This window comes from Pinus tabuliformis, chromosome Q (genome assembly GCF_031772625.1).
Source record: "Pinus tabuliformis cultivar Carrire ecotype Pingquan chromosome Q, CPIR1, whole genome shotgun sequence".
Lineage (NCBI taxonomy): Eukaryota > Viridiplantae > Streptophyta > Pinopsida > Pinales > Pinaceae > Pinus > Pinus tabuliformis.
Window position 1 is genome coordinate 855118432 of NC_142296.1, and position 72089 is coordinate 855190520.

General features: G+C 37.7%; 2 pseudogenes; both read right to left on the reverse strand.

Moving 5' to 3' along the window:
• Positions 1-17416: 17416 nt before the first annotated feature.
• On the reverse strand, positions 17417-19333 carry LOC149222248 (hexokinase-2 pseudogene; annotated as a pseudogene).
• An 11887-nt stretch (positions 19334-31220) lies between these two features.
• On the reverse strand, positions 31221-46758 carry LOC149222249 (hexokinase-2-like; annotated as a pseudogene).
• Between the last annotated feature and the right edge of the window lie 25331 nt (positions 46759-72089).

The window sequence follows — 72089 nt, forward strand, 5'->3', positions numbered from 1 at the left end:
CAAACTGTTCATTGCTTTTTGCTGCATCAAGATAGCTTTTAGTGGAGGTTGACGGTTTTTGTGCTTGAGATGCTTCTTCAGTATATTCAAGACCTGTCTTTATCAGAGGAGATCGTTGCACTTTGATAATTTCATCTAAAGTTTTTGATCCTTTAGCACATATGAGATTGAGAGCTTTTGTTTTCTCAATATCTTTTCTTAGACCCACAATTTCACATTCTAGTTTTTCATTGTGTTTTTCTCTTCTAGCAAGTTGGAATGCGGCTTCTATCATATTTGATGGACCTCCTTTTCTAATTTCAAAAGTAGTTAAGATTCCGTGCAGGTGTGTCATAGTAATATTTTGAAGATCCTGCTTCTCTTCTATGGCAGAAACTTTTGATTGAAACTTAGTAGACAAGGTTCTTAAAACCTTTTTAACTAAAGTAGCTTCTTTTATCTCTTCACCCAAGTTCTTCATGCAGTTAACAATCTCATCTATACGTAAGAAGTAACTAGCTATACTTTCATCATTGTGCATTTTGAGAGATTCATATTGAATTCTGAGAGATGCATTTTTGCACGTTTTACCTGATTGTCTCCTTCATAGCTTAGAATGATCTTATACCATATTTCTTTGGCAATCTTGAGCTGCATAACTTTGACAAATTATAATTGTGACAGACTCCCCAATAATGTATTGACGGCCTTGGCATTGGTTTCATATTGCATTTTACCTGTCGTATCTATAAGAATTGTTGATGGAAATGTATATCCTCCTTCCACGATTTCCCAAAAATCTATTCCAAGAGATTGAAGATAGGTTGTGGTTCTTACCTTCCAATAAACGAAGTTGCTCCCATTAAAGATTGGTGGTCTAATGGATACCTCTATTTCATAGTTACTCATGATGATAGATCTTCCTTTAAGCAGTCAAGCTTCTTCTGAATGACTTGATCTGATACCAATTGTTGGAAATAATACTGGAGGGGGGGTGAATCAGTATTAGCAAGTCAATAATATTTCATTTCCATAATCATATTTATATACGCTACTTTAGTTAATGAAACTTGTGTGTATACGCAATTGTATTTAAGGCTACTAGTGTATACCCTGCAAACTTGTAACTTAGTTAATTCATCATATGTTGGTCTTTAATCTATGCATCAGAACCATATAAACAGTAACTAGGTGCAGTAAAAACAGAACATACAATCACACACGTGAACAAAAGATATAAGGTGGAAACCCAATGTGGGTGAAAACCACCTGCTGCAATCGTCTCTATCTTCTTTTAATAAGAAACTTATTTTTACAATTTTTGTACTGGTGCAGTCTTATACCAGTACGCTGGCTTCTATCCACAGAAGGCTACAACCTTCTCTTGTTCTCCAGCTTCTCCTGGAAGGGAGCTTCAACCCCCTAGCTCTTGTACTAGCTGATATGTTTACTAGTACATAGGTGCTGGCCTACAGAAGGCTACAACCTTTTGTTTTCTTTCAGGGACCATTTTTCATAAATTTTCAGACTGGATCCATCAATAAATTCAATCAAACATCAAATATATCTGCATCAACCAATCTCCTTTACACCAACCAAAACAAAATCAAACAATCACTTCTCAGAGTGTTGTAACCAGAATACAGTAACAGTAACCAGAACCCAAGCCAAAACCCATAACACTGTAACAACAAACAGAAGTAGCTAAATCATATTTTATAGGTATACGCTACTTCAATGTGTCTAACCTGCATACATAAGCTGTTTTCTCAAGGCGAACCTGCATATATGTTGTTTTGATATGCAGAACCAGCGTGTATACGCACCTTTGCTAAAGTAAACCTGTGTACAAATCTGTAAATGATGATTTAAACTTTACAACAATTCCAGATGTCAGTTATACCTAGATCATCATATTTGCAGATTACAACATGCGCCAGTTATTCAGATAAAAGATCAAAACCACACAAAGATACTTCTCTTCAAGACTTAAGATCTTGACCGATTATTAGATCTTATCCTTCATCAAGCGCTAAGGTTCATCCTTGATTCAGATCCAGCTATGCACCATAACCAATAACATGTATTCTGGATCTTTCTCTTCATTAGATATTCAATAATTGAGTGCCTTTACCTAAATATCTTCTCCTCCTTTTATAGTCTTATGCCTTACTCAATACCATGGACCAAAACCACTTAGAACCAATACCTTGGACCAAATACTTGGGGTCAACACTTTGAACAGGACACCTTGGACCAATACCATGGATCAAAATACCATGGACCAAAACTGAGTTTTCCAACATGTACGCGCTTTTCCTTCTATGAAAGTGCGTGTGTACGCTATACACGCCTTTTGGTCTGCGAACCCACGTGTACACATGGCTTGGTCAATGGAGAACCTGCATATACCTCTTTTTCTTCATTCTGTGAGTTTGAACTGTGATCTGTCATCTGAGTGAGTTGCCATCAAGGACAACACTAGTGTTAAAGTGCCAAATCTGTGTCATAATGCCAACAAATATCACGTCGGCAAACCACAAAGTAGCGGGACCATATACGTATATGCAATTCGATAAGCAGTACCCGACAAGGCTACAGACGATATTGGATATAATTTGAGATCCGCCAAACGACATATTTCTATGTATTTCGAGTATTTCATTTATTAAAAAAAATACAAAGGATAAAGCACCGATGCGATGAACCGAACCCAGAAGGGTTTATTAATACTATTGTATGTTGTTTCAAGTCTGGTATGAGCGGGAGTTCATATTTTAATGTATTTTTTATATAAAAGGGAAATCACAAAATAGGTAGGATTTCGGGAGGACCCAAAGGCGATAAGTGGTTTGGGTTGGGCTTTGCCCAAGCCCATACAATGGCTACCACGTGTCCAAGCTAAGGAGAGAGAAAACCACCCTCATCGGGCAGTTAACCCCCATACGAAAGGGCCGCCCGAAATGAACCATAGCCATTGGATCTGGATCTCCCAGATCAACGGTGGAGATGTGATTTTGATATACAGGCGGACCCGATAGGAATATAAGGCAGATTTATGGATATTTGAAGTTTGATAAACAGTGTTTGGTGGAATTTTCCTGTGTTTGAATGTATTTCTCTATGTAAACATAGAATGACAATTTCGAAGGATTTCAAAGGCCCGATGACCCATTCCGTTACAGTACAGGTGGCCACCATCCCTGAAAACGTTTAGCAATGATTATTAATGCTCAGAGGGGGATCTGAGCGAATAGAGGTCAGGAAGCCAGAGAGCTCGAGAAGAGGAAACAAACAGGTAGCGCCGATTGGGTTTAAAGCCATAGATTGACAAAAGCAAGCAGATAGTGTTGAGACAGAGCAAAGATAGAGACAGAGAGTGATAGAGAGAGTCTGTGTACTCAGAGAGGCTTGAGGGGTTCAATCAAAAATCTTTGTATTGTATTTGTTGTGTGTTGAGACTCAAATTGAGCTCATACTGTTGTAAAAATCTATTTTTGAAGACATAATAGAGAGGCCACCACTGAAGGTTGGACCAGGAGATATAGCCCAGGAGTTTCGGGTGAACTCCATATTAAACTTGTTGTGTTTATGTGTGTTGTCTATTATGTTTCTCTAACTGCTTCATTGTCTATGTATTTCGCAATCGTATCGATCCATTGCACAAAGTAACATAGGCATATCCATGCACATGAGTCTGTAATATCTTAATCTAGTATCTCATTATCAGATCATGGATGCTTCTAGGATTTCAATATTCTCATTCCTACTAGCTAATTCTTCCTTAGTTTTTCCTAACTCAATCTTCCTTAGTTTTTCCCAACTCAATCTTCAGTCTTATTTTCAGCTCCTATCTATTTTCTATTATTCATATTTTGCATTTTGAAAATATAAATTTTTCCTATATGTTAGTTAGCCTTTTCTTAAGGTTATAAGTCACTCTTTCCACCATAATCCTCCATCCTAGGCTCAGTGTCTGCCATAACTTTCATGTAAGGGATTTAGTCTTAGCTTCCTTGAATTCACTCATAATATTTTGTGCCTTTGTCTCACTCTTCTTATAGGGTTCCAATTCCTTTTATTCTTGTACCTTAGTTAAGTTCTTAATAAGACTAATATTCTCCCCTAAATTCGCAAGTGCAGGAGAGAGAGGATAATAACCATCTTTTGACTTGTTTTTGACCTTTTCCTAGCTCTTCTTATAGAGGCCTATTACCTTATCTTTGTAAATTAACTTTCATCTTTTATTTTCAAGGGGATATTTTTAGAGGTCTCCATTCTAGTCAAGGTGGCAGTGACCTCGAAGTCTTCATATTTTGTGCGTACTCTCTTATATGCATTCCTTCTTTTCAATGTCTTAGTTTTGTTATCCTTATTCTTCCTTCAAGTATACCTTTCAGGACTAGGTCCCTTGGCTGAATTTTATAGGGCTATGAAATCTTCCTACTTATGGTGATAAATTCTTCCTATGAAATTTCATAAGTTTCCTTGTCAATGCATCATAGACTATCAATTTTATTATCCCATGGTGGGCTAATGCCTCCACCTTTCATTTTTAATCTATCATTTTCATTCCTTTCAAAGTTGCAACATGAGAAATGGTATTCTAAGGTTTTCATCGAGTTTATAATGAAACAAATTCCTCAATTGATGAAGCAGTATAAAATGGTAGATATAAAGCATGCCTAGTGTACTCTCACAATGTAATGTAATTCAAAAGGTGATAAGTCTCACCCCATGCCTCATGTAGCCTTTCTCTCTTTCCTTCATTCTTGCTCTCTTCAGCTTCTTCATAACTCAGGAATAACAACTTCTTAGAATCCTAGACTAGTTTCCTATCCTCCTTATCCCAAGGAAATCCTATGGGTAACCATGATATTCTTATAATCATAAGTTTCTCAACCTAGATCTTCAGTCCTTTTACTAGCATGATGTATTCCTTGGCTTCTAGTGTGTTAAAATTTCAAGGAAAACCCCTTAGTTACACTATAATTATAAATTTGTAATATATTGATGTATAGGCTAGCTAATTTGATTGTTTAAAGGTATTTGTCACCTTAGGTTTTTAGTATAATCATGAAGCTTTTATGGTTTTCCCTCCTAATGAACCCACACCACATCTTGTAACTTTATGTGTAAGATGTGTGTGTTATTAATTTTTTTGTGAACCCTAGCTAAATCATAAAGTTAATGTAAATAATTTCAACACAAAACACAATAAACTTGACATAGGAAAATAGGTTCAACACAAAACCTCAACTTAACACTTCAACTTTCTGAGAACGAGCTTTTTCCAAAATGGTAGTGGTAAAAACATCATGGTTCAACACTTCAACTTTTGAGAATAGGCCTTTTTAAAAATGGCAATGAAAAAACTTCAAGTTTCAATACTCAACTTCTTAGAATGGGATTTTTTTTAAATGGCAATGAAGAAACTTTAGGCTTTAATAATTCAACTTTTGAGAAAAATAAAAAATAAAAAATGGTAATAGAAAAAACTTCAAGCTTTAATACTTCAAGTTCTTATAACTAACCTCTTTTTTTCGTTTTTGTCAGCATGTCCATGATGAGGGACCAACATGTGGCCTAAGAAACTGTGATTGGGGGGAATCTAAGTTGTCAATATCACCAAGGGGTCATGCCCAATCTAGGATACACCAACCTTAACATGGTTGGACTTTTCTGGTGTTTTCTCCTAACTGCCACAAGTTTCAAACCTTGGACACGTTACAGAATGAAACCCTCAAAATCCAATCTTGCTAATGAGATTTGACTAATTTTTAAAGAAAATTACATCGTCATATATATTAATGGGTCATGAAATTATAACAACCCTCTTTAAAATAGTAGACCTTGCAACTAAGTAACCCTATAAACGGCGGATCTTACAATTGTGAACCTTGCAACTATGTAACCCTAAAAATGGTGGCTAATAATATTTGGTGTACTTTGAACTTTTCTTTAGTTCTCTTCTCATGTTTTAGCAAGCATGAACCTCTGTTGCCTTTTTCTTTTGTTTGCTTTTTATTTTGATCAATTTTGAATACCTTCTCTTTTGATAATTGAAATGGTTGGTGTAGATTGAAACATGATTGGTTATCGTGATTTGAGATGATGGTTGGCACAATTACTTACTTGGTACTAATTACCTCACTAAAAATTCATATACACCCCCGCCCCCCTTCCCGCCAACTTACGATTCAATGGCCACCTCAACGAGTGATGTGGAATCAATAACTATAATTACTAGCGATTTCACTTAAAGGTGAAAAGGAACGCCAAAGTCATGCTTGGGGCATGCAAAGCTATGGAATTGGGTGACTGAAAAAGTTATAACCATAAACAAGCAATGGTCGTTCACGTCTCAATAATTGAAATTGCTAGTAATATATATTGATACAAGTTAGTAATAAACATTGATACAAGTTGGCATTTATAGTCAATATCCCTCAATTCTCACAGCAGCACTAGTCACATGAAACACAATTTCTCAAGCTCCCAAACTTCGGCTCCAACTCATGAGATAAAATCGATTCACTCTATAACCCATCTCCAAACCTTGGTTTGTTTGAAACCCTAAAACCCATCCTCAATAACCCTGGTTCATCCTTTCTCCTTGTTTAAGTGTCGCAAGTGAAACAAAAGATGACATGCAAACTGATCAAAACAAACCAGACAACTGCAAGCTTAAAAATATCTTGAAAATCACAGAAAGAAGAAGCGTTTATTTCTTGAAATGAATGCCATAACCTGAGGCCAGGTATTTACATTGCATTGTAGTTCCAACAAACCATGGAGAAGAAAACTTTTCACAAGATATCGTTCCGCATTCTACTGTGTTGTTTGATTTGGTCAATAATTATATTGTTTGCCTTCTTTCCAAAATTTGCAGGGCACATCAATTTAGAAATGTTTTACAGATGATGCACCAACAACAATTCTGTGTCTGGATCAATGGAGAAGCGTTGACAAAGGTTATCAATAGGCATAGATTATTATTGAGAAACCGGATCTGGATCCAATCAACACAAAGGTATGAACCCTGAGAAACTTTTGTACTCAAATGACTGCAAGGATAGGTATGTTTACATGTACAATCTGCCCACAAAATCCAATGACCTTATTTTGATAGAATGCCAAAATTTGAGTGTGTGGACGAATGTGTGTCTACATATTGCCAACTCAGGGCTCGGCCAACCTCTATTTCTATCGGGGAAGCTAGGCGAACTTAAGGTTGCAGGACCACATCCCCATATTGCGATATCGAAGTATATAGCTTAAAATATACCTATGTCATCACCCAAATTAATTATCACTAAAAAAAGATCAAACCAGCTATCCTTTGGTTGTCCTCCGGCAAATTCTAAATGGAACTTGAAAATGGATTAGACCAAGACACGATTTTGTATTCAATCACTTCATTTCATCTTCTCACAAATAAGTTTATAGGTTTTTTATAAATTAAAAAAAAATAGTAAAAAATATCTTTATAAAGATATTCATATCCTTATAGCAGATTTTGAAAAAGAAAAATCAACAAATAACTTTACTCCCGTCTAGGAAAAAACCATTAATCAATAAAGCACTTCCACCTAACATATTTGGATTTGAGAGTAATCTAAACTACAGCATAGTTACTAAGCATTGATTCATGTATGAAACTTCTTAAGATGCTAAATAACACACTAAAGTTCAACATATAATTGGAAGCTTAAACAGAAAAGCACCGAGCTAACCATGTGTGCCAATGAACTTCTTTATTATTTTAATATCAATACTCAGTTTCAGTTCAATAGAAAGTGACCAGCCCATAGCGGTTAAAGGCATGTAAGACAACTGTACACTCCTAATGTAATTTCTCAGGGCGAGACACTTCTTATTCAGTGCAAAGAAAAACTGTCGAAGACTCAACTTCATAATGTATTAGGAGGATCAATTTTCAACCTAATTATAATGTTGATCATGCTCAACAACACGTTCTAAAATGCTCAACAACACGTTTAAAAATGTATTACAATGTCTATATCCGATTCAATTTACACAAGTTAATATTCATGATCAACCAAGAAAACCAGTGCTAACGACAGCAAAAATATTTCCATGGATCAAAATACCCCCCAAACCAGTAGAGTATCTATTTCCATGGATCAAAATATCCCCCAAACCAGTAGAGTATCTCTCAGAGGATTTGAGGAATCTGAACGCTCTCGGTTTTCCAGATCAACACAGTCTTCATGAAAATCATAGCGTCCAACTGTGCATGCCTGTCCAGTGATATGGGTCCCCTCCATTTTAAATAATTTAGAAGTGATTCCAGGTTGTCCATACTTGCCACCTCCACACTACGTACGTTTATTGGTGATGGGCAGAATCACTTCCACCGGAATATTTGGCAATCAAAGAGACATGGTTGCGGTCAATTATTTGACCACATTACCAAATATTCAACAAATGAGCGATCGACATTTACACCTTTGTCTTCCACTAAATTCCTTGGGATGCCTTCTACAAATATATTACAAAATCTGAACCTACGGCGCTCGATGCAAGGTGGAGGTTCAGCCAAAAATCAGGCTACCACAATAGTCATTGTCAAGTGTATTTCACCTAAGGCCTCTAAAACAAGCTCAGCGAAACACTGTTACTGTTGCGGATCATTGTGCCACATAAGCTCTGTCCGTGCAATGCTGACTGCGCAATCGCTTGACATAACATCCCAAATTCCATTACAACCAATTATCAAAAATTCATCTTCATGTGTAAGATCAGGCAGTCGAAATTCAGGGTCTGCACTAGGAGGACTAGAAGAGGTTTTTGGCAATTTTATGTCCCAGTCACCTGATGCTCTAGGAACTGATAAATTACCGTTTACATATCTATCCTCCAGACAACTTCCTAAAGACTTAATCTGCCATCTTTAGCATTCGGAATATATAAATAGATTTAGCACTTCAATTTTTTTTTATTTTCTTTATCAATTGGACTAAGTTATTAATATAAATTCATTATCATTATTTAATAAAACATATTAAAATATCATTAGTCAAAACTATATGATCATAAAAGAAGATTTAATTGAATTCAATAATTGAGATCACTTGAAATTATTTTATCTTTTATTTTTTTCTTGCATTACCTCATTTTTATCTTCTTATTTTCAGTAAATTACTGCTTTTTTTTACAAGTCAAAATTAACATACATTTATGTTCAAACTTACTTGGTGAGTATTACATTGCATACAAAGATGAGTGTTGTATTAAATAACTATAAGTTATTTATCTAATGGGTAAAATAGAGAGATTAACGCAGAACTCTAACATTTATATTGCTTAGATTTTAATGTATGTACCAACTATTTGTAATCCCATGATTAATGAATACCACCTATTAAGTGGGTCTTATTAATAAAGATGACTCTTTTACATTGAATAAATATATTATATTCAATTATATTACTTAGATTTTAGTGTTTGTACCTTTGTAATCTCATTATCTATAAGTATCTCTTATCAAGTAAGCCTTATATAAAACATGATTTTTTTTAATATTGAATAACATGATTTTTAAAGAATCTAACAGAAGAATATAAGGGAATTCCTCGTAACTAAGTAATCATACTGAATACTTAATCAAACAGGAAAATTTGGATGCGTGTAGAAGATTTCTACAGCCAAACAGAACATATTCCATACTGAAGGAAATAATTATAATATGTAGAGGAGCTATCTCGGACAAACTGTAAAAAAAACTAATCTCTTTACATCATTATAACTTTGCAGGGAATTTCAGAGAGATTGAAACTCAATTTATTCTTACCCATAATCTCCTATGTTACTTTAAATGTGTGCAGAAATAAGGTATGAAAACACTAGAAAAACATACAGGAAACACAAATTCTGTCAAGAACTGGAGCTGAAAGGATTTAATTAGGAATTTTGTAATAAAAGTTTTACAAATCTGAGACGTTTTGGCATCAAAATCCAACCCCTGTTTATTACAAATGATCAAATATATATAGAATAAATCTCTCCTAACTGTTACAACATTTCTAGAATAAAATCTTAAACAATAAAGTAAAAATAAAATAATACCCCTAATTTATCTGCTAGAAACTTTGAACTATTCATTAAAATCTGGAATTGGTTCACTAGAAATCTGTCAACTTCCCTTTTCTCAAGGTTAATTCTTCCACCTAAACACCAGTTGGCACACAACACTTTTTCTCTTTTATATCTATGTTTGTATTAAGTAAAAGCCTTAGTGAAATCCTCATACTTTTTAACTGCTTCATCATTTTGAAAAGTAGAATATTCTTGGAAAACAAAGGTACCGTTGATCGCACCATTTCCTAATCCATTTTCTTCATAGTAATTTCTATTGTGAGAACTATCAGAAGCAACAGAAATGTATATGCGAGACTCTGGTTCTGATACAACTCAAGGATAAATAGAAAATTCATCTCTTCTCCATCGAATACCTTGATGACCCTACCAATATATATGGCATATTTGTAAATCCTCCATCCTGCACCCCAATTGAAGTTATTGTACCCTAGTTCAATTATGCATGAGAGTTGCTTGTTTGCCTTGTTTTATAATATAAATGTTGCTAAACTTCTAACTCAGAACTTTTGTAGCAACTCACTATATTTGCTACATATTTGTGTTATAGGAGTTCCAATGTCTATGTGAAATCCTATGACAACAATGTATGAAGGAATGGAATGGAAATAAGAAGGTAAATCATCAAGATTGGAAAAGAGAGCTAGAAATAATATTCTGCCAAACAAAAGCATTATCATGATTATCCTCCATGTTCACCAATCCCAACTTCATAATGATGTTGTTAGAGAGGAAATTCCAGGATTTCATAAATATTTTGTACATGGAAATGGAGTGTTTAAAAGTGTGCAACAAGAAATGCTAAATTTAGAAATTGCTAAAAATAGAACTACTAAAAATAGCACTTCTAAAAATAGCAGTTTGGCCAGTGTGGATTTTGGCCACATTGGGTGAGAGGTGAAACCGCTAAAAATAACATTTTATGGTCCCTTCCTATTTTTAGCAGTCCCTGATCTAAATATAGGAAGTAAATTCGAATTTGGTCTTACCAGCAGTTTAAATATTAATTAATTAATTCTCCATGAGTTAATTAGTTATGGAAAATTAAACTTGAAGTCTTTGTGAGAACATGCAATTAGTTGTCCCACTGATTAAGGAATCAAGTATGAGTTTTATAATGAGATGATCAGTTGACTTAGTTTAACTTAGTCAAGTCCAGTTAGATTAATTTAACAAGTTGTTAAATTAATGAGATCTAGTGTGTTGATGCTTGCATGCATGTGACAACTATTATTTTCAGATAACTGAGCATTCTCTCTTGGATAACTAATGCATGGCAGTTCAGACAGAGACCTAGTTGAGATCAGATGAGGGACAGTGTACTATCAGATGTTAGGATCTTCCTTGTGAATATTCCTTGCATGCAGGAGGAACTTGAGTCCTCAAGGATTACGTAGTTGGACCTGAGGTTGACAGCAGGTATGATTGGGGCCAATTCCCACATGTTATGTAATTGGACCCCAATCAAAATTGCGCAAGGAAATTGTGGATTGGAGGACTTGTGGCCTATATATTGAGGCCTAAGTAGTCTATGATCTTCATCTTCTGATTGCAGAGAAAGCAGGATAGCTCTTGAGCTGATTCTTTTTGTAAACTGAAGAGGATTTCCACTTGATTAATAATACAGTGTTGGGGTTTTATGTTGGTGCTTTTCCTAGTGATATATATTGTGTTATGGCTGATTATTTCTCTTACTTAGTTATATCTGTTTATGCTTGATGTTTCTCATGAATTCGATTATGCTTCCACTTAATGTTTCGTAGAACTAGATCAAGTATTATGCTTTGACACATTGCATATATCAAGTTGATCTACACGTGAAATTTCTACATGGTACCGGAGCACAGGTGATCAAGGAAGAACAGTATACAAGCAAGAGAAATTCGAAGTTTATTATTCGGGATGTAGATCTCAAGTTCTTATCACATCTATTTCATCGATGGCATTCTATGGTTTGAGGCTTGAGTATGCTCTTGATGGCAACTCAAACTACATAGCTTGGAAGGATCGCATGGAGGTAGTATTGGAAGATAACGTCCTTAAGGACTTCATTGATCAAGAATTCCCTAAGCTTAGTGATGCTACTCAACTGGCAGAATGGAAAAAGTGTATGGCTAGAGCTAGGAGAATCATCCTGGAGGGAGTTCAAGATCACATAGTCTTGAGCCTCCATGGGAAGGAGACTCTGTTTGCAATGTGGAAAACATTGAAAGATTTATATCAGAATAACAGTGATCAAAGGAAGTTGGCACTGAAGGACAGGCTTTGAAAGATCAAGTGTGAGAAAGGCGACACGATCACTACATTCATGAACAAGCTCACCAACTGCAGAGATGAGCTTGCAAGCATAGGGATCACTACAACTGATGATGATATGGTGATTCTAGCACTCCTTGGCCTTCCTAAGAGTTGGCATAGCTACCAGGACTCGGTTAATGGAAGGGAGAAAATGCCAGATTGGGAATGACTATGGTCGGATTTGATGCAAGAGGAGATCAGACGAAGCACCAGGGATGGATCTTCATCAAAACATGATGATGAAGAGAATTTGGCTTTAGCAACTAAAGCTAAGAAAGGGAAAGGGAAGGCATCCCAATCCAAGTCTTCTCAAGGTGGGAAGAAATTTGACAAGTCAAAGGTAAAATGCTTTCATTGGCATGAGTTGGGCCATTATGCTACTAATTGTCCACGAAAGAAGTCCAAGAAAGGTTCCTCCAAGGAATCTGATGGTGAGGCACTAGCTTCACAGTTTAAGCAAGATTTTTCGCTTATCGCATGCATGGTTTCATCCTGCATGGGATGTTTTTTGTACCTGGACAGTGGAGCCTCTTTCCACATGTCAGGTGACAAGAATCTTTCAGCACTTTAGAGGAGAAGGATCTCTAGATACGGATCGAGATGGGTGATGACAGAAAGTACCGTGTTTCAGGTGAAGGTACGGTTGTGCTTCAGAGGGAGCATGGTTCTCCCCTCACTCTTTCTAATGTTATGTATGTACCAGGGCTGAAAAAGAATCTTGTGTCTATTACTATGCTTGAGGATAAAGGTTATGATGTAGTATTTAGTTTGGGAAAGGTTTTCCTAAGGCATATCGGCACTAGACAAACCAAGCAGATAGGGGTTCGAGTTAAGAATCTCTATAAGTTACAGGTAGATGATTGTTCTGCATTGAGTTCCAAAGAAGAAGTGGTGCATGGCCAAGATAGTGGCGAGTTATGGCATAGGAGACTGGGCCACTTGCATCACGGGGCCTTGAAGATCATGCAACAAATTTCTACTGGATTACCCAAGTGCAAGTTGGAGCAAACGAGCACATGCAAAGGCTGCACTTTGGGTAAGTATGCAAAATCTTCCTTTCAGGATCAGGATAGTAGAGCGGGAGCAATTCTGGAGTGAGTTCATTCAGATGTATGTGGGCCCTTCTCTACAGGCTCCATGACAAAGCATAGGTACTATGTTATTTTTGATGATGATTTTTCTCGTAGATGTTGGATGTACTTTATACAAAAGAAGGATCAAACCTTCTTGAATTTTTGTGAGTTCAAATCTTTGGCAGAGAAAGAATCAGGGATGAAAGTAAAGGCCTTACAAAGTGATAACGGTGGAGAGTATGTTTCCTAGCAGTTTAAATACTTTTGTGCTTCAAAAGGAATTAAAAGGGAACTCATGGCACCTCATAACCCACAACAGAATGGGGTGGTCGAAAGGAAGAACAGGGCTATTGTGGGAGCAGCTCGAGCGATGTTGCATGACCAAGGCCTACCACTTCATCTATGGGTTGAGGCATGAAATACAACAATATATCTTCAGAACAGAAGTCCTCATCATATTTTGGGGATGACGACACCTATGGAGGATTTTTTTGGGAAGCGACCAGATGTGAGTCACTTCCGCATCTTTGGATCACTAGTCTTCTATCATGTGACCAAAGATGCTCGGAAGAAGCTAGACCCAACAGTTGAGTTGGGAATACTTGTGGGGTACACGGATACACCTCACAACTATCATGTGTTTCTTCCTGCCAGTCAGAGGACCGTAGTGCACAGGGATCTGAAGTTCGATGAGTAGCAAGCCATGAAAGTGTCACTTGAGAGCATGGTGATGATGAGGAGCTATTAGTTCCTAAGGAGGAGGAGCCTCCTGATGATGTGGATCAGCCACATGCAAAGATTCCAGTAGTGGAGATCACCACTGCTAGAGAGTCTTCCAGAGATGGGCGGAAACGCTCACGGGAAGCTGACAGATTGATGCAAGATGCGAGAGAGAATGTGGGGCAGCCATACTCTCAATGCATACAGAGGAGATCTCCCGATAGATACACTGGCTACATGGCCCTGGTTAGGGAGTGTGTAGCGACCGAGCCTTTTTCTTTTGAGGAGGCAGTGTAGGAGCCAGTTTGGGTGGATGCGATTGTAGAGGAGTATGATTCTATCATGCGGAATAGTGTGTGGGATGTTGTCCCTAGATTGGGGGACAAGTCAGTGGTTACTTCCCGGTGGATTTACAAGGTCTAAGCAGGCAGCTGATGGCAGTATTGAGAAACACAAGGCAAGGTTTGTTGCTCGTGGTTTCTCACAGGTTGAGGGGATTGACTATGATGAGACTTTTGCTCCTATTGCAAGGTACTCATCGATCAGATCGATTCTAGCACTATCAGCTCAGATGGGTTGGAAGATCCATTAGATGGATGTGAAGACAACTTTTCTCAATGGGGAGATTGAGGAAGAGGTATACATTGAGCAGCCTGAGGGATTTGACACCTTCGATCATAAGTCGCATGTGTACCAGCTCAAGTGAGCATTTATGGGCTGAAGGAAGCACCTTGTGCTTGGTATACCAAGATCGACAGCTATTTCACCGGGTTGGGCTTCACCAAGAGTGAACCTCTACCACATCATGGTAGAAGGTAAGCTATTGATTATTGTACTTTTTGTCGATGATCTGATTTTGATAGGTGATGACCAATTGATCAAGTCTTACAAGGAGGACCTTGCAAGAGAGTTTGAGATGAAGGACATGGGCCTCATGCACTACTTTCTAGGCATGGAGGTGTGGCAGAGAGATGGGGAAGTATTTGTGTCTCAAGGCAAGTATGCCAACGAGATACTCAGACGCTTCCACATGGAGATGTGCAAGCCCATGGAGACTCCTCTAGCAGGTAACTAGAGGAAGGGGGATGCTACTTCAGGTGAGGTAGCAGCTGCTACTGTTTATCGCCAACTTGTGGGTTCACTCATGTATCTGGTGAACACACGACCGTATTTGTGCTTTGCTATGAACCAGCTGAGTCAAGTTATGGTTTGACCAACCAAGTTATTTTGGAAGGCAGCAAAGCATGTGTTGAGATATCTCAGAGGCACTACATAGTATGGATTATGGTACAGGGGGACAGAGGGAGTGAAGCTCCAAGGCTTCACAGATGCAGATTGGGCAGGTAGTCCATCAAATAGGAAGAGAACTTCTGGAGGAATCTTCAACCTTGGGTCAGCTGCGGTTTCTTGGTATAGCTGGAAATGGAAATTAGTTGCACTTAGCTCAGCGGAGGCTAAATACATGGCTGCTAGTCAGGCTGCATGTGAGGCCATCTGGATGCAGAAGATTCTAGTGGGATTGTTTGGTCAGATGATGGATCCTATTGTGATATATTGTGATAATAAGAGTTGCATTAAACTCTCTAAGAATCCAGTGTTTCATGATAGGTCCAAACATATAGATATCCGCTATCATCATCTATGGGATTGTGTGGTCAAGAGGATCATGATGTTTCTATACATTTTGACCGAAGAACAGGATGAAAATATTTTGACAAAGGCATTGTCAAGGGGAAAGTTTGAGTTCCATAGAGACAGGATCGAGGTTGCTGATAATCCCTTTCTTTTTGAGAGGGAGTGTTGAAAAGTGTGCAACAAGGAATACTAAATTTAGAAATTTCTAAAAATAGAACTGCTAAAAATAGAACTTATAAAAATAGCAGTTTGGCCAGTGTGGATTTTGGCCACATTGGGTGAGAGGTGAAACTGCTAAAAATAGCATTTCATGGTCCCTTCCTATTGTTAGCAGTCCTTGGTCTAACTATAGGAAGTAAATTCAAATTTGGTCTTACCAGTAGTTTAAATATTAATTAATTAATTCTCCATGAGTTAATTAGTTATGGAAAATTAAACTTGAAGTCTTTGTGAGAACATGCAATTAGTTTTCCCATTGATTGAGGAATTTATCCTTGATTTTCTCCACTAATTGAGGAATCAAGTATGAGTTTTATAATGAGAGGATCAATTGACTTAGTTTAACTTAGTCAAGTCCAGTTATATTAATTTAACACGTTGTTAAATTAATGAGATATAGTTTTTTGATGCTTGCATGCATGTGACAACTATTATTTTCAGGTAACTGAGTATTCTCTCATGGATAACTGATGCATGGCAGTTCAGACAGAGACCTAGTTGAGATCAGATGAGGGACATTGTACTATCAGATGCTAGGATCTTCCCTATGAATATTCCTTGCATGCAAGAGGAACTTGAGTCCTCAAGGATTGCGTAGTTGGACCTAAGGTTGACAGTAGGTATGATTGGGGCCAATTCCCACATGTTATGTAATTGGACCCCAATCAAAATTGCACAAGGAAATAGGGGATTGGAGGACTTGTGGCCTATATATTGAGGCCTAGGTAGTCTATGATCTTCATCTTCTGATTGTAGAGAGAGAAGGATAGCTCTTGAGCTGATTCCTTTTGTAAACTAAAGAGAATTTCCATTTGATTAACAATACAGTGTTGGGGTTTTATGCTGGTGCTTTCCCCAATGATATATCTTGTGTTATGGATGATTATTTCTCTTACTTAGTTATATCTATTTATGCTTGATGTTTCTCATGAATTCGATTATGCTTACGCTTAATGTTTTGTAGAACTAGATCAAGTATTAGATCAAGTATTATGCTTTAGTACATTGCGTATATCAGGTTGATATACAGGTGAAATCTACATGGAGTTGTTAGGTTTCAACAAAACTGCAAAATTCCCCTAGTCTACTTCATTTCTGTATATTGGCGCTATAAAATTGTGTTTTGAAATTGTAGCTTCATAGAGGGTTTAATCACAACTTCCCCTTTTCAAATTATGAGTAATCATATTTTAATATTTGGTTCTATGATTGTTTCTCTGAGAAACACAGTGAGAAAGAACCAAATCAATCAGACATGCACTAAAAACCATATAAAGATAAAAATTCAATTATAAAACATTCGATTGAATTCAAAAACTTTAGTGTCGCTTAAAGAAATTTGGCCCTATGGTCAAAGTTCCTTCTTGATATTAGTATTCATAAAAGTTTGATAACCCTCTCTTCCTCACCAAAAGTAAAATTTGTCTCCTCCTAATTGATGTGTGACCTCTATGGTTTCTCAGTCTCGATGGAAAATTATCTCCAAATAAAGCAACATCTTCACCCAACTTCGACAATGATCTTCTTACAATCTCTCCCAAATAGATTCCCAAGATCAGATTTTCAAAGATATGATCACCAGGATTTATACTCCAGCATCAAGAGCTTTATCAAATTCCATTATTGGGAGATGAGAAGACTAAAATTTCCCCCACGTTGTGTTTAGAAGATGGTCTTGATATTTTGGGATTGCATCTGCACGTCCGCATAACAAGCATTTGTACTAGTGCCCAATATAATAGCAACCATAATGTCATGATCCCGATATCTTCCTCCAACCAATGTCCCCACTCTATCATTAACTAGGGAAGATACATGCATGTCCAAAACTTGTCTTTTCAAGTTCTCCTTTAAGGCTACCACTACATCCTTGCTAACAATTTCTAAGACAGAAAACCCCTTGCTCCATTTGATTAATGTGCTAGATGCAATTTTTGTTTTCTGCATTGGGAAAGAGAAAGTGAAGCTGAGGTCCCTTTGTCGGCTATGTTCTAGACAAAAGTTTTTTCCTTCACTTGCGACAAATTTTGTTACTTCTAAAGTAATGTAATCAACCAATTCCCTTTTTGTTCCAACCATCAGATTTGTAAGAATAGTAACTTCTGTAAACTGTTTATCAATTACTCATCTTTCCTTGCCACCCAATTGTAGAAAATCTTGTAGATTCACAAGCTAAAGCAATTTGTTAAAGTAGGAGACAAGAAACTACTTCTACTCTTTACAAAGGAATCCCATAAACATCGAGCAAACAATAATCAATAGAGGAAGAGAATCAAAGGCACATAACACAATAAATATCCAGGGAAAGTGACAACTCAAAACCCCACTATCTGTTTTGTATTAATCTGGAAAATCAAGATGAAATTACAATGCTTGTTCTCTCTAAAATAATCCCAGCACTCGGCAAATTCAACCTCCAACTCATAAGAAATCTCAAGGCCAAAGCTTAGCCTCTTCACAAGCTCTAAAAGTCTCTATTCCAATGTGTAATTACTATGAAGGATAACCTATTTTTAAAGGGAAATAAAACCTCTAAAAAATGTGCAATCCCTTAAGGATCAATTCCTAATTGCATGCACTATCAGTGCAACTTAGAAAAATCTAAAACAAATAGTACATTGTCCCTGCACTCTAGTCTCAACTGGGTCTTTCTCAAAATCGACGTGTATGAGTTTCTCATGAGTAAATATTCAGTTAGCTAGAGTAGCATTGGTGGCATTCATTAGTGTCACCACTGATTGTTAGCTCACTATTAGTTCTCTCAATCAGTTTGATAACTAATTTAACTGAACTAACTCATGAAACTGAGTCTTCTATATTACAACTAATAATTAACTCACACTGGACTCCTACAAAGTAGGGATAACATATACATGACTTCCAAAAGACTTCCAACTCGAATTTCCTAAGTTAAGTAAGTTTAATAAACTTAATTTAACTATTTTAAGTTGCTACGAGAATAGAATTCGAATTTAACTTCTAGTTTAATTCAAGGATAAATTAAACTGGACTCCCTTGTTGCCATTTCTCAACACCAATTGAACATGTAACACTTGAAAATTGGTTCCCTTGAGATCCAAAACATAGATGGGCCTTTCTCATCCCCCATAGACAATGTAGCAACATAGCTTATGACCATCTTCAATAACTTACTCTTGGCATCCAATTCAATACCCGTTCGCATCCCGTCCACCATTACATCCACCACCTCTCTGAATCTGGAGATTGGGGTTGAACACTCCCTTTCCACTTTCCTTCATAATGCCCTCCGCTCACTTCCAGTGCATTGTCTAGGTGCTTAAATATATATGTCCAAAATTTCCCTTCTCAGTCCTCCTATAACACATCAATGGGCAGTCGTGACGAGAAGAAGAAAAAGCAACAATGGCTTTGAGGATGGATGCCTGGGCATAATTTGGATCCTAAAAAATCATCTTGTAGCTTCCATGGTTATATAAAGTAGAAAATATCTTAGAGACAAGGAAGGGCTTTTCTTGAAAGTTTTGTTTGATAAAACATGAGTTGGATTCAAAACGGCGCGGGAAAGCGCTATGGTGGTTGGTTGGGATAATGGGGAAAAGGAAACAGACAGCAGGGTGAGTCAGTCTTTCGGATTTGGATTTGGATATCTAATACCAACTTCCTAACACCGGCAATTATATGGTTGGGCGATATGGTGTTCGCTGATTCAATACACAAACATGCATATTGATGCATGCAGATGGAATCACATAACTACGCCCTCTTGATTCTAGTGATCAGTGTTTACATAAAAACGAGGCAAAATTGAGTGATTCAAAATAAAAAAATGGGAATATCATTAAAGAATATTTGACACTGAGGAACAGTTATGTACATAGAGAGACATTTGGCTTTGAGGGTCTTTGTTATATTTTCAACGGCGAAGAGAGCATTGGGTCCAGAAGAACAACCAAGGTCTGCAATGCAAAATGTCTTGCATTCCACCGTTAACTTCATTGGTAAAATGGCTTCCTCCAACATAGGCTGCACAATTTGTAATACGCTCTTCTGGAGGAAAGTGAAATTTTAAGCATAGATAGATTCTCCAAGCCTAGCATTCATATGAAAATCTTTCTCCATCTTCAGGTCGATCCCCATTCTCATTGCAATCATAGAGAAACCAAGAGATCTGTTATACTGAAACCTTAAGGAGAATTTGGGGGGGGGTGTATATAATGGTAAGTAGTTTTACTGCAGGGGTTACTGAAATTCACCCAATGATGCCACGTAAGATAAAGGTGGTTTTATCAAAACAAGACTTGGGACCCTGTTGGGTGAAACTATGTTCGTTTAATTCCGTTGTAGTACTTACCCAACTATTTAATTTATCAATCCGAGGTCCGTAGACTTACGAGACACATGCACTATATATGCAGGACTGAAGTGGGACTAATCTAATCTAATCTAATATAAATTACTGAAATCAAATTAAAGCATTGAAACACTAACTAGGAAAGCACGAAATTGCATAAAGGAAAATAAATACAACATGTGAAGAAGTGAATGGCAAACAACAGATATGAGCTCATGACAATAAAAATATGTCAAATTATATTACAATAACTAAATTACAAATCAAGAAAGAATCAAAGTGAATCTCCATTCTCTATTATTCATTATTCACTCCAATGAAGAGAGAGCACTCTCTTATATACATGAGGAAGATAACCTTTCCATAATTACATTCAAATATTCTCTCAAGCACTCTCAACTAGTTTCCCATTATTACAAGATATCATTGCACAAATCTCTCAACCATGATCCCACAAATCTCTCATATCTTGGATAAGATATGTCTTCATGATTTTCTCCTTAGGATAAGATATGCTTCCATGATTTTCTCGATATGCCTCCATGATTTTCTCAGTAGAAAAAGGCTTGCATAATTATCTTCTCGATATGGTGGAGGAGACATGTTTCCTACACATAACAAAACTCACATATTCTTGAGATATATAAAAATATGTACATTTTCTAATAATTAATCATAAATTCACTTATCATACAAAAATGAATAAAATGGAAAATAGGAAGGTGAAACCCAAATGTATGTATGAAAGTGATATGATAACAGGTTAATGGGATGATGAAATGCAAGGAATAGTGAAGAAAAAGGTGGATGAAAATATGACATTTATGAGTCCCAACATCCTCCCCAACTGAACTTGTTGCATGTCCTCATGCAACCATGCATGGGTATCTTTTAAGAACATTTGGAATATTGAACTTTGGCTTTACATGATGATGTCTTAAATGTTTCCAGGATATGTGAGAGACATTTAGTAACAATTTACATTTTCTTATGGTTGGTTCTTGTGTGACAACCATGAATATGGTTGGTTCTTGTGTGACAACCATGAATACAAATAATGTTGGTTCTTGTGTTAACAACATTCATTTCATTTTTTGTTCTCTTTTCTTTAATAATGTAAACACTCACTGGAAATCATAATGTGCATAAGAAAGCCCTTTTTGTAATATTAATGAAGCATGCCAATATTGCGTATGAAACAAAGTGCAACAAAGTATCATTGGAAAATAAATGTTGGTGAATGGTAAATGGAGTGATAGTGGTGAAGAAATGGAATCATGGATGTGAATATGTAGTGAATGTAGTTCTCCCCCCCCCCTCAACTGAATTGGTTGCATGTCTGCATGCAACTTAACATGGCGTATGAAAGGAAATGTAGCATGGTGAGGGAATTTTCCAAAATATTCAAGTTAGCATATAAGGAATTGCATGATTAAAGATTAGAAAACAACATACCTCTACTTACCCAAGAATGATGAAGTATGCAATAGGAATGTAGCTGTTGCTGCTGCTGGATCAGGAAAATGTGACTGATGTAACTGGATCCTGGAGAATGAAGGAATCTGAACTGCTGATGCTGAATCATGGAAAAGATAAATGCTGAGAGTGGTACTGTGGTACTCTCATAGATCAGAATGCATGCTGCTGTGACTGCTGAGGGAGTCATGAAAAAGTGTATAGTCTTCACCCGCTACAAACACGATGGTACAATTCTAAACATGCAAATGAATGTGTCGATGTCGAGCATGAATAGAAATCATTGGATTACCGGCCATTGATGTATGTCGTTAACCAATGCGAGGCAACTCACCATTGATGTCAATGAGTGCCAAGGTACCAGAGTACATCTTGCGAAGTGCGAATGGATGTGTCGAGGTCGAGCCACTTGCAAGATCTGATGATCAAGGGACATTGATGTATTCCCATGATTGTCAGCGAGAGAACTTGCCATTAAGGCATGCAAGCCTCTAGGTACTCAAAATGAACTCTAGTCTATTTCCCAGATAAGGTGCTGGTGTCGATGGGGCAAGACTTGTTGAAAGGTGGGCCTTAAGGAATCCCACATCAGTCAACGCGAGTTTGTACAAAAAGATTTGGTAGGACTATAAATAGAAAGAACTCACGGACAAGCAGTGTGGATCAGCATGGCTAGGAAATCAAGGTAATGTGATCATGGAAAGGGAATGAGTTTTATTCAAAAGGCAAACTGAAAAGGATAAATGGATGTATGCGATTCAGAAAAATAGGCGTGCATGAAGTCGTGAAAGATAAGGAGATGGAAGATGGGCTGCAACACAAGGATGGTCTAGGTATGTGGAAGGAAAAAGGGAAGTAATCATGACGCAAAAGGTGTGTAGTGGAAAATGTCATGATATGTGCAGTGAAGAATTTGTTCCTTCAAGTGTCCAATGATGCATGTTTCATTGTGATTTCGAAAAATCACTTTGCATACTCTGAAAAACTTAGCACCATTCATGCATAAAAATTGTCATTTTCATGTGCCATCTCCATCGATCATTCCTGTATGAAGTGACTTCAAAACAAATTAGCTCATTTTCAAGAATTTATGAAATGTCCATTTCACTTGTTAGTATATACATCCTAACTCTTGCCCACAAATTCACAAAAATATCCAACATACTTTGATTTCCCCCCAACTAGAAATATTGCATGTCCCCATGCAATGTATTCATTGATTTTGCAATATTTTTTCAAAATGTTTGTATTAGTTTGCAGGAAAATTGATTTAAAACATTTGAAAAGGCTTTTGTATGTGTTTGGGGAAGTAGTTGGGGTTATGAAGTTTGATGTAAATGAATGAGGGCAAATTTTATTTGATTATTTTTTTTTTTTTTAAAACTACACTACAAGTCAGCAACTGTACATTATGTATTACATTAAGTGAGGAAAGCTTGAATAATTGAAACACTTCGTGTGTCCCACAAACATTATATCTCCGCCACTACATCATTGATAATTTCATATAGAATCAAAGCGGTGCCATCCATTGCTACTGAAACAGTAATGTAAATCATATTTTGCAAGCCCTTATGATACTTATCTGTTCCAAAATATCCTCTTTGTAGTTACTTATCTACTGCATATAATTATCAGAAAGAAAGAAAATCCATTTACTGTATCGCCATATCAGAATTTGAACGACATTTCGAAATTTCCTGCGGATTTCCATTTACAAACTCTAGTCATGGCCGCGATACCTGAATCAGTAGTCGTGGTTCTCTGAGAACTTGTGGTCTGGACATTATAGCAGTGATTGTTGTTGGCATCCATGCAAGATCAGGCGAATGTAAACACTGAAATGTCAAAATGGCACGCTGGTTTGAATCACCGCAAACATGACTAAAATTAACCATCATCTCTACTATCAACTTGACGAGTAAACTCAGCTTTTAAATGAGAGTAATAGAGAGTGTAAGGAGGCATTAGGATTGCGCTGAAGCATTGAACATGACCATATAAAGGAGCCGTGGTAAAAAGGGACAGCGCCAACGTTACCCTTGCCAATGGAGGATGCAATTATATCCGTCAACAAAAGGCTATGCATTCAGTCTCGAAACATCAACATCACATGAATCATTTTATTGATAATAGGCAGAAGTAATAAGCATAGTTGTGCATCATCCTCAGGAAATTGGGGCATGGAACGTACATTGCAAATACACCAAAAACCAAGCAGTGTGGTAAAGTGGCTCTCAAAACGCCGGAGTCGGAGCTCGATGATCATGCAGGACTTGAGGGGGATTTTCACAGCTGCAAAGATATGATACTTGACATGCAACAATGCATAAAGCAAATGGCAATCAGCCTATCCACCTGACAGAGCCTTCAAAAGACAGATGTACAAAACCGTTTTTATTCACGCAGTTACCAAAATAGGGTCTCGAAGAATCGCGATTCCCTCTCAAAACGTTAGGAATTCAAGCAAACAATTTCTGGGTTTTATAATTCATTCTATTAGGGCAAAAACCCATGTCTTATTTTTTCTAAATTTGTCCTGGTTTGATCACAAACCGCTTTTGAAAACTGACGTTTGCAGGGATTGCGTATGGATGGCCTGTCAAATCTTGCCATTACTTGCCGGATCAGGGCAATCACCGCACTGTGATGCACGCCTTGTGTTCGACAATATGTCCACAGCAGATATGTCTTCATGGATTACAATGATTGGAGGGTATGCAAAACATGGCGATTGCGAAGAAGCCATCGCCCTCTTTCATCTAATGCAGGGCCGAGGGATTCGACCTGATAAGTTCATATTTCCCAGTGTTCTTAAAGCCTGTGCTGAACTTGGGTATCTTCAGCAAGGCAGGGAAGTCCACAGACTCGTTAGAGAAAGAGGGTTAGAGTCGGATCCCTTTGTAGAAAGTGCCCTCGTGAATATGTATGTGAAATGTGGGCATTTGGAGAATGCGCGCGAAGTGTTCGACAGAATGTCTCATAGAAATGTGGTCACATGGAGCGCTATGATAGCAGGTTATGTTCAGAATGGGTTTCGGGATAAGGCTATGGAACTCTTTGATAAAATGCGGGTTTTAGGAATAGGATCCAATGAGATTTCATGGAATTCGCTGATTGCAGGATGTGCGCAGAGCGGGGATGGAGAAGAGGCTCTGAAGCTATTTTGTCGAATGCATGAAGAAGGTGGAAAACCCAATTCTGTTACGATCAATCCAAGGGGTTGTCCGAATCACGTGGATCGTTATTATTATATTTTTTTTATTATTTTTTGTTTTTAATTTTATGTTATTATTTATTATTAACAGTCTAGAAAATGAAATTAATCCTATCTTTAAAAACAAAAATGGTTAGTTTTAAATTTTCTTTTTAACAAATGGACACAAAGATTTACATATTGAAAGATATTTTTGATGAAGCATATTGCAAAACATTTATTTATTCCTCAAATCATCCCTATTTTCTGATCCTCAAGATCGTACAAAGACGCAGGAGGAGAGCATACTTATTCTAGGCAAAACTGAAACCTATTTTCTGATCCTCGAGATCGTACAAAGACGCAGGAGGAGAGCATACTTATTCTAAGTAAAAGCAGAACTGAAAATGAAAGCAAAAGCTAAATCTAAAAGCCTACCTACTCTATACTAATTAGAATTTACAAATTAGTTACGTGTAGTTAAACTTCCAATGAAGCCATTCACGTAGCAGTAGCAACAATAGATTCAATAGCAATTTGTCAAATGAAAAATGACAATATTCGAGAGTGGATGAGTCTAGTTGTTGTAACTGCAAATTAACTAAAAAATTAAAAGATGAATCTAATCTAGTACTTACCTGGAACCATTGTTCGATGAAGCTTTGATAAGCACAGTTACTCTCACTCAGATTATGCTGTAATTCCTGTTCTTCTTCTCCGATCTGCTGCTCTTCTTCCTCGATCTCCTGTTCGAATGGTTGTTCGCCATCAGATACGCAGGATTCTTCAGATGTTGAATCTTCATTTATTTCTTGGGGAGTAGTTGAACTTTCAATTTTTGTCCAGATCTCCTTTTCCAGGGAAGAGGAGATTCCAACTTCTGCAAGGATCTGAGTGAGTAGTTCCAAGCTGACACTCATTATAAAATCATGTTGAAAGAAAAAAAACAAATAAAAATCAGCACACTAAAAACAAAAGGACCACAGAAATAATCTTGAATTCAATACTCAATTAAAACCTCTTACAAGGATTGCTCATTAATTGAGTAATTGAATGCTTCAATTATAACCATGAACCATGAATTCATCACACATTCTTCACAGTTGCGAAAATCAAACACACCTGCAGAAATCAAAATTCACACTTGCATAAATGTAAACACACCCTACATGCCCTGATCCATAAGAGGTCGAGCCCATTACAGTATCTCGAATGTGAGGCGTAAGCTGTTCCCCACGTCTTACCGCATTTAACACCTCGGAGTTAGGAACATGTCTAAACACACTTGCAGAAAAATCAAACTAAACTTCAATCCATCGTGTCTCCCCGGCAACGGCGCCAAAATGTTGGGTGAAACTATGTTCATTTAATTCCGTTGTAGTACTTACCCAACTATTTAATTTATCAATCCGAGGTCCGTAGACTTACGAGACACATGCACTATATATGCAGGACTGAAGTGGGACTAATCTAATCTAAATTACTGAAATCAAATTAAAGCATTGAAACACTAACTAGGAAAGCACGAAATTGCATAAAGGAAAATAAATACAACATGTGAAGAAGTGAATGGCAAACAACAGATATGAGCTCATGACAATAAAACTATGTCAAATTATATTACAATAACTAAATTACAAATCAAGAAAGAATCAAAGTTAATCTCCATTCTCTATTATTCATTATTCACTCCAATGAAGAGAGAGCACTCTCTTATATACATGAGGAAGATAACCTTTCCATAATTACATTCAAATATTCTCTCAAGCACTCTCAACTAGTTTCCCATTATTACAAGATATCATCGCACAAATCTCTCAACCATGATCCCACAAATCTCTCATATCCTGGATAAGATATGTCTTCATGATTTTCTCCTTAGGATAAGATATGCTTCCATGATTTTCTCGATATGCCTCCATGATTTTCTCCGTAGAAAAAGGCTTGCATAATTATCTTCTCGATATGGTGGAGGAGACATGTTTCCTACACATAACAAAACTCACATATTCTTGAGATATATAAAAATATGTACATTTTCTAATAATTAATCATAAATTCACTTATAATACAAAAATGAATAAAATGGAAAATAGGAAGGTGAAACCCAAATGTATGTATGAAAGTGATATGATAACAGGTTAATGGGATGATGAAATGTAAGGAATAGTGAAGAAAAAGGTGGATGAAAATATGACATTTCTGAGTCCCAACAGACCCCCCCCCCCCCAGCTATTAAATCTCAGATGACCTTGGGAGGTCCAAAATGGAATGAAAACTGCTAAATTCATAGTGTCAATCTTCACCATTAAAAATTTCCTTGATGTTATCCTTTCCCTTCTTCATCTTGATGCTTGTTGAATGTCTTTGACTCATCCATTTCGAACAAAGGAAGAATACCTTGTGGGTTCCTCCTATGCTTTAATGTTTGGCACTTGTGCTTGAACTTTGACTTGCATGGCTTATGACTTGTTGTATTTTGCTTGCATGATTGATTGGTGAACGTTGCCTTTGTAATTAGGCTCGACCCAACAAAAAATTATAACATAACTTAATTTAAAATAAATATATTCATAAAAATATACACTTATATTTTTATAAAAATACAATCATTTTAAAATTAAAATTATTATTATATAGATATATATATATAAACCAATATATGTGTGAGCATTTAGCCAAGAAGGAAATTGGAATTTTTTATAAAAAACAATGTAGCTTTCTGTGGTGTAAGAAATAGCTACAAAAGAGTACATATATGTTCTTTTCGGATATACCTAACATTGTGGCCATCTTTCTGAACTATATGGTGTTCTCTTATATACTTTGTCCCTCCTTCTACCTAAAGTAGTGCTACCGGATCCATTGGTCCTATACATACCCAATATTTTCATAAAATATTCAATTATATTTTTATAAAAATAAAATTGTTTTAAAATTTAAATTATTATATATATATATATATATATATATATATATATATATATATGTCTAAGGACTTAGCCAAGAAGGAAATTGGCAATTTCTATAATAAAAAAATTGTAGCTTTCTTTTATGTAAGAAATAGCTACAACATTGGCTCCAACTGGGAACTGCCTCCCCCTGTGGGACGTAAAGAACTAGTAGACAAGCTACCATAAGTGTTGGGCATGGAGTCATACCGTAAACCTATGACCTGAAGTTGCAATATGATATAATCAAGCTGATACTCCCAACTAAAACACTGCTATTCTTAACTGTAACTTCAAGTTATAATCTGACCATTGTAACATCTTACATGTATGCATCCTTTGTCCATTATTGACTATTCCATGTAGAAAGAATATAAATCTTAAAACAAGTAAGAAAATATCACCAAGACCTCCAACATCATTACTTAAAAATAATTACTCATTCACAGCCTAGCAGCTGCTTAAAATGACACAATTATTATGCTACAAATTGTGGGGCATGGAGTCAGTGGTCACATCTTAAAGATTTTTGCATTTATGAAAAAACTTGTAACTTGTGACTCATATGCTTATAAGTAGCATGCCCTCAAAAAAAATAACTAGTTCAAACTAAAATAATCCACACACTGCACACCAAATATTAATATATTGCACACTGAATCTGAAAATAACTAATTCAATCCCACACACATTTACCTTACTGAACTAAAAATATGCAATGTTAGGTGTAATCTACTTTCCAATGTAACCAAGTGAGGATTGGATTTCTGGAAAATCACTTTGCCAGTAGTTGGAAACTTGAAACATATTTACAATATAAAACATAAACTCCATAGACGACAGATACTTACATGTGAACTTTAAAAGTTGCATCCTCTGTGGACATCTTATATTTTTTATCATGGTTGAGAGGAAAAAACATATACTGTTTACTGCAACTATCAATGAGCCTTGCACAAACAAAACAGTAAAGGCAACTGACATTTCGAAACAGTGGAATCGATACCTAGTGGAATCTCCATATGACAAAGTGGAGTCACCAGGTGAATGAATTGCAACCAATATCAATTGTCTAATCTTTGTTCACAAGCAAAGAGTAGATCTAGTTGTTATCATCATCTAGGGAAAAATTTCTTTGTCACTTTGCATTCCCAGCAATGGCGCCAAGTGTTGTACATGTTTCTCGTACGCAGTTCTTGGCTGCAAAAATTATGCCGAGAAACCAACTTGACCAGTCTTTCGGTTCAAGCTAGCCCTCGAACTAGAGGGGGCTCCCTCAAATGTTACGAGGCCTTGTTTAATGTTGTTCACTATCAATGGATAGTAGCCTATGAAGCACAATGACCAGATTTTTTATTTCCTTTCGGTGGTTTCTTATGATTACACAATCTTTGTTTATGAATAAATCCCTCTCTTGTAGAGTCCTTGGTCAAAGTGTCAACATCTAGTTTGACAGAATAACATCATATTTAGAGAATTTGATAGAAGAATATAAGGAAATTCTTGATAACTAAGTAGTCATACTGAATACTTAATCAACGAGGAAAATTTGGATGCATGTAGAGGATTTCTATAGCCAAACAAAACACATTCAATACGGAAGGAAATAATTAAAAGATGTAGAGGAGCTGCCGCAGACAAACTATCCAATAAACTAAGCTCTTTAAATCATTATAACTTTGCAGGGAATTTCAAAGAGATTGAAACTCAATCTATTCTTACCAAGAATCTCCTATGCTACTTTGAACGTGTGCATAAATAAGGTATGAAAACACTAGAAAAACATACAAGAAATACAAATTTTGTCAGGAACTGGAGTTAGAATGCTTTAATTAGGAATTTTGTAATAGAAGTTTTACAAAGCTTACAGGTTTTGGTATCATAAGCCAACCCTTGTTTATTACAAATGATCAAATATATATAGAATAAATCTCTCCTAACTGTTTCAACTTTTCTGGAATAAAATCCTAAACATTAAACTAAAAATAAATAATATCCCTAATTTATCTGCTAGAAACTTTGAACTGTTGATTAAAATTTGGAATTGGTTCACTAGAAATCTGTCAACTTCCCTTTTCTCAAGGTCCATTCTTCCACCTAAACATCGGCTGGCACACAACACTTTTTCTCATTGATATCTATGTTTGTAGTAAGTAAAAGCATTCGTGAAATCCTCATACTTTGTAACTGCTTCATCATTTTGAAAAGTAGAATATTCTTGGAAAACAAAGATACCATTGACCGCACCATTTCCTAGTCCATTTTCTTCATAGTAGTTTCTATTGTGAGAACTATGAGAAGCGACAGAATCTATCTGCAAGATTCTGGTTCTGATACAACTCAAGGATAGATAGAAAATTCATCTCTTCTCCATGGAATACCTTGATGACCCTGCCAATATATATATGGAATATTTGTAAATCCTCCATCCTGCCCCCCAGTTGAAGTTATTGTACCCCAATTCAATTATGCATGAGAGTTGTTAGTTTGACTTGTTTTACCATATAAAAGTTGCCAAACTGCTAACTCAGAAATTTTGTAGCACCTCACTGTATTTGATGCATATTTTTGTCACAAGAGTTCTGATGTCTATGTGAAATCTTATGGCAGCATTCTATGAAGGAATGGAAGGGCAATAAGAAGGTAAATCATCAAGATTGGAAAAGAGAGCTGGAAATAATATTCTGCCACACAAAAGCATTGTCATGACTATCCTCCATCTTCATCAATCCCAACTTCATAATGATGTTGTTAGAAAGGTAATTCCAAGATTTCATAAACATTTGGACATTTCAATGGAGTTGTTAGGTTTCAACAAAACTACAAAATTCCACAAGTCTGCTTCATTTCTGTATATTGGTGCTATAAAATTGCGTGCTATAAAATTGCGTTTCGAAATTGTAGCTTCATAGAGGGTTTAATCACGACTTCCCCTTTTAAAATTATGAGTAATCATGTTTTAATGGTTGGTTCTATAAATGTTTCTTTGATAAACACAATGAGAAAGAACTGAATCAATCAGACATGCACTAAAAACCATCTAAAGATAAAAATTCAACTATAAAACATTCGAATGTATTCAAAAACTTCAGTGCTGCTTAAAGAAATTTGGCCCTATGATCAAAGTTCCTTCTTCAGATTAGTATTCGGAAAATTTTGATAGCCCTCTCTTCCTCACCAAAATACAAAATTCTCTCCTCCTAATTGAAGTGTGACCTCTATGGTTTTCTCAGTCTGAATGGAAAATTATCTCCAAGTAAAGTAGCATCTTCACCCAATTTCAGCAATGATATTCTTACAATCTCTCCCAAATACATTCCTGAGATCAGCTTTTCAAAGATATGATCATCGGGATTTATACTTTAAGCATTAACAGCTTTATCAAATTCCATTACTGGGAGAAGAGGAGACTAAAAGTTCCCCCAATTTGTGTTGATAACCATATAGCCAGATTTTGGAAGATGGCCTTGATATTTCGGGATTGCATCTAGACGTTCCACATAACAGGAATTTGTACTAGTGTCCAATATGACAGCAGCCATAACGTCCTCATCTCGATATCGTCATCCAGCCAACTTCCCCACTACATCATTAACCAGGGCAGAGACATGCATGTGCAGACCATGTCTTTTCAAGTCCTCCTTTAAGGCTACCACCACATCCCTGCTAACCATTTCTGAGACAGAAAACCCCTTGCTCCATTTGATTAGTGTGCTAGAGGCAATTTCTATTTGTTACACTGGGAAAGAGAAAGTGAAACCGAGGTCCCTTTGTTGGCCAAGTTATAGACAAAAGTGTTTGCCTTCACTTGTGACAATTTTTGCTAGTTCTGAAGCAATGTAATCAAACAATTCCCTTTCTATTCCAACCATTAGATTTGTAAGAATAATAAATTCTGTAAACTCTATATCAATTACTCATCTTTCCTTTCCATCCAATTGAACACGTAACACCCAGAGATCCAAAACATAAATGGGCCTCTCTCATCCCCCATAGACAATGTATCAACATAGCTTATGACCATCTTCAATAAGTTACTCTTGGCATCCAATTCAAGACCTGTCTGCATCTCGTTCATCATTACATCCACCACCTCGTTGAGTCTGGAGATCAGGGTCGAACACTTCCTTTCCAATTTCCTTCATAATGCCCTATTTTAGCTTCTAGTGTGTTGTCTCGGTGCTTAAACACACTTCTCCTAAATCTCCCTTCTCAATCCTCATATAACACATCAATGGATAGTTGCGACGAGAAGAAGAAAAAGCAGTAATGGCTTTGAGGATGGATGCTTGGGCATACTTTGGATCCTAAAAAATCATCCTGTGGTTTCCACGGTTATATACAGCAGAAAAATATCTTAGAGACAAACAAGGGATTGTCTGGAAAGTTGTGTGTGATAAAACATGAGTTGGATTCAAAACCGGCACAGGAGAGCACCATGGTGGTTGGTTGGCGTAATGGGGAAAATATGGGAAGGAAATAGACAACAGAGTGATCTAATACCAACTTCTTAACACCTGCAATTATATGGTTGGGTGATCTGGCGTTCACTGTTTCAATACACAAACATGCATATGCATGCATGCAGACGGAATCACATGACCGCACCCTCTTGATTTTGGTGATCATTATTTACAGAAAAAGGAGGCAAATTAGAGTGAGTTAAAATCAGAAACAGGAAGATCGTTAAATAATACTTGACACTACAGAATAGTTATGTGCGCAGAGAGACATTTGGCTTTGAGGGTCTTTTTTATATTTTCAACGGTGAAGAGAGCATTGGTTCTAGAAGACCAACCAAGGTCTACAATGCAAAATGTTTTTCATTCCCCCGTTAACTTCATGGCTTCCTCCCACATAGGCTGCACAATTTGTAATACGCTCTTCTGGAGGAATGCAGAATTTTAAGCATAGTTGGATTCTCCAAGCCCAACGTTCATATGAAAATCTTTCTCCATCTTCAGGTCGATCCCCATTCTCGTTGCAATCATAGAGAAACCAGGACAACTATTTTTTTTTTAACCACATGGTGAATCGGTAACTATCAAGTTTAATCCACGAGAGACCCAGGATCAAACCTCATTGCTGCCACTATAACACCAAGAGCATAACCAACCACCTGCAAGTCGGGTATGCTAAGATCCTATGATTTTAGCAAGAGCAGACCCAGCGGTCAGGGGGGTCCGCCCCTCTAGCCGCCACCACAGCAGGTCACTGTACTCCATGAGATTTGAACTTTGGTCTCCCGAGCTTCGCCCGTTTGACTTACCGTTAAACCACACATCACTGCACGAAACCAGGACAACTATTATACTTAAGCCGAAAGTGGATTTTGGGAGGGGGCAATGGGGCTGTCCATAATGGTAAGTACTTTTGTTGCAGGGGTACCGAAATTCACCCAATGATGCCACGTAAGTAAAAGTGGTTTTATCAAAACAAGACTTGGGAAAGTACTTTTGTTGCAGGGGTACCGAAATTCACCAATGATGCCACGTAAGGTAAAAGTGGTTTTATCAAAACAAGACTTCGGAACCCCCAAGTTGTTAAAGATCAGATGAACTTGGGGGTTCGAAATGGAATGAAAACCATTAATTCTGTAGTGTCAATCTCCGCCATTAAAAACTTCTTGGACGTTATCCTTGCATTCCTCATCTTAATGCTTGTTGTATGCCTTTGACTCATCTATTTGAACAAAGGAAGAATACCTTGTGGGTTCCTCCCATGCTTCAATCTTTGGCACTTGTGTTTGACCTTTGATTTGCATGGATTATGAAGTGTCATATTTGGCTTGCATGATTGATGGGTGAACGTTGCCTTTGTGATTAGGCTCGACCCAAAAAAAATTATAACATAGCTTAATTTTAAATAAGTATTTTTATAAAACTATACAATTATATTTTTATCAAAATACAATCATTTTAAAATTATTGTTATTATTATAAAATATATATATAAACCAATATATGTTTGAGCATTTAGCCAAGAAGGAAATTGGCAATTTCTATAAAAAAAAATGTAGCTTTCGTTAGTGTAAGAAATAGCTACAAAAGAGTACATTTATGTTCTTTTAGGATATACCTAACATTGTGGCCATCTTTCTGAACTATATGGTGTGCTATTATATACTTTGTCCCTGCTTCTACCTAAAGTAGCGCTACCAGATGCATTGGTCCTATACATACCCAATAGGGTAATACTTTGAATATATGAGGGTTTTAAAGTCCTCCCACTTTGTCACAGGAGGATCTCCTTCCAACCTCAAAGTCTTTGTGTGGGTTTCCCACAAAGAGAAGGCATGGCCATCTAATTTCAATTGAGTAGATGAAAACTTATGTTCTTCCTCAATATCATGGACACTAAAATACGCTTATAATTGTTGCAACTGGTGATTTAGCTTTAGAGATGTTAGCTCTGCTATGCAGCGTTGACTATCTAAGATCATGGAGGGGTTCCGGTCTGTGTGATGGTGTCTTCAAAGGGGCCCCTCATGGGTCATTTTCCTTTTTCCTTCTACCCCACTTTCTCTCCGCCACCTCCATTCCCCTATTTTTCTCCTAAGCCTGGCATATTAACCCCTTTGGCCTTAGCCCCAAGCGCAAAGCCCAAACCTGCCATAAAACCTCACCCCAATGACCTCGTGCGCTCATAAACCCCTCGATAAATCCCCACCGTTGATCAGTCCCCGCCGATCCAACGGTTCCTGTCACACCCAATAAAGTGACCTGCTCGCTCTTTTCCCACTGTTAGATCATCTCCACTAAGATCCGATGGTCTTTGCTCTCATCACACAAGCAACTTGGTCGAACAATAGCGCACGATGAGAGCGGATTTTCTCTCTCATCCGCTGCTACGTGTTGCTCGTTGAATGGAATCGCGCGACCCCGGGCATTTACCGCTTAACGCTCGAAAGCGATGCGATAAATACCATTACCGCTTGACCAATCTGCCCTGCTCGTTAACGCTCGTGCAGCTCCGTTGCCCGATGACCGTTCGATCTGTCCACTGAAGATCTAATAGCCCCAATTAACGCCGCCCTCACCTCGGTCGATACCCTCTATTGAGCCATCTCCACTGTCTGTTTCCTCGATCCGACGGAAATTTTTCCCGCTCATCCAAATCGGCCACTTGCCCATGCATTCCACGTCCTTGACCATTCTATTTGCCTGAAGGAGGAGATGACTAGCTCCGCCATTATCAGTCACTGTCAGACCCCCAACAACGATATTTAACAGACAACATGGCCAAGGGAGAAAAGGACAAGCACGACCCTATAACTGAGTTTATCAGTCATGGACTTCACTGGTATAAGCACTCCAACCACCTAAAAGGACAGGACAACACCTGAATAGATTGGATTCATCCACTGAAGCAAACAAACACATTCAGAGACTCCATCAGTGATCCAGTTGGATATTGGTGGCCACCTGCCAAGTCCACCTGGACCCCCACCATTGTCTTTCTCAGCATTTTCAGTTTCCTTAATTGTAGCACAACTTACTATTTTTAGCAGTTTTTCGGGTCCTGAACTTCCGGAGCCGTTTTGAGGCCCTAAACAACGTTTTTTGCGGAATCTGGGGGCAACATGGGTCCATGGAATGGATGGACCGATATTGCCCGTTCCAACAATGATAGTACTCGGATAGATCTTTCTAACGAGCTATTGTACGCGTCAAACGGAGATCATATGCCAAAGTTACGACCCCGGGAAGTTGATGTACCAATTTACCCCAAACGGGGCCCACAGTTTGGCGTTTCATCTCCTAGGGTTAGGTTTTGGAATGTTAAGGGTTTTCCATTGTTTCTCAACAATAAATAGGCCTTCGAGCCTCATTGTAACACAGAGTTCAGAGGCATGTAGCCATCACATCTCTTCTCAGAGATAAGCTACCATCGCCCTAGCTGGTTTATTTCCATTTTTGGTTGTAAGCATATTTCAGTATTTTCCATTAATGAAATGAAGTATTATTTCCGCTGCATCTTTGTGTATATGGTTATCTCTGTAATTTGTTGCGTTCCTGTTTAAATCCGGATCAGTGGTATCAGAGCGGTTTGCTTTTGTATCTGCTTTTCTTTGCATGTCCCCAACAAGGTCGGGATATAAGGAATTAGGGTTTGAACTGGTTGAACCTTTGCAAGACCAGCCTCGCAAATCCCGACGGCCTCCCATGGCGGACGAGAAGAAAGATGAGGGGGCAGGAGATCCCATCAAAATCTTGCTCGAAGAAGCCCTCGAGCAACAACGGAATGCGATGATGGACAACTTTGCCCAGATCCTTCAGCGGCTACCCAGAAGCGACGCATCGGCTTCCAGCAGCTACTCTGGAAATGCCACACCCTTTAAGGTACAAGTTAATTTTGAAATCCCCATATTCGAGGGTCAGATAGACGCAGATGCCGTAGATAAATGGTTAAATCTGCTAGAGGGTTATTTTTCTGTTCATGAATTTTCGAGTCGGGAAAATATTATTTTTGCTCTTCTCAAAGCAGCCCCCCACGTCAAGGACTGGTGGGAAACCTACTGCGAGCAGAAGGATGAAAGTACTGGCTCACTATTTTCAGCCGCACCCACCTGGGATTCGTTCCGGGATGCCATCAAGGAGCAGTACTACCCTGTTGGAAGCTATGAGGATGAATACATAAAGTGGACCACGCTGCGGCAGGGAAGGGACCAAGACGTGCCGGAGTTCACCAATCTTTTCCATACCCTTCGCACAAAGTTGGGTATCAAGGATTTGGAGCAACATTTGATACTCAAATACCGTGGCTGCCTGCACAAGTACATCCAGGAAGAAATACAATTCCTAAACATCCCCTCGCTCGGCGCAGCATACCGATATGCCGTCAAGGTCGAGCAGAAGTTTAAACAAAAGAAGCGAGACTTTGGATCTGCGAATCCAAAGCAGGGGAAAGGTGCCCCTAAACCACAGAACAAAGGACAAAGCCAAGGCGGGACAGCCCAAGACAACCAGCCGAAGCTGCAAGCAAAGAACAACGCTGCGAAGCCGAGAAAGGACACTGGAAAATGGTGCGAGTTCCATAAGAGCTCCACTCACAACACAAGTGAGTGTCGGGCCAAGTAGTCACTGGTGGCTGAGCTAAAGGTTTCAGAATCAGATGCATGTTCCGACTCTGAGTCAGAACCTGATAAGGGGTATGAAAAAGGGAAGCAGATCATTGATGCGGATCCCAGCGCCACTGTTGCTACCGCAAAGATCCAGAAAAATGAACCTGAAGATCCAGAGGAGGAGGAGCGTCTCTTCCACTCCCAGATGTGGGTAAAGGGCTCCCCGATACAGTTCATTGTTGATAGCGGGAGTCAAAAGAACCTCATTTCGGCAGAGGTCATTAAGCGGTTGGGCTTACCGACCACAACACATCCACAACCATACACCATTGGGTGGCTTCACCAAGGACGAGATCTTCGCGTGAGCCATCAGTGTCGCCTTCCATACAACATCAAGCCCTTCACGGATGAGGTATTGTGTGACATTGCTCCCCTTGAAGTTTGTGATGTATTACTAGGACAACCATACTTGTGGAAGCGACATGCTATGTATGAATCAAGGCCCCGTGCTATTATTATCACATTGGGAAATAAGTTGTTCAGGATACCAGAGGTAGCACCACCTGCCGCCATCTCTTTGATTACTGCAAAACAATGCAGTAAGATCATTTCCAAAACTAGGAAATTTGTTTTCCTGATGATACGCCCTCAAGGAAAGAAGAAGACAGTGGCCACGGCCTCCAGACGGGGTCCCTCTGCACGACAACTACAGATGGAAAAGATTGTGGAGGAGTACGAGGACATCTTCACCTCCCCGGCAGGGGTTCCTCTGCATTGTCAGGTCAAGCACTCCATCGATCTGACCCCAGGTGCGCCGCTACCCAATGGACCAATTTATCGGTGCTCCGTTCTGGAAAACAATGAAATCAAGAGGCAGATTCAGGAGCTCTTGCAGAAAGGTCACATCCGTTCGAGTTCATCGCCCTGTGGGAGCCCGATCATGTTGGTACAGAAGAAGGATGGGACGTGGAGACTCTGTATTGACTATCGGGCGCTGAACAAGATCACTGTCCGTAATAGGTACCCGATCCCGCGGATTGATGACCTCCTAGACCAACTAAAGGGGGCGAAATATTTCAGCAAGATCGATCTGAAGTCAGGATATCACCAGGTACCAATCGAACCCTCTAATGTGTGGAAGACTGCCTTCAAATCCAAGGAGGGCCTCTTCGAATGGTTGGTCATGCCTTTCGGATTGACGAATGCTCCTGCAACCTTTATGAGGCTAATGGATGACATCTTGTGGCCATTCACCAACTCCTTTGTAGTAGTATACTTGGATGACATTCTGATCTTCAGCCAGAGTTGGGAAGAGCACCTCCACCACATCCGACAGGTTCTCCAAACACTGCGGCAACACAAGCTATGTGCCAATTTGGAGAAATGCACTTTTGGCATGACCCAGGTTTAGTATCTGGGATACATCATTGATGAACAGGGGGTGCATGTCGATCCAGCCAAGATCCAAGTCATTCGGGATTGGCCCTCTCCAACCACTCTAACAGAGCTCCGCAGCTTTCTAGGTCTTGCCAACTTCTACCGCAGGTTTGTGTTGGGGTTTTCTCATATTTCTTGGCCCTTGAGTCAAGTCACCAAGGGAGGGGCTAAAGCAAAGTTCTTTTGGTCTGAATCTCAACAGAAGGCATTCATGGAGTTGAAGGATCGCCTCTGCACGACACCAGTGCTCGCGTTACCAGATTTACAACAACCATTTGAGGTCGAGACAGATGCCTCTGACTATGCTATTGGGGCAGTCCTTACTCAACATGGACATCCAGTGGCATATCACAGTGAAACACTTTCAGACATAGTCCGGAAGTACCCCACTTATGATAAAGAGATGTATTCCATTGTACAGGCCTGCCGACAATGGAAGCATTACATTTTGGGGAAGGAAACGGTCATCCACATAGACCACCGACCCCTGCAGTTCATACAGACCCAAGGGAAGTTGCAGAATGACCGCCATCAGAAGTGGTCTACATCCCTGCAACAGTTCCATTTGAATATCAAGTATAAGAAGGGCAGCACCAATAATGTTGCAGATTGCCTCAGTCGACCACCGATCATGGCGTTAACCACCGTGCTCAACTCTTGTGGGCACGAGACTTCTGATTGGCCACTTCTCTACAAAAGCGACCCAGAATTCGGCCACACATACCAGACACTCTTGGAGGGTCGGCATGTTGTAGATTTTCACCTCCAGGATGCCCTATTTGTTGGAAATAATACTGAGAGGGGGGGTGAATCAATATTATCAAATTCTTTTAATAAATCTTCCTTATTTGTTCTTTGAATTATTTTTGCATGTCAGTACCATAAAATAATGAGCATGAACAAAGAAAACAGATAGTCACACCAAAGAACACAAGATGTAAGGTGGAAACCCAATGTGGGTGAAAACCACCTGCTGCAATATGTCTCTATCTTCTTTCAAATTAGAAACTCCTTTTACAATGGTTTTGTACTGGTGCAGTCCTTTACCAGTACGCAGGCTGCAACCTGCAGAGAGCTACAACTCTCTCTCGTTTTCCAGTCTCTCTTGGAAGGGAGCTACTACCCCCTATTTCTTTTCTTACAAGGACCACTTTTCATGAATTTTCAAACTGGATCCATAAACATCAAATGATCATCAAGTATAAGAAAATCACCCAGTCAACTGTAGTAACCAGATCAACAATAATAGAACTAAACCCAGAACACCTTATCAACAGAAAAATACAGCCAAACAAAATGTCTTAAGACAGATACACAGTTTTTCTTTCTCTGGTCTGCGTGCGTACGCACTTCACCTTCTGCTCCCCTGCGTATACCCGCAGAGACCCTTCTGCCGCACTGCGTGCTGTTACTGCAGGTACGCACCCAGAGACACTATCGCGCCGCGTACTGTTACTACAGGTACGCACCCATAGATACTATCGCGCCGCGTACTTTTACTGTGTGTACGCACCTGAACCTTTGTCGCTCTGAGTACCCACGTAGTTCTCCTTTTTTTGCCCTGCGTACCCTCGCAGCTCTCCTGTTTCTGCTCTGCGTACACACGCAGCTCTCTTGTTAAACACCTGCGTACTTCTGATTAGGGCCGAATTGGAAGTCCACCAGAGTGGCACAGTTGCTCAGATCTGATCATGCGCTCGAGAGATCACCCTTCACAGATTCGCTATCAACTTCTCTTACGTATAGATCAAGCTTTTAAGACCATAACCCAATATTTCAGATCTTAAGATTTTCAATTGCAAAAGATACTTAGCCAAGTGATCTCCTTTGCTTTATATAGGCAAGCTCCTCCTAAAATCATGGATCAATACCACGAGCCAAAACCATAATAACACAAATACCGTCGGCTAAATACCAAGGGTTAAACATAAGAAACCCCACGTGTGCTTTTCTCTGCCTTGAAATGAGTGCACTGGGGGTACGCACCTCCTGAACGGCTGACCTACATGACTGGCCGCGGTCCCCTCATGGTGTACCTGCGGGTATGCACCTTCTGAACTGATCTCCTGCATACTTCTTAATTTTCAACATATTGAGAGCCTTGCCACGGGTGTTGCCATCAAGTACAACATTTGTAACATATAGCCATACCAGAAACATTAATGCCAACAATCTCCCCCTTTGGACTTGATGGCAACCTCAAATCTTCAACGTCATTCTCCCCCTTTGACATCAAGGGCAAAGGGTTATGCTCCCCCTAAGAACATGCTCCCCCTGAATATGAACCAGATCTGCAACGAAGAACCATAATCCACCATGAAAGAGATAGAGACATATTGCAGCTACTTCCATGATCTCCTTCTGTACATCCTCCATAATGCCAACAATGCGTTATATGCTCCCCCTGAATCTGTGCCATCAATCTTCAACCAATCAGCCACCCAGCACATGTACGCATATACCCTAGATGAACCATGCGTACAACCATCAATCAGAAGAGTTTCAACAATAAGATGATGCATCAACAACCCCCAGCTTTTGCCTGAGGTATTCAAAAGTTTCCCTGGGCAATGGTTTGGTGAGAATGTCAGCAACTTGTTCCTTAGAAGGAACATATTCCAACTTGACTTTTTGTTCAAGCACTTGTTCCCAGAGAAAGTGATACTTGATTGGTATGTGCTTGGTTTTTGAATGCATGATAGGATTCTTTGAGATGTTGATTGCACTTGTGTTATCACATAAGATGGAGATAGGTGGTGTACAAGTGATTTGAAAATCCTGCAAAGTCTGCATCATCCAAAGGAGTTGAGTGCAACAAAATGCAGCAGCAACATATTCTGCTTCAGCTGTAGACAAGGCAATCAAACTCTGTTTCTTGCTGAACCAAGATACCAGTCTGGAACCCATAAAGAACGCACCACCACTTGTGCTTTTCCTGTCATCCACGCTTCCGGCCTAATCTGCATCTGTATAAGCATGAAGTGTGAGATCTGTATCTCTGGGATACCATAAACCATAATTTTGAGTCCCTTGAAGATATTTGAAAATTCTCTTCACTGCCTAAAGATGAGTCTCCTTTGGATTTGCCTGAAATCTTCCAACTATTCCGACTGCATGCATGATGTCCGGTCGGGTACCTGTCAAATAAAGTAAACTTCCAATCATGGATCTGTAGGTTGGTTGATGTACTGTTGCAGATTCATCATTTGCACTGAGGCTACATCCTGTGACCATGGGTGTACATACTGGTTTTGCATCTTCCATGCCATATTTCTTCAAAATCTGTTTGAGATACTTGGTTTGAGATAAAAAGATTCCTCCTTCCTTTTGTTGGATTTGCAAACCAAGGAAATATGTCAGTTCTCCCAGCAAGGACATTTCAAATTCTTTTTGCATGACCAAGGCAAAGCTTTGACTCATAGCTTCTTCATTGCTGCCAAAAATAATGTCATCTACATACACAACAAGTATTAGCAATTTGTCATTTTCAACTTTTATATAAAGATTGCTATCTGCTGATCCTTTTGAAAAACCTTGTTGATGAAGATATTTGTCCAAACGGTAGTACCAAGCCCTTGGAGCTTGTTTGAGACCATAGAGAGCCTTTTTCAATCTGCATACAAGATTTGGATCATTCCAAGAATGAACCCATCTGGCTGCTCAATGTATACTTCTTCTTCCAAGTCTCCATTCAGAAAGGCTGATTTTACGTCCATTTGAAATACTTTGAAGTTTTGAAAACTTGAGAGAGCAAGGAACATTCGGATGGCCTCAAGTCTTGCAACAGGAGCAAAGGTTTCTTCAAAGTCTATTCCTTCTTGCTGCGCATACCCTTTACAAACAAGTCTGGCCTTGTTTCTAATTACTTCTCCATTTTCATTCAATTTATTTTTGAAGACCCATTTTGTTCCGATAACATTCTTATCCTTTGGTTTAGGAACCAGCTCCCAAGTGTTGTTCTTTTCGATCTGCTCAAGTTCTTCATTCATGGCTTTCACCCAACATTCATCTTTGCATGCCTCTTTCACATTTTGTGGTTCAATAGAGGAGAGTAATGCCAAATAGCTTGAAGCTTCTACAACTGTTCTTCTTGTTTGTACACCTGCTTCTTTCTGCCCCATAATCTGAGATTCTGGATGATTCTTCTGAACATATCTGGATGGAGTCTTTTCTTCTATTCTTGTCTGCTCCTCTGGTTCTTCTTGAGGTTCTTCTTCTTCATCATTTTGTCGTTGAGGGTAGCCTTCATCTTCTTCGATGTCTTCATGATGTACTTGCCTAGGAATGTATCCCTTCTCATCAACCACTACATCAATGCTGTCAACAATTCTGCCAAGTATTTTATTGTAGCATTTGTATGCTTTGCTATGTGGAGAGTAACCAAGAAGAATGCCTTCATCTGCTCTAGGTTCAAGTTTGCCAAGCTGCTCATCAGTATTCTTGATATAGCATTTGCTCCCAAAGATTTTGAAGTGCTTTACCGAAGGAGTCTTACCACTCCAGAGCTCATGAGGAGTTTGAGTGTTGTTCACCCGAACATTTGTCTTGTTGAGAATAACAACCGCAACATGTGCAGCTTCACCCCAGAAAGTTGCGGGAGTTCCTGACTCATCAAGCATAGCACGAGCCATTTGTTGGACTGTTCTGTTCATTCTTTCCACAACTCCATTTTGCTGAGGAGTTCTAGCTGTAGAGAATTCTCTTCGTATCCCATGTTCTTCACAGAAATCGAAAAATTCATTTGAGGTAAACTCCCCACCTCTGTCGGATCTGAGGCACTTAACTTTGTGACCTGATTCATTTTCAACCAAGGCTTTGAAAGATTTGAATTTTTCGAATGCTTCATCTTTGTGCTTCATAAGTCCTAACCAGACAAATCTGGAGAAATCGTCAATGAACAATATCAAGTATTCTTCTCCTCAAGGTGTTCTTTTCCTGAATGGACCACAAGTATCTGCATGTACTAGCTCAAGAGGCATGCTAGCTGATCCTTCCTTCTCTGGAAAGTTAGTTCTGGTTTGTTTTCCAAACTGACATGATTTTCATATGGTGTTGTCAGGAATTTTGATATCTGGAAGATCGCGAACTGCCTGATATTTGCATGCTTTCCTTATTTGTGAAAAGCTTAGATGCCCCAATCTCCGATGCCATAACCAATGCTCATCATCCTTGCTCAGATAGCATTGTTGTTGTCCTTCTTCAAATATGTACAGATTATTTGGAGTTCTTTTACCTTTGATCACTGTTTTACCTGTATCAAGATCTCGAACAAGACATCCATTTGATCTGAATATCACCTCGGTTCTTTGATCACACATCTGGCTGACACTTAGAAGATTATGCTTCAATCCATCTACATACAAAACATTTCCAGCCTTGACCTTTTCTTTTAACTCAGCAATGCCTTTTCCTTTTATAGTTGCAGGAGTATCATTTCCAAAAGAAACTTTCTTTCCTTTTTCTAGAGCAGAATATGACTCCAGTTTTTCTTTATCACCTGTCATATGCTTCGAACATCCACTGTCAATGTACCATAGATTTTCTTGTCCCTCTGCATAAAATGCTATCCCACATCTTTCTGTTTGTGGTTCCTTTATTCTCCATGTTTTGGTGCTTGAGGCTTGTTCCTTTTTCTGCTGAAACCTGCTCCTGCATTCAGAATCTTCATGACCAAAGTTATTGCAAATAGAACATTCAACTTCATTTTCAAGAACCGAAAAATTGTTATAGGTCCTTTTTGTAATCCCAGTCATACTTCTTTGTTTTTGAGCTTCTCTTGTCATGATCGTTTTATATGCAACACATTGCACTGCTTTGTGGCCAAAGTTATGGCAAGAAAAGCATTGTCCATTGAAGAAACTTCTGCGGTTATCAAATCTACCAGCCAAATGATTGTAATTTCTATTGTCATCCATTATTGAACCAAATTGAGAAGATTTTACATGTGGCTGGTTGTAGCTTCTGTTCACCCTTAAGACGGATTGCCCTTGATAGTCTCTGTTTGCAATTCGTCCCTGCTTTACCTGATGGTCTTCATTGTGCTTTTGCTCATTTCTTCTTGCTGCATCAAGATAACTTTTTGAGGTGGATGCTTGAGAAGTTTCTCCATTGTAGCCCAGACCTGTCTTGTTTAGTGGAGACCGCTGCACATTGATAATCTCATTCAAAGTTTCAGATCCTTTGACAAACTTAAGATTAATAGCTTTTGTTTTCTCAATCTCTTTTCTAAGACCAACAATTTCACCTTCTAATTTTTCAAGATGTTTTTCCTTTTCATCTATTTGAAATTGTAGAGTATCAATGATCATATTCTTTTCTTCTATACATCTCTTGAGTCTAGTAATTTCTTCATAAAGGTTATCCACATCTATAGCATCCATATAATCATCATCTTCAAATGCCATTAACAATTTATATTCATTACCTCGTTCATCTTCATCACTGTTTGATAGACCATCACTATCTTCATGAGTGTAGTAGCTTTTCTTATTTGTACTCTGTTTCTTGTTCCATCTAGCAGGTTCCTTTCCTTTATCCTTATAAGGACATTTTGCAGCATAATGACCTACTCTTCCACAAGCAAAGCATTTAAAAGGTAACTTACCTTTGAACCTTCCAGAACCCCTTTGAAGATTTCTGACAAAATTTGATTCTTCTTCTTCTTCTTCTGGGACGTGAATGCTTCATAATAATCTCCTTTTCCTGAAGCCTTGAAAACAACTTCTCTTCTATCTGAAGGACCTCCCTTTCTCATTTCATAAGCAGTTAGAATTCCGTGAAGCTGAGACATAGTAAGAATTCGTAGCTTTTCCTTTTCTTCTATTGCAAATACTTTAGATTCAAACTTGGGGGACAATGATCTTAGAACTTTTTCAACCACAATAGCCTCTTTTATTTCTTCACCCAAATTTTTCATGCAATTAACAATCTCATCTACCCGAAGAAAATAGTTAGCCACACTTTCATCATTATACATCCTGAGATTCTCATACTGAATCCTGAGAGTTTGAAGTTTAGCACGCTTTACCTGTTCATCTCCTTCGTATCTCAAGACAATCTTGTCCCATATTTCTTTTGCGGATTTATATTGCATAACCTTTACAAATTCTGTTTGAGATAAGCATCCCAGCAAAGTATTGACTGCTTTAGCATTTGTTTCATATTTCTTCTTTTCGGCCGCATCTGTAGGAGTAGTTGAAGGAAAAGCGTAGCCTGTATCTATGATATCCCAAACTTCTGTACCAAGAGATTGAAGATAGGTAGTAACTCTTACCTTCCAATAATTGAAGTTTGTCCCATCAAAAATTGGTGGCCTGATTGATGCTTCCCTCTCGTAGTTGCTCATGATGACTGATCTTCCTTTAAGCGATCAAGCTTCTCCGAAGGACCGGCTCTGATACCAATTGTTGGAAATAATACTGAGAGGGGGGGTGAATCAGTATTATCAAATTCTTTTAATAAATCTTCCTTATTTGTTCTTTGAATTATTTTTGCATGTCAGTACCATAAAATAATGAGCATGAACAAAGAAAACAGATAGTCACACCAAAGAACACAAGATGTAAGGTGGAAACCCAATGTGAGTGAAAACCACCTGCTGCAATATGTCTCTATCTTCTTTCAAATTAGAAACTCCTTTTACAATGGTTTTGTACTGGTGCAGTCCTTTACCAGTACGTAGGCTACAACCTACAGAGAGCTACAACTCTCTCTCGTTTTCTAGTCTCTCCTGGAAGGGAGCTACTACCCCCTATTTCTTTTCTTACAAGGACCACTTTTCATAAATTTTCAAACTGGATCCATAAACATCAAATGATCATCAAGTATAAGAAAATCACCCAGTCAACTGTAGTAACCAGATCAACAATAATAGAACTAAATCCAGAACACCTTATCAACAGAAAAATACAGCCAAACAAAATGTCTTAAGACAAATACACAGTTTTTCTTTCTCTGGTCTGCGTGCGTACGCACTTCACCTTCTGCTCCCCTGCGTATACTCGCAGAGACCCTTCTGCCGCACTGCGTGCTGTTACTACAGGTACACACCCAGAGACACTATCGCGCCGCATACTGTTACTATAGGTACGCACCCAGAGATACTATCGCGCCGCGTACTTTTACTGTGTGTACACACCTGAACCTTTGTCACTCTGCGTACCCACACAGTTCTCCTTTTTCTGCCCTGCGTACCCTCGCAGCTCTCCTGTTTCTGCTCTGCGTACACACGCAGCTCTCTTGTTAAACACCTGCATACTTCTGATTAGGGCCGAATTGGCAGTCCACCAGAGTGGCACAGTTGCTCAGATCTGATCATGCTCTCGAGAGATCACCCTTCACAGATTCGCTATCAACTTCTCTTACGTATAGATCAAGCTTTTAAGACCATAACCCAATATTTCAGATCTTAAGATTTTCAATTGCAAAAGATACTTAGCCAAGTGATGTCCTTTGCTTTATATAGGCAAGCTCCTCCTAAAATCATGGATCAATACCACGAGCCAAAACCATAATAACATAAATACTGTCGGCTAAATACCAAGGGTTAAACATAAGAAACCCCACGTGTGCTTTTCTCTGCCTTGAAATGAGTGTACTGTGGGTACGCACCTCCTGAACGGCTGACCTGTGTGACTGGCCGCGGTCCCCTCACAGTGTACCTGCGGGTACACACCTTCTGAACTGATCTCCTGCGTACTTCTTAATTTTCAACATATTGAGAGCCTTGCCACGGGTGTTGCCATCAAATACAACATTTGTAACATATAGCCATACCAGAAACATTAATGCCAACACTATTATGCCACCTCGGTCACCTTTGTGTTCCTTCAAGCGAGCGTGCCAAGATGATTTGGGAAGCACACTACAGTCGGGCTGTTGGGCATTTCGGGGTCGAGAAAACAGTGGCAGTACTGCAAAATTATTTCTATTGGCCGAATCTTCGACAGGATGTTGGGAAGTACATCAGATCATGTACTGCCTGTGCCATTGCCAAACCGGCCATTAAGAAGCACAACCTCTATACCCCGTTGCCTACCCCTAGTCGACCTTGGGAATCCATCTCCATGGATTACATGTCAGGCCTTCCTTCCACTAAGCATGGAAATGACTGTGTTTTTGTGGTCGTCGACAGGTTCTCGAAGATGGCCATTATGATGGCCTGCAAGAAGAATATCACAGCAGAAGCCACTGCTAAACTCTTCTTTGAACGAGTGTGGGTGCACTTTGGGATCCCACAGTCTATCATCTCAGATCGGGACAGTCGGTTTCTCAGCACATTTTGGTCCAGTCTCTGGTCAATGCTGGACACCAAACTCACGAAGTCCACAGCCTTCCATCCTCAAACTGATGGCCAGACAGAGGTTGTCAATAGGATGATTGTGCACATTCTGCGCATGTATAACTCAAAGCATCCACGCACATGGGACGAGAGCCTCCCCTATGTTCAGCACAGCTACAACCGAGCTCTTCACAGCTCCACTGGCCATAGCCCTTTTCAGGTGGGTTTGGGATTCCAGCCACTATGCCCCATTGATGTGGCCATGCCACTTGCAGCTACTCACATGAATTCAGCTCATGTCCAGTCCGAAACAGATAAGGCCACCAGCTTCATTGAGCGCATCCAACATATTCGCCAGCAGGTCCATGACATTCTTGAGAAATCAAATGCCAAGTACAAGCAGCGACATGATCAACACCGGGTGCCACACAAGTTTCAGGTGGGCAACAAAGTCTGGTTGCATTTGCAAAAGGAACGCCTTACTGGAGCCTATTGGAAATTGAGACCACTCCGATATGGTCCTTACACCATTACTAAGGCTATGGGAGACAATGCATTTGAGCTCAGCATTCCCCCATTCCTTGGCTTGCACCCAGTGTTCAATTTGGACCGCCTTCGACCATACTTTCCACCATTGCTAGACACATCCGACATTGCAGAACAGCTCAAACCCACAGAATTAAATCCAAATTGCATGGAACAAGCTGCAAGTGATAGGATCATGGACACACAGATCAAGAACACTCGCCAACAGAATATCCAACTGTATCGAGTTGTCAAAGCAGGCCAACTCCTTCAGCAGGGCAAGTGGCTCACCAGGGAACAAGTTTAGCAAAAGTTTCCTCATCTCATGGAGGAGCTCAACGCAATGGGGACCATTCCTTCCTAAGGGGGGAGGAATGATCCAGGTGGATATTGGTGGCCACCTGCCAAGTCCACCTAGACCCCCACCATTGTCTTTCTCAGCATTTTCAGTTTTCTTAATTGTAGCACAACTTACTATTTTTAGCAGTTTTTCGGGTTCTGAACTTCCGGAGCCGTTTTGAGGCCCTAAACGACGTTTTTTGGGGAATCAAGGGGCAACATGGGTCCATGGAATGGACCGATGTTGCTTGTTCCAACAATGATAGTACTCGGATAGATATTTCTAACGAGCTATTGTACGCGTCAAACGGAGATCATATGCCAAAGTTACGACCCCGGGAAGTTGATGTACCAATTTACCCCAAACGGGGCCCACAGTTTGGCGTTTCATCTCCTAGGGTTAGGTTTTGGAATGTTAAGGGTTTTCCATTGTTTCTCAACAATAAATAGGCCTTCGAGCCTCATTGTAACACAGAGTTCAGAGGCATGTAGCCATCACATCTCTTCTCAGAGATAAGCTACCATCGCCCTAGCTGGTTTATTTCCATTTCTGGTTGTAAGCATATTTCAGTATTTTCCATTAATGAAATGAAGTATTATTTCCGCTGCATCTTTGTGTATATGGTTATCTCTGTAATTTGTTGTGTTCCTGTTTAAATCCGGATCAATCAGGCAGTTAAATGTGGTTGGTGGTCAATTATGATCCCTTCATACCTAAACGGCCAAGTGCTATAGTATTGTAAACTTATAAATACCCAAAAGAAATATGTAATCAAGGTTGGCATTTGATGTAAGGTTCAACTTCTGGAGACTGTAGATATTTTGTCACTTGCAGCATCTCATCTTCATTTTCAGCTAATACAAGATTCTTTTGTTGTTAATAGCTCACTCTCCATTTTCCTCTGTTCTAAGCTTGTGCCTGATACACTGTGTTCTTGATCTTTGAGGTTTAGCACTAGATAACTGCCATCTTATCTTTGTGTTAGATTGTTGAGTGTATCACTGAATAGGTTACTCAGGTTTCTTTCTATCTAATGCAAGAGAGTTGTCATCCTGTCTGTGCATTAGTAGAATAGATTTACAGGTTTCTTTACTAGTTGCAACCGACCATCACATGGTCTTGTGCATCTGCTGGTGTGGTTAGTATTCTCCATATCCACCTTATATCTAAAATATGAGCATTGGTGGTCTAAAGCCTTGTAGTCTGAGGGTGTTCACGCATGTCTGGAGTGGAACAAAGTAGAAGTGGTTATTTGGCTTGAACAAACCATCATTCCTTCCATTAAAAATGTAACAATAGTTAAAGTTATATGTTACCTGGCATCTCCGAGCTACAACCTAGGAGAGTTTCTTGGAATCCTAACACAATTGGCGTCGTTGCAGGGGAGAGGAGATTGAAGCTCAGCTTCCCTGGGAAAATGGCATAGATCCAGCTTTGATGATAGACAAAGTTTGGACACATTTCTAGTTGTAATCATCTATCTATCGACTCTACTAGAGGACCAACCTTTTGGCAACTCCACATCACAGTTCTAGCTCAGTTTGTGAGGCATACTCGGAGAAATCCTTATAAATCACCAGCTGACCCAGTGCTTGACCCTAAGAAGATTATCAAGCAAAGCAAGATATCACGAAAAGGAGCATCAAGATCAGGTAAGCCTAAACAATCTTATGTATCTTTGCAAGAAAGGCTTGTAACTGAGTATATACATGTTGAAAATATAGAGCCTAGCATTACCAGTGAAGAAATACTCTTAGAGATTCATAAAGCTCCTCGTTCAGTAAGTTCCCCTTTGGATCTCAGTCCAAAGAAAACCTCCCTTTTATTCCATCAGTTTCCTTCATCCCTGTCATTAGTTTCTCAGCTCCCTACCTTTTGAACTACCAGTACCCTTCCATCTACCCCAGTCATGACAGGCCCACAAGCACCTACCAAAACGGAAAGAATCATAGCTGGTAGGTATGGACCCCTGGTCCTGCCTATTCCTTTGAATGCCATGCCTGCAGGATAATATCATAAATACATGCCTAATTTCACTGGTACAGAAGGAGTAACAGCTGAAGAAAACCTTGAGTCTTTTTATAGCTCTGCTGATAACCTAGATACCAATGAAGATGATGTGTGGATGAGATTATTTGTCCAAAGCCTTGATGGAGAGGCTAGAAAGTGGTTCACAGAGTTGACCCCTAGGTCTATAGCAGACATTAAAGCATTATATGATGTGTTTTTAAAGCATTGGGGGGATAAGAAAGACCTGCTATACTATCATACCGAGTTTGGCAACCTGAAAAGGAAAAATGGGGAGTCATTGTCTGATTTTAATAAAAGGTTCAATCGTATGTATAGAAAGGTACCAATTGAAGTGAAACCCACCCCTACCTCTGCTAAGCTCACCTATGCCAATGCCTTGGATTCTTATTTCTGTTTACTATTGAGGGAGAGAAGATGTGCTTCTTTAGCTGATATGCAAGATGCAGCCCTGGAAGTAGAATCAAACATCATGGCTATAGAAAAGCTCGAAGGTAATGCTGAGAGAAGAAGATAGAGGAGTGAGCCTTCATCGTCCTCAAATCCTAAAATCGATAAAATGGCTAGGATGATAGAGTCATTAGCCTCTAAAGTTTCCAAATTAAAGGTTGAGCAGTATTTAGGTAAAGGATGGGATCCTTATACCTTTGCTCTTCCAAATCCAAATCCATATAGAAGAGCAAATGAGCAGTTGCAGATTTTGCAAAGAGACAAAGATGCCAATGAAGACCAAAGGGTGAAAACCCTTTTTCAGAATATAGTCATGGAAGAAGAGCAGTTTGAAGAAGATGATGAGATCCATGGTATGGAATACAAGGGCAGTGCCCCTTTTTTAACCAAAGCTACCTATGAGAAGTCATTATTCAATGGTCAGATCAACGAAGAACGTGATGGTGAAGCTATTCTACCAACTGTCAATCAGCACCAGTATGATATGAGATATATGATGAATAATGTCAAAAAAACTCCTGCTAATAAAACTGTTGTCCCTATAGAACAACAAGATAATAAGTAGAAGCAACTTGCGGTCAATCCCATCATCCTCAAAGTTCCAGCCATAGAGGTAAGAGGCCTTGAAAGTTCCCCTTCTTCTTTCAGTTTTCAATCAGAAATTCAGAAGTCAAGAATACCCATGCCTCTGATTGAACCAGTGAAGAATGAGTCCTTCAAGAAATCTATCCTTGAAGATCCTAAGCCTAAAGCTAGCCAAGCTTCTAATGACTATGCAAATTTGCAAATTGACCAACCTGCTGTTATCCTCAACCCAGTGGTAAAAATTTGTGAAGTCAGCTCCCCATCATCTTATGTTTCTTTGTCTATTCAAGAGACAATCCCTCATAATTGCCCCCTAGGCGCTGGAGCCAGCCATAATTCAATGCCCAAGGCTGACATGGATAATCTCAGTCTTGATATTACGAAGCCTGCCTAGTTGGCCTCCACACAGCTTGAAAGGGCAGTTTTCCAGATCATAGAGGAAGAAGGCTCACAGATTTGGGACACCTCCTTTGATGGGGCTTGTTATAAGAAATCTATAGGAGCAGGTGAAGTCTTTGTGCCCCCCACACAAGAATACATTGATCCACCATTTATATTACTTGTTCAGGCCCCAAATGACACAGTCGGGTACACAACAACCCTTATTATTCAGCAGGTGTACAAAATATTCCACGAGAAACATCCAAGGATGAGAGCATATAGAGAGGGGGTGAAATATAAACCATCTCTACCTGATAGGGTCAAATGCCCTAAACTTTTTGAGGTAGGTGATCAAATCAACAGGATTTTGCAAGTCTTTAATGAATTGGCTGACATGCGCATTAACCAAGAGAAAGAAAACCTTCATAGAAAGGTAAAAAAGGTCAATTCTCAGTATGCTGACTGTTTTCTCTAATGGGATGCACTGAAGGAAAGGCATGGAGATCCTAGAAAATTGAATGCTCTATGGATATGATCATTCGTCATAACTCAGGTTCAGGGGAACAACACTTTCATGTTGTAAAGTATGGAAGAAGAAACAATTTTTGATGGCCCAGTTAATGGGCGGTTTTTGGAGGTTTATGTCAATTAAGGCCTTTTTAGGCCTCAGCATTGTAAATATGTTCTTTTTACAAGTTTTAGTGTAGGCTTAATTAGACTCCATGCCTAATGGAACACTAGGGAATATTGTTGATCTTGTTTTTGTGTGAAACGCAGTGGTCTGCGGTTCTTGAAACTTCACAGGGAGGCTTTCATCCCCAGAAGGAGCCAATGTTAGCTCTGCTATGCAGCGCTGACTTCCTAAGATCATGGAGGGGTTCCGGTCTGTGTGATGGTGTCTTCAAAGGGGCCCCTCATGGGTCATTTTCTCTTTTCCTTCTACCCCGCTTTCTCTCCACCACCTCCATTCCCCTATTTTTCTCCTAAGCCCGACAGATTAACTGCTTTGGCCTTAGCCCCAAGCGCAAAGCCCAAACCTGCCATAAAACCTCACCCCAATGACCTCGCGCGCTCATAAACCCCTCGCTAAATCCCCGTCGATCTGACGGCTCCCGTCACACCCGATAAAGTGACCTGCTCGATCTTTTCCCATCGTCAGATCATCTCCGCTAAGATCTGACAGTCTTCGCTCTCATCGCGCTAGCAACTTGATCGAATGATAGCGCATGATGAGAGTGGTTTTTCTCTCTCATCTGCCACTACGTGTCGATCATTGAATGGAATCACGTGACCACGGGCATTTACTGCTTAACGCCTGAAAGCAGTGCGATAAATACCATTACCGCCCGACCAATCTGCCCCGCCTGTTAATGCCCGTGCAACCCCGTCGCTCGATTACCGTTTGATCTGTCCACTGAAGATCTAACGGCCCCAATTCACCCTGCCCTTGCCTCGGTCGATAGCCTTCGGCAAGCCATCTCCACTATCCATTTCCTCGATCCGGCAACCATTTTTCCCACTCATCTAAATCATCCACTCGCCCATGCATTCCATGTCCTTGACCATTCTGTTTGGTTGAAGAAGGAGATGAATTGCTCCGCCATTATCAGTCACTGTCAGACCCCCAACAACCATATTTAACAGACAGCATGGCCAAGGGAGAAAAGGACAAGCACGACCCTGTAACTGAATTTATTAGTCATGGACTTCACTGGTATGAGCACTCCAATCGCCTAAAAGGATAGCACAGCACCTAAACAGATCAGATTCATCCATTGAAGCAAGAAAACATGTTCAAAGACTCCATCAGGCAGTTAAATGTGGTTGGTGGTCAATGATGATCCCTCCATACCTAAATAGCCAAGTGCCATAGTATTGTAAACTTATAAATACCCAAAAGAAAGATGTAATCAGGGTTGGCATTTGATGTAAGGTTCAAATTCTGGAGACTGTAGATATTTTTTCACTTGCAGCGTATCCTCTTCATTTTAAGCTAAGACAAGCTTCTTTTGCTGTTAACTGCTCACTTTCCATTTTCCTCTATTCTAAGTTTGTGCCTCATACGTTGTGTTCTTGATCTCTGAGGTTTAGCACTAGATAACTGTCATCTTATCTCCGTGTTAGATTGTTGAGTGTTTCACTGAATAGGTTACTCAGGTTTCTTTCTATCTGATGCAAGAGATCTGTCATCCTGTCTATGCATTAGTAGAATAGGTTTACAAGTTTCTTTACCAGTTGCATCCATCCATCACATGGTCTTATGCATCTACTGGTGTGGTTAGTATTCTCCATATCCACCTTATATCTAAACTGTGAGCATTGGTGGTCTAAAGCCTTGTAGTCTGAGGGTGTTCATGCATGTCTAGAGTGAAACAAAGTAGAAGTGGTTATCTGGCTTGAACAAACCATCATTCCTTCCATTAAAACTACAATAATAGTTAAATTTATATGTTACCAGGCATCTTCGAGCTACAAACTAGGAGAGTTTCTTGGAATCCTAACAAGAGATTTGATTTGAACTTGGTATGGCTCTATATCAACCTTCACTTCATCTTAAACAAGCATAGTTAATTATTTACGACACTCAAACTAGGTTGATCTTTTCTTAGTCCTTTCTTTAGTCGGTTATTTGTTTCTTACTGATCTCTTGATCTCCCAATTGATTGGCCTTTTGCATTAGAACCCCCATCTTCTCCAAATATTCCAATATTATTTCTCACGTGCTACATGAAGAGATTCATATTAAAACTCATATCTGCCACGTGTGCCTCTAGTTGTGAAAACCTCTCCTCTGCAGTATCACAAGGGTCATTGTGATAAATTCATCAGCCATGATTAGGGTTTTATGACTATTGGCCTAGTTGATCTATATCCCTTGCAAATCTCCACAATATACCCAATGAGACCTGCTTTGATGCCAATATGATTCGTAAAATGTTTTGAATATTCCATTGGATAATTTGTCACAACAAATATGATATAACTATATTTAAAAAATCTGAAACCTACATTATTATGGTTTTATTTTTATTTAGATTTGTTTATCTGTATATTATTGTTAATTTTGTATGCATGCAAATTAAAATCAAGAGGAAAATAGATAACAATCAAATACAAACTCACAAACCATGAATTGACACAAGATATAACATAGGAAACCCTTTCGAGATAAAAACTAGCTAGAAGGTGAGGTCGCTCTGCTTTCTTACTCTGAATATAAAATGGTTATGATTACAAATAACTATGGCTTGTGGCTTGAGGGATACTACAATGCACAAATCCTCTTTGTGTGCTTTATCTACTATCTCCCACCATTTATTTTTATCATATATGAAACAAATGCACTCCAAAAGAATGGAACCCATCTTCGTCCCAATGGCCCAATTATAACACAGCTTGGTAGCCTATAAGTGGTTAGGTTTGATTACCTCAACTCTTAACTAGAGTTACAATATAGACTTGTCTAAAGTTTTCTTCATCATGATCACGTGGGTAGCCCATTTTCCATGAATAATGGGGGTTGATATGGCATCCTTTTGAATTGTGGTGGTGAAAATAGGAAGGTCAACTTATGAGTGGCGTGACTTTTGCATACAGACTTAGATTGAATAGATTCTTACATCGTTGGAAAGGTCCCTATGTGTAGAATATGATTTATCCCAAAAACTATCATATAATGCCTCAAAGCGCTCTTAGAAGGTTTCAAAACCTAGCTTTCCAAACCAGGTCCCACTGGTAAAAATGGTCTCGTGAGTTTATTCCTCTAATTTTTCCACTTTGAAAGCATCAAGACAGATGAAAAACAATATAATGATATAATCTGGATCAACTTTCCACTATAAGTATAATAAACATCTTGAAGACTAATAATCCTAAACTATCATTGTAGACTAGATATACAAGAGAATTATATTCTTTATAAGAGATTATACCTATACTTTAGTTTATATTCTTAGACTAAGATGCCTTAGTCTTATTTATGAACATCAAAGGATATTTTTTCATTTCCATTTCCCTTTTAGAAGGAAAGTTAAGATTACATTGGTTTGTATGCAATCCTATGAGTTACTCCAAACATTTGTCATTTCATTCATTGCATAATTGATCCTGTTTCAAGGCATCACTATGCCTATTCACTTCATAACTCTTCATACTTGTGTACAACCAAGAGCACTAGCTGTCACATAATAATCTAAGATTTTATAACTCATGAGTTTACTTAAGGAACATCAATCCAACAATCCCTTAAGCCACTAAGGTTGTCGAACATGGGTTTTAAATGCTTTAAAAGGTAATTAAACTAGGCCCACTAGCCACTAAATTTTAGATCACTACCCTTTTCAATCACCTCAACAAAAACAAACAACTTCTAATCATTCACTTATACATATACACCTTACACAAGATCTGTTCCTTTTGGGAGCCATCCTTTCTAACATGTAAATCTCATATAAATGAAAACAACAATAAATTTTCTTTAACATATTCTTTGCATTCCATAGACACACCTGAAATTAGAAATCTCTCAAGCAATATATGTATATAGGATTATCTATCCATGAATTACACTAATCATGTAATTCAATTTATTGTAGTTAATTTTTAATCATTCATGAGATTTTTATAAAGCAATAATTCATGCAATTTAATGAAAGAGTAGTAACTCATTTGCAAATCCAAATATACATACATCTCATTACTCAAAAGCAACAAGAATTACTTATCTGAAATCTAGTTGTAAGATGATTGGGAATGATCCATTTTCCACCCAACCATAGGCTCAACTACACACCATCCTTTCTACAATTTCCCACCCCTGAGCTAGACTATGATACCACAAGGGGGACTTCCTCAAGATAACTTTTTAAGTGAAGGCTACTATCACTCATAGACATAAGATAATAGGTCACCCTCGTTTCCCTTGAGCTTAGGGTATCCACGATCTCCAAATCCCTCTCAACTAGCTTACACAACACATGAAGAGTCCCTAAACTACTTTGTGATTCCCTCAATGATTTCTTAATATTCTTTTTTTCATGTTCATCCAATAAGCATTGAATCATGATCCTCTCAACTCATCTAGGGTATTATATGTTCCCTACTTAAATTCAAGGTAACAACTCAAATGTCTTGCTTTTTAGTCATGTGCATTTTCACAATACTAATGTTCCTTGAGTGTGTTTCTATGCTTAAACACTCTCTACCTATGCATTTGTGACCCTCCATCCTTTGGATTATCTTTCCCTAAATTCCATGTTCTGTGTTTTTCATGCATTCTCTCTTTGTTTTAGAAAACAAGGTATTTCATATAAGATAAACACCTTTAGTAACGACTTACACAAATAGATCAAATATCATAATACCAATACTTTTATGTGGTTGAAACCCTCTAAATGGAAACACTCTATAAACCTAACCAACATGGGTAGCTGAGGCAATTTTATTAATAAAAACGAAAATTTGTGCAAGAGAGAACTATCATATTTTATCATCAACCATGATCCTCCATGATATTTAAATAGTGATCATAGACCCAAGGTGTTAATCAATGAATCAATAGGCATTAGTATCGAGGAGAATATGAGTCACTAGATCACTCTATGTATATAACATATTGTGATTGTTGGATAACAATGCAACTAATACATACGAAATAAACGCACTAAGAAACACATGTTTACCTAATAGAACACATTAGGCCAAATTGAACTTAACTAACTCCTATGTATCTAAATATTCTAAAATTTCCCCTTTATAGTAACTTGGGATAATATTAAAGGATTTATAAAGGTGACACAATAAGAGAAGGAAGGAGGCATTAGATTCTATGCCCACTTCCTCAACTCCGAACATAAATTGAAGTTTAGAAATGCCTTTGTGAATATATTTGCAACTTGATCATTTGCTGTACTTCAACTCGATCATGAAAGAGATTACACTTATGAAGTGCATGTAGCTAAATGTGTTATGTTGAACTATGGCTTTTATGGCACTCTAATTATTGCATTAAAGACAAAACCATGAAAGACCTAATAAAGCTAGAAGACTTATTGACTTTGCTCAACTCTACTTTTGATCATATTGCAAGGAAAAAAACTATGGCTAAGCAGCTTCAATACTCATTGAACCTGGCATGAATGACTGGAGATCTACAATATTTTGCTCATCAGAGTTGCCTGCAGATTCATACCAACTCATTATCTTACTCTACTTTTGTTAAACAAAGAGAATTCACCTATTATTTCTTACAATCCCAAGTGGCAAGTCTAGAACCAAGAATGAAAACATAATCTACAATAGACTTTTGATCATCAACGTTATTACCCCAATCTGAATCAATGAAACAAACCAATAACAGATTCCTTGAATTGTAATATATATACCAAATTTAACTATACCTTTTGATGAGCACGCAAATTGACATCTTTCTAATGTGTGTCCAACACCTTTTTGAACGCTTTTTTCCATTTCTAAACCATCCTATCTCCTATTTTTCCCATATTGATGATTTTTTTAATGAGGTGCAATTATCTCCCTATTATGTCACTTTAATATTCGTTCTTATGTATTTAGGTAGGAAATTACCTTTTTGTGCTAACATGTGAGAATTTATGAGATCTGCTTTAGGTAGGCTAAGATAGGTACTCTTGAAGCAAAGGTGGAGGATAGTTGTTGCAATACCATCATGTGTTGCTACAACACTTTTAGGTTGCAACAACACCCTCATATCGTTGAAACACCCAAGTATATGATTGTTGCAACATAGTGTTGTAACTACCACTGTTGCAATACAACTACAAAGTAGGTGTTCCAACATGATGACAAGGAAAGAGTTGCAATTCCATTTGTTGCAATAGGAAAAATGTTTAATGTTGAAATACATTGCTACAACATGACAATAATGTAGTGATGCAACTCTGATTGCTACAACATGATAGAACATTGTGTTGCAACTATGTTGTTGCAATACAAAAAATTATAGAGCTACAATTTTTTTTCTACAACATAAGAAATCCGACAAAAACACTATTTCAACACACCTTAAAACATTACCGCAACATGCTTAATGTTGCAACACAATTACGATTAGTTGTTGAGGATAATTTTTGCTACTCAGGGACAGTTGTCACAATGCACCTCCAACAAAACTCTAACTACATAGTTATCATTAACAGTTTGCATGAATAACATTTAATTCATAATGAAGAAACTGACAAGTTGTAGTTGGCTTCTAGAAAGGAAAGGTTGGCCACAATTGAAAATTGACTAATGGCCACTTGTCACAAAAACCAAATGAGTCAACATTTTCCCGATATCTTCTACTTGGAAAAGCGTTATGACCGATAGGGAACAACCATTTAAATCATAATATGAAGATTCCCATGGTTGTTCTTTTAACTCCCAATCCAATTTAGACAGTAGTGATTATGTATACAACGCCTTGCTCTACTCGAGCTAGGGATTACATAAATAATTGCATTTTTCATTTTGAGCTTATATTAATAAAGAGATTGTTGTTATGTTTCATTTCCTATTATTTTCTATGTGAATGTTGTGTTTCAAAATTAGGTGATTTTCTTTCATAAACAATGCCTCACATAAGGGGTTATGGCCTCCTCCTTAGTGAATTATTTCCTGTAAGCTTATGGATTAGATTCTAGTTTTGTTTTTGTAATTTAGTTTCTTTACATCGCTACAACTCATTAATTTGTTTTGTTGTAACTCAATAATTTGATAGCTTACTTTTTTTTTGTTGCAACTTAGTGAGAGGATAAATTTTTTGGCTTGTTGAAACTCATAGATTTGAATAAGAAACTGACTATATTTTATGAATATTATCTTTCATTACTCTATTTTTTGAATTCATAGTATTTTCTTTAATATATTCTGTGAGGTTGGACTCTGTATATTGCAATTTACTATCATTCTACAATTGCATCTGCATGTTTGTTCTGGGGATCAGGATCACCATAACTCTTGATCAAGTCACAACCTCACTTCCTGTGTGATTTATTTCTATCTATGTGATTTATTTTTTGCTTGTATGGATTGTTCTATCTGAATTGGGGGTTGTAACATTAAGCTTCCTAGGCCCACTATATTGAAGTCTAATATTTTAATTATGCAAATGTGATCTTTCATTTCTTACAAGTGTGGTTTGTTTTACTTGATGACTTGCAAAAGACATTAATATTTTTCTCTAAAACATATCTAGAATTCTACACCCTCGTCAAAACTTAATAGTATTGTACTAGCATATACAAGGCATGATACTGTGTAAGTTCCATATGAACACTAGATTGGTAATTAAATGTACAATTCCTTCATTATATGCTTATCAATTTCAATTAGAGAACTATGATTACAAGGAGAAATATCCAGTGCACCATCATATGAGTAACATTTGATAATTGAAGGGGCTTCTCTTCGAGATTCTTGGTGTTGAAAAAAGTGTAACTAGGGTCGGTATTCATAAATGTAATTTTGATCTTTGTATTTATAAAAGAAAAGAAATATTTTTTTTGTTATTGATATCAATGAGTTTCTTTCTCATTGCATAGGTCTAGCACATGTTAAAGTGCTATAGGGAAGTCAAGAGTCAAAATAAATATTGAAGACCCTTAAGGGCATGTTACACCATGTATATTTATGTATTAGAGTCCAAGAAACACCTCCAAGAAAAGTCACAAGCCTCCTCCATGCAACGACGTCACAAAAAGAAACAATCTGAAGCATAGAAGACAAGTCGGCCTCAAGTCAGCCTAATAGAGGGAGAATATCTTTATATATAAGGGGCATTCCACTCCTCCAAAGCAATGCCATCTACCTCTAGTGCAGCGAAGAAGGAAGGAAGAACACCAATCTCTAGAGGATTGTTCTAAGGTCTATTATAGTCACAGTGTGAAGAAACATAGGGTCTCTCTACTATCATAACATCCCTCTATCACAGTCATACAAATCTCGTTGGTTGGGCTAGAAAAGTAAGCATATTAGGCCTCTCACTCAAGCAAAGAAAGAGATCACAAAAGCAAAGGAAGAAAGATAACTCTAGCATAAGCTTCTTGAAGGAATCCTCTCACACGTGCGAGAAATTAGGGCCTCACTGCTATCATTTCAGGCCTGCAACTATATCTCAAGAAATAGCTTGATTAAGAGAAGGGATAAGGTCGTCCTCATAACTAAAGGAGTCTTATAAGGGTCAAAGATGAATATCTCTTCTAGAGAAAGCATAACTAGGACTACTATCAGATGACAAAAGAAGAACAAAGTGTCAGAAGAAGGAGGATGAAGTGGTGGAAGAAGAAGGACAAAGGTTTGACTTGTGCTTGGAGGATATTTTTGTGAAGGGTCTAGGGTTTGGAATTTATCAATAGAAACTTCAATAGATAAATTTTAAGAAGTGTTTTCCTCTCTAAAAGAGAGAGATTTTGCCCTGGATGAGAGCCAGCATCTTGTGTTATCTTCTCTTGTGTTTTTGGTAATTGTTTGATGAATTAAGTGAACATACACTAATAATAATAAGAAGATCAAGTTAAAAATAAAAGTAAAAGTACTTCACAAATATTTAGCATTGCTAGAAGAATCCTCATAACTCAAATGCCTTAGATTCTTCAACACTTGGTAGCTTCACACCCAACAATCGATGTGTCCTAGGATTTGTAATGACGATGCCACTTGTAAAAATGGTGGAATATTTTTCTATAATCCCCTCACTAGTAATGAAAACACTGTTTGGTGTTTTTTCCTAAATATATTGTGGAAATCAAGCTATAAGGAGAAATAGTACCTTGTCATTGATAGTGGCAAACATCCCTTCACCTCCTAGCCCTCATATGTATTTTAATTGGTGGTGTTGTTTGTAACCAAAATATTTATGAAATTTTTATCTTGAGATAACAAGCTATTTATATGATTGCCCTCTATTTCTAATTTCTTACCTCTAATGGACCAAAAAATAACAATAGTATTCTTTAACTCCTCAAATTAACTTTAATCAATCCATGGATGTGCTTCTTTGATGAGCTCTTGTCTATATATGCAACTAAAATTGTACAAATTTGACTTACAAACTTGACAGGTGATATGTAACCTAATGTTAGTTTAAATGTTTTGTTGGCCTTTCCCTTTAGGTAATCTTGCCCATAACCTTCACTCCTTCCACTTAGGAGAAGTAGTAGAGGTCATAAGGCCACTTAGTTGGATGATATAGGGTTGATTCAATAAATGTCTTTTCAATTGATAAGGTCATGTGACTTAGGATTAAGAGCCTCTTCATCATCATTTATCTTAGGTCAACCACAAGTCTTTATTCAAAGCTACTTGTCTACACGATCTAAAAACTAGTAACGAAGTGATATCAGAACTTAAAAAGTAAAATTTAATGCAATGATAAACAACATACTCAATGAACATCATATATCATATCACTTTAGTCTTAGAGCAAGGGATGATGGAAGTGGTTATCATTGTTCTTTGTGATGAATAAGATAACATATATAAGATCACCCAATCTACTCAAAATATCATCCCATGATTATCTCGCATTCAAAGGGACTAACTAAAATGTTCAATACCATAAATTAAAGAGGTGAAAATCCAATAGATAGGAAGTAAAATGGTACAATTAAAATGGATTGGAATGAAATGACATAAAGAAAATAAAACCAGTGCAATAACTTGCATGAAACTACTATAGGAAATTGTAAGCTATAAAAAAATGAGAATATAAGGGTTGAGAGGGTTCCTTGCATAACCTTGAGTGGGCCTTCCTCAAGATTTATATATGAACCCTTATTTAAGCCACTAACTACTAATTATTAGAAAATGTAGTTTCCTAATCTAAAACCTTAACTTCATGGCATCAAAGTGTTCCTTAACAATTCAAACTAACACCAATGAAGATACTATGCCAAAATAAAAATATTTGACTAGCTCCCACTTTCATCCTATCTCTATTTGTACTTGAAACCAAAATGTTCCCTTCAATTAATCCTTTATTATAAGGAAATTTTCTCTAGGATAAATAAAATCAAGGATGCTTGTTTCGAGGGCCAAATTTCCCTCCTTGATTCAAATTTTCTCAATCAATAAATTGAGTTAGGATCTAGCTGATTGAATGGCTTGTGTGATTTAAATACTTGGCTCCCTTAGATATTACAAAGGAAACATGACCCCCCTTCTCTCTCGATGGATATCATCGTTAGGATTCAACCCACTTGTACAAATCATTATCACAACCTAAAGAATCTATAAGCTGATAAAAAATCATAGTTTAAATTAAAGAACATCACATAACTCAAAAAACTCAAACACTTATAATAATTAATAGCCATAACCAAAGATGTCCATATTTACCATATTCTTTCCACATGTGATTTGGGCTTTAGTCCAAAAAAATGGTCATATCAACTATAACATGGGCCTCAAGATCCCATCATTTTGTTTCTTGTCATCATCCTCCAACTCTTTCTTTTTTTGAACATCCTCACACAACCTAAAATACCTCCCTACCACTTGCTCTTCATTATATATCCTCTGATGTCTCATCTTGATCATGCATTCTATTATGCTTGCTTGCAATATTTTATCTCCTTATTTTAAACTAGTTCTCTTGTGGATGTGAAATTCAATAAGAGAGGAGGATTGAACCTTAGTCCAATCATTTGAACTTTACCTTCCTTAAATTTTCCTTGCATAGTTATGCCCTAAACACTGAATCCTATAAATTTCATGGAGAGTGATTCTCTATCCTCTAGAGGCAAAGAGGAATCCCACCCTAACTGACTTAGCATGCTTGAAGTGCACTTTACCTTGAAACTATGATCACGGCTTTGAAATGGTCAATTAACTCTCTTTATTTTTTCTGCAAAATAGGCATTATATATATGTCTAATGTTAAGGTTATATCATTTTTCATTAAATATTTTGATCTTATAGCCTTATCCCTAACCCCTAAGTGGTTGCTTATTTTCTCCACTCTGTATTTTAGACCTCACCAACCCTTAATTCCTTGTGGTGGATCCATAAGCATCAAGCTTTGAGCTATACTTCCCCCAGCCATAGGTTTTGTAATCATCTATAGGGATATGGTAACATAAAGTTATGTAGGTATTATTTATCTGAGTTCTATCATCCTTTCAGGTATCCACTCTATAAGGAAGTTGGGTGACCAATATTTTTAACTAAAATTTGTGCCACTAACCATTTAGAAATAGTATGCATACTTTATCATTAGGTTTATATCTATGCATATCCCCTAATAATTTCTCCATTTTATATATGGATGCTTCTAGGATTTCAATATGCTCATTCCTACTAGCTAATTCTTCGTTAGCTTTTTCCAACTCAAGCTTTAGTCTTATTTTCAACTCCTATCTATTTTCTATTATTCATATCTTGCATTTTGATAATATAAATTTTTCCTATAGGTTAGTTAGCCTTTGCTTAAGGTTATAAGTCACCCTTTCCACCATAATCCTCCATCCTAGTCTAAGCCTTTTCCATAATTTCCATGTAACAGATTTAGTCTTAGCTTCCTTGAATTCACTCATAATATTGTATGCCTTTGTCTCACTCTTCTTATAGGGTTCCAATTCCTTTTCTTCTTGTACCTTTGTTAAGTTCTTAATAAGACTAGCATTCTCCCCTAAATTCGCAAGTGCATGAGAGAGAGGATAATAACCATCTTCTAAGTTGTTTGTGACCTTTTCCCAGCTCTTCTTATATAGGCATATTACCTTCTTTTTGTAAAGTGACTTTCATCTTTTATTTTCAAGGGGATATTTGTAAAGGTCTCCATTCTAGTCAAGGTGACAATGACCTCACAGTCTTTATATTTTGTGTGTACTCTCTTCTATACATTCCTTATTTTCAATGTCTTAGTTTTGTTATCCTGCTTCTTCCTTCAAGTATACCTTCCAATACTAGGTTCCTTGGCTGAATTTTATAGGGCTATGAAATCTTCCTACTTATGGTGATAAATTCTTCCTATGAAATTTCATCAATTTCCTTGTCAATGCATCATAGACTATCAAATTTATTATCCAATGGTGGGCTAATGTCTCCACCTTTCCTTTTTAATCTATCATTTGCATTTCTTTCAAAGTTGCAACATGAGAAATGGTATTCTAAGGTTTTCATTGAGTTTATAATGAAACAAATTCCTCAATTGATGAAGTATAAAATGGTAGATATAAAGCATGCCCAGTGTACTCTCACAATGTAATGTAATTAAAAAGGTGATAAGTCTCACCCCATGGCTCATGTAGCCTTTCTCTCTTTCCTCCATTATAGCTCTCTTCGACTTCTTCATAACTCAGGAATAACAGCTTCTTAGAGTCCTCGACTAGTTTCCTATCCTCCTTATCCCAAAAAAATCCTATGGGTAACCATGATATTCTAATAATCATAAGTTCCTCAACCTAGATCTTCAGCCCTTTTACTATCATGCTGTATTCCTTGGCTTCTAGTGTGTTAAAATTTCAAGGAAAATCCCATAGTTACACTATAATTAAATTTGCAAAATATTGATGTATAGGCTAGCTAATTTGATTGTTTAAAGGTATCTGTCACCTTAGGTTTTTTTAATAATCATGAACCTTTTATGGTTTTCCCTCCTATTGAACCCACCCCACATCTTGTAAGTTTATGTGTAAGATGAGTGTGCTATTAATTTTTTTGTGAACCCTAGCTAAATCATAAAGTTAATGTAAAATAATTTCAACACAAAACACAATAAACTTGAGAGAGGAAAATAGCTTCAACACAAAACCGCAACCCAACACTTCAACTTTCTAAGAACGAGCTTTTTCAAAAATGGTAGTGGTAAAAACATTAGGGTTCAACACTTCAACTTTTGAGAATTAGCCTTTTTAAAAATGGCAATGAAAAAACTTCAAGTTTCAATACTCAACTTCTTAGAATGGGATTTTTCTTAAATGGCAATGAAGAAACTTTAGGCTTTAATAATTCAACTTTTGAGAAATATGTTTTTTTTCAAAAATGGTAATGGAAAAAACTTCAAGCTTTAATACTTCAAGTTCTTATAACTAACCTCTTTTTTTCTTTTTTGCCAGCATGTCCATGACGAGGGACCAACATGTGGTCTAAGAAGCTATGATGGGGGGGGATCTAAGTTGTCAATATCACCAAGGGGTCATGCCCAATCTAGGATACGCCAACCTTAACATGGTTGGACTTTTATGGTGTTTTCTCCTAATTGCCACAAGTTTCAAACCTTGGACACATTATAGAATGAAACCCTCAAAATCCAATCATGTTAATGAGATTTGACTAATTTTTTTAGAAAATTACGTCGTCATATATATTAATGGGTCATGAAACTATAACAACCCTCTTTAAAATTTTAGACCTTGCAACTAAGTAACCGTATAAATGGTGGATCTTACAATTGTGAACCTTGCAACTATGTAACCCTAAAAATGGTGGCTAATCATATTTGGTGTACTTTGAACTTTGCTTTAGTTCTCTTCTCATGTTTTAGCAAGCATGAACTTCTGTTGCCTTTTTTTTTTTTGCTTGCTTTTTCTTTTGATTAATTTTGAATCCTTCTATTTTGATAATTCAAATGGTTGGTGTAGATTGAAATGTGATTGGGTCTCGTGATTTGAGATGATGTATGGCACAATTACTTACTTGGCACTAATTACCTCACTAAAAATTCACATACCGCACCCTGCTCCCCCAACTTACGATTCAATGGCCACCTCAACGAGTGATGTGGAATCAATAACTATAATTACTAGCAATTTCACCTAAAGGTGAAAAGGAATGCCAAAGTCATGCTTGGGGTGTGCAAATCCATGGAATTGGGTGACCGACAAAGATATAACCATAAACAAGTAGTGGTCGTTCACGTGTCAATAATTGAAATTTCTAGTAATAAATATTGTTACAGGTTAGTAATAAACATTGATACAGGTTGGCATTTATAGTCAATATCCCTCAATTCTCACAACAACACCAGTCACATGAAACATAATTTCTCAAGCCCCCAAACTTCGGCTCCAACTCATGAGACAAAGTCGATTCACTCTATAACTGATCTCCAAACCCTAGTTTGTTTGAAACCCCAAAACCCATCCTCAATAACCCTGGTTCATCCTTTCTCCTTGTTTAAGTGTCGCAAGTGAAACATAAGATGACATGCAAACTGATTAAAACAAACCAAACAACTGCAAGCTTAAAAATATACTGAAAATCACATAAAGAAGAAGCGTTTATTTCTTGAAATGAATGCCATAACCTGAGGCCAGGTATTTACATTGCATTGTAGTTCCAACAAACCATGGCGAAGAAAAAATTTCACAAGATATCGTTCTGCATTTTGCTATGTTGTTTCATTTGGTCAATAATTCTATTATTTGCCTTTACAAAATTTGCAGGGACACATCAATATAGAAATGTTGTAACAACAATTCTGTGTCTAGATGAATGGAGAAGCATTAACGAAGGTTATCAAAAGGCATTGATTATTATTGAGAAACCACATCTGGATCCAATCAACACAAAGGTATGAACCCTGAGATATTTTTGTACTCAGATGACTGCAAGGACATGTATGTTTACATGTACAATCTTCCCACAAAATCCAACGACCTTATTTTGATAGAATGCCATAATTTGAGTGTGTGGACAAATGTGTGTCTACATATTTCCAACTCAGGGCTCGTCCAACCTCTATTTCTACCAGGGAAGCTAGGCGGACTTAAGGCTATAGGACCACATCCCCAGAATGTGATATCAAAGTATATAGCTTAAAATATACCTATGTCATCACCAAAATTAATTATGAGTGAAAAAATGATCAAACCAATTATCCTTTGGTTGTCGTCCAATGAATTCTTGATGGAACTCGAAAATGGATTAGACCAAGACACGGTTTGTATTCAATCACTTCATTTCATCTTCTCACAAATAAATTTATAGGTTTTTTTATAAATAAATAAATAAATAAAAAATATCTTTATAGAGATATTCATATGCTTATTTTGATAACAGAGTTTGAAAAAGAAAAATGGACCAATAACTTTACTCCCATCTAAAAAACGCGATTAATCAATAAATAACTTCCACCTAACATATTTGGATTCGAGAGTAATCTAAACTACAGCATAGTTACTAAGAGTTGCTTCATGTATGAAACTTCTTAAAATGCTAAATAACACACTAATGTTCAACATATAGTTGGAAGCTTAAACAGAAAAGCACCAAGCTAACCATGTGTGCCAATGAACTTCTTTATTATTATAATATCAATACTCAGTTTCAGTTCAATAGAAAGTGACCAACCCATATCAGTTTATTATTATAATATCAATACTATGTTTCAGTTCAATAGAAAGTGACCAGCCCATAGCGGTAAAAGGCATGTAAGACAATTGTACATTCAGAATGTAATTTCTCAAAAAGAGACCCTTCTTATTCAGTGCAAAGAAAAATTATCGAAGACTCAACTGCATAATGTATGAGAAGGATCAATTTTCAACCTAATTACAATGTTGATCAGGCTCAACAACACGTTCTAAAATCCTTGTATTTGGTTTAAAAATGTATTACAATGTCTATGTCCGATTCAATTGCAATGTGAATTTAAATTTACACAAGTTAATATTCATGATCAACCAAGAAAACCAGTGCTAACGACAGCAAAAATATTTCCATGGATCAAAATAGCCCCCAAACCAGTAGAGTATCTATTTCCATGGATCAAAATAACCCCCAAACCAGTAGAGTATCTCTCAGAGGATTTGAGGAATCTGGACGCTCTCGGTTTTCCAGATCAACACAGTCTTCATGAAAGTCATAGCGTCCAACTGTGCATGCCTGTAGCAAGGCATTAAAAAACACGTCCAGTGTAGCAAACATTATGTGATATGGGTTCCCTCCATTTTAAATAATTTAGAAGTGATTCCAGCTATGGTTTGAAAAAGAGTTGTCTATAATGAGACTTTTTGGAGATTTAAATTGAGGTTAAATCTTGATTTGTTGTAGTTAAAATGGTTTTTTAACTGTATATTTGGATTCAGCACTCTGGAAAACCCTGTGACGCTTTCATTGTGCAGAAACTAGCTATCAAACTTGCGATTCCAATAAATTCCTGCGAGATTTCGACCGGAAAAAACCGCCGAAAAAACTTTCAAAAAATAACCTTATAGACAAATGCGTTTGAAAATGAACTCGTGTTGGATGAGAGATGTATTACATTTTCGATGTCTATTACCATTGGGCTTCCAGAAGATCAAGAACCCATTTGTCTAATATATCGTATCTAATTCATATAGACATGTTCGCCGCTGAGAGCAGTCCAGGTTGATTGGCGCAATATTTGGCAATCACCTTCCACTACGTGTGTTGTTGATTGGCGGAATATTTGGTAATCACCTCCACGCTACGTCTATAGTTGATTGGCGGAATATTTGGCAATTAGAGTACATGGACGCCATCAATTATTGGCGGAATATTTGGCAATCAAAGTAAATGGACGCCCTCAATTATTTGACCGCATCCATATCCATATCCATGTCCATCTGATCACCGAATATTCAACAAATCAGTATAAGCTCAGTGCCTCACACATTATCTTTTACTAAATTCCTCAGGATTCCTTCTGCAGATATGTTACAAAATCTGAACCTAGGGCGCTCGATGCAAGGTGGAGGTTTAGCCGAAAGGAAGACTACCACAACAGCCATTGTCAAATGTATTGCGCCTCAAGGCCTCTAAAACAAGCTCCTCGAAACACGGTTGCGGACCATTGTGCCACATAAGCTCTGTCCATGCAATGCTGACTGCGTAATCACTTGACATAACATCCCAAATTCCATCACAACCAATTATCAAAAATTCATCTTCCTCTGTAAGATCAGGCAGTCGAAATTCAGTGTCTGCACTAAGAGGACTAGAAGAGCTTTTTGGAAATTTTATGTCCCAGTCACCTGATGCTCTAGCAACGGATACGGATAAATAACGGTTTACATATCTATCCTCCAGAAAGCCTCCTAAATATATAATATGCAATTTTTCACATTTTAGATATATAAATGGATTTAACATCCTAAAAAGTATTTTATTTTTTTTATAAGTTGGATTAAGCTATTAATGTAAATTGATTACCATTATTTAATAAAACACATTAAGATCAGTGAAAGACCATTAGTCAAAACTATATGATCATAAAGAAGATTTAATTGAATTCAATATTTGAAATCATTTGAAATTATTTTATCTCTTATTTTTTCTTTCATTGCCCCATTTTTATCTTCTTATTTTTAGTAAATTACTACTCTTTTTTACAAGTCAAAATTAATATACATTTATATTCAAACTTATTTGACTAGTACTACATTGCATACAAAGATGAGTGTTGTATTAAATAACTATAAGTTACTTATTTAATGGGTAAAATAGAGAGCTTAAGGTAGAACTCTAGCATTTATATTGCTTAAATTTTAATGTATTTATCAACTATTTGTAATCCCGTGATTAATGAATACCACCTATTAAGTGGGTCTTATTAATAAAGATGACTCTTTTACATTGAATAAATATATTATATTCAATTATATTACTTAGATTTAGTGTTTGTACCTTTGTAATCTCATTATCTATAAGTATCACTTATCAAGTAAGCTTTATATAAAAGATGATTTTTTTTTTTATATTGAATAACTATTCACTACTTATCTGATAAAAACATTAAGAGAAAATGCAACTTTAACTTCTTAATTTTAGTCTCATGGCCATCTATCATTTATCCAATAAAATTTATTAATAGAAATGACTAGTTTATATTAAATAACTATTCAATTTTTATCTAATAAATAAAGTACAAATTAAAATAAAACTCAATTTTTATCTAATAAATAAAATACAATTAAAAATCTTTGGTTGAGATAGCTCAATTGGAAATGGCTTTCTCACGAAACCTGAAGCCTTGGGTTCAAATCTTGTGCTATCCCCCCATTAGGGTGAGGAGTTGGACATGATGAAGATGTAGTCCTACCAAATTTACAAAAAAAATACAATTAAAAATAAAAACTTTAATATTTATAAAAAAAATTCCGGGGAAGAGTTGGACATGATGAAGATGTAGTCCTACCAAACTTACAAGAAAAATACAATTAAAAATAAAACTTTAATATTTATAGAAATTTATGTTAGCTAATTGGTTCATTGTTTGTTTACATGAAATAAGCCTAATCTTTAAGAAGCTTATTCTGCAAAAACCACTATAAACTATTATGGTATGTTTGAATTCCTTAGCTAGCTCATTTTTTCCAACTCCACCAAGACCAACGAACTTTACCATGCAAGAATACTCTCATTACAATATCTTTTACTTTTCATTTAGGCATTTGGCTACCTTGAGAGGTGCTTCCCTAACCTTTTTCCACACTTGTTGGATTCACTCATTGACTAGTTGACTCTCGTTACTGTATAATAATATACACAATAATAAAATGGGTAACAAGAAAGCCCTACATAAATGAAGTAGTATGTATGTATATATCCCAACGACTCGAAATAAAGAAGAACAACGATGAGAATTTGAATGTAAGAATAACAATGAGAGGGGAAGGCACCTACCCATAAGAGGCATTCAACTTGAAACAACTTATGTCTGCAACAACAACAGAAAAAAGCATTCCTCCATTATTTAATAGTATGGGAGTTGTATCATGGTGGAAAATGGAATGCATTTTTCTCTATGAGAATGAGTAGGGTTCAAGCATACACTCCATCTCCACCCCACATCCAACAAAGTATCCATGGATTAATATTATAGAAAACCAGAAGAATTGTTGACCTCAACGTCAACATGAGTAGAAGTTGATCAATCACCAACTTGATTCTACTTTCACTTTGAGAATTTTTGTCTTCCTCGTATAGCTAATATAACAAGTACTGCAAAGTGCCCACAAGATCTGCCTTTGCTACACTTAGTGTCTTTGTATGTATTTCAATATTTAGCTAAT